Raw genomic sequence first — 69,419 nt, 5'->3', positions numbered from 1 at the left:
GAAGCTTAAAGTTAAAAATATTATATATATCGCCCCTAAAGCGTATACTATTATAATATAACTTTATAAGATCTATAAGTTAATAAGAAGATAGTTAGTTAAGTATAGCTAGGTTAACTAAGTTATAGTTAGCAATATTAATATTAAAGTTGCTCAGAGAGATAAAAGCAGTTAACTAGTAGGTTCTAAAAAGAATTAATCTATCTTAAGTAGGGCTAAAAGATAGCACTATACTAATAGGGGTATAAATAGAGTTAATTAGGGGTACTAAGAGAGGTTTAAGCTTAATACCTTAAATATCATTAAAGAAGTTAGTATTTCTAACAGCTTTCTTAAAAGCAGCAATCTTAGAAGCCTTATTATTAATCTCCTCTATAGTCTACTTATAGAAGTCTTAGTGAAAAGCAGTATAAATATTAGAGGTAATAGAGGTGCTATTCATAATAATATAAACTCTATTAGTAATAAAGAAGTCTCTAAAATCCTTTATAGCAGTAGGGTTACAGCAAGTAAAGGTAGACTCTAGCACCTCTTTAAAATTAATATATACCTAACCCTAGAGGGTAAAGCTAGTAAAGCTATTAAGTTAGTAATACTCTATATTAAATAGAAAGTATAAAGCAAGTTACTATTAAGTAGTAGTGTTTAACTCTAAGTTAATATCATTAAGTTTTCCCTAAACACTATAATTAACTATACTATAAACCTAAGCAGGGATAGGGATAAGGTAGTTACTAACTAGAGGGCTAAGAGGAGGCAAAGGGGGTAGAGAGGGCAATAATCTTAAGTTAGAGGAGTTAGCTATTATTAAAAGGAGTTATTAACAGAGCGAGGCGTTAAGTTAAATAGCAGGCGAGGTTTATTACGCTATAGTCATAAAGAGCTTAACTAGGAACTAAAGTAGCTAAGGCTTATTCGTCTAGTAAATAATTTACCACTCTATTACTTACTTAACTTAACGCAGCTTAATAGTAGTTAAAAACAGAGGTATAAGGGCTAGAGAAGGCCTTTACTAAAGCAAAAGAAGAGTATTATAGAAAGTAGTTAAAGAAGGTAAATAAAGTTTAATAAGTAACATTATTAATAAAGTAGTAAACTCTTAAGGATATAAAAGTAGCGCAGTAGTATTATAGAAGGAGTATAAGTTAATAAAGTTAAAAGATAGTAAAAAATTCTCTTCTTAGCTAGCAGTTAGCAGTTAGCATTTAGTAGTTAAGCAGTAGAAAAATTCTTATAGTAGGGTATATTACGTAAGTAGTTATTATCAAACAGGCTTAAAGCAGCTATTTATTATTAACGTTAACTTAGCGAAGAAGAAGGTAGTTAAAGGCTGTTAAAAGCAGGATAATCTCCTATCTATTCATACAATATGAAAACTCTACTTATAGGGGGGTAAGAGGCTAAAAGAAATAGTTAGTAAGGTAGAAAGTCAACCTTACTATTAATTATAAGTTAATAAGTTAATATTAATATTAAAGGTTAGGTATATAATAAACGCTCTTTAAGTAAGAAGTAGGAGTAATTACTAAGAGCGTTTTAAGTAGGATAGACTATCTCTTAGGTTATATCATAACTACTTCTATTAAGTATAAGATTAGAGGCTATAAAGGCTATTATTACAATCCTACTGTTATTAATACTATGAGGAGATATCACTTAATCCTATTAGTACTAGCGATATTAGCGTCAACATACTCTTCTCAGAGATTAGAGGAAGGTAAGTTCAAGGCAGCTTAAGCAATATAAGCTATCTTTTTCAAAGTTCGTAACTACCTTATTAGTATAGGTTAATTAATTAAGCGTTCCTAGGCAGAATAGATCTAAATAAATATTAATAAGACTACCTCTTCTAAAGCCTTACTAATCTATAGTTAATTAATATATCGCATAGTAGTAACTATAAAGTTAAACTACTAATTAGTATTAGTCTCATAGGACTAGCTAGCTAGTAAAGGTCACTATAGGCAGTAAATATCATATTATATTAACTACGTTAGTAGTGATATATATATAGTTAACTGCATTAGAGGCAGCGGCTGCAATCGCAGCGTTAATCGCAGAGGTCAGTGCCTTACGTAATCGCTAATTATATAAGGCGCACCCAGCTCGATCAACGCTGCAATAGGCTGGCGTTACTAATAATAGTTTAGTCTTTATTATTTTTTACTTTTTTCTTTATAGTATTTAAAAAGTTAATTATTAATTTTAATAATAAGGTTAATATACTAAAGAAAGGTTTTAAGATAGTTAATCTTAATAATCTTATCCTTAACTTTATCTTAAAATCCTTAGTAAAATATAAAAATCTTAGTTTTTTTAATAAAGTTAAGTTAGATATTAAGTTATTTAAATATAATAGTATATTCTTTAATTAATTTTATTTATTATAGCTATATAAGGTCTCTCTTAACTTATTATTTCTTATTAAGGTTTTAGAAGAGAGAGTAAAAAGTATTTTTAAATCCTTTAAAGCTACTATAAATATTATAGGTTTTAATAAAGTATTTATCTAAAGTTTTATACTTAAAGAACTCTTCTTAAATAGGTTTAAATTATTTAAAAGTTTATCTTTATAAATAAATAGTAATATAAATAACTTTCTTAGTTTAGTTAATAAAATCTCTATAATAGAAGTTTTAATAGTTTTTAATTTAGATTAGGAATAATTTAAATTATTTAAAAGTATTATTATAAGTAATTAAAGTATTAAACTTAAGTTTCTATTATCCTCTAGTAGGGGTTATAATAATATTAATAGCTATATATAAAGTATAGATTTCTTCTTAGAGTTCTTTAATATTAGTATTACTATTTTATCTTCTAAATTAGATAACTTTATTTTCTAGGTTTATAATATACTAAGGGCTATTTCTTAGTTATTATATTATTTCTTTAAAACCTTATAGTTCTATAGTAGTATTATTATATATAATTTAAACCTTAGTAATATTATTATCTCTTTTCTTAATTTTAGTTTAAAGGTATTTATAAGTATCTTTTTTTAGAGTTACCTTATTATTAGAGTCTACTACTATAAAAGCTCTTTTAAGTTCTTTAACTAGGTTTTAGATTAGCTATTATAAAGAAGAGGAGGTCTTTAGAGTAAATAACTTAGTAGAGATATATAAAGATATATTTATTATTTTACTATTAGTAAGTGTTAATAGTTAACTTATTAAATAGGAGTAATTAAAGTATTATAGTTAGCTATCTAATAATAAGGTTTACTAATAGAAGTTAAGGATTAATATATTCTAATAGTATACTAAGGTTATAATCTAAGTTATAAGTTATAAGCTAATAGTAGATTAGGTCTTTAGAAACTAAAGTAATTAGTTTTAGACTTAATAAGTAATTTATAGTAAAAGTAAGTTAAGAGTATTTATAAGGATAAATACTAAGTTAATTACTAAAGAACTATAGAAATCTAACCTTAAATAAGGCTTAAATTATACTATATATAAGTTTAATTCTAAGTATATTCCTTTATACCTTAAGTTAATCTAGATTATTTTAATCTAGAATAATTATTTAACCTCTAAGTTATATTAAATTATATTAATCTAATATAATTATTATCTTATTATTATATAACTTAGACTATAGTTCTTTTATTACTAAGTAAGTCCCTATTATTCCTATGATCCTATAATATAAATGTCCTGTCCTAGCTACCTGCTGCCTAAGTAGGTTAGTTAACTGTTATCTATATATAATAGGTTGTAATATTAAGCTTAAGAGACACTGGAACAAATGAGCTATGGCTAATGATTATGATGTTAAAGCGAACGCCGTCGGATTGAACATCTTCTAAAACTCGTCAATACATTGAAAACCTAAGATGTTTTATCGCGACCACAAGGTTTTGGCATGAGCGTCCCTCGTCTGGTCTTCAGCGCGAAGTCACTAGTCCAAGTACTGCGCAGCAATTGGCGACTACGACTAGTCATTATTGGTGCCTGTTTACAGACCCGATGATGATGCGTACTCATGTGAAAGAGTTGCTTCAAATTCACAGTGACTGTCACTGCAAGAAGCAGTCAAACATGTTTAACTGACCAGGCTTGTCGTCTGCGTATTCGTTGAGTTTTGGGCTTGGCTCAAAAGACATCCATGAACGAACTTCAATCCCCCTCCTCCATTTTCATCGTGAGATATCGAAGAGCGATTTCCATTGAACAATTCCTTTTCATAGTGTAACTTTGCTGCTATCAATCGCTCTTTGTGCGGAATAGTCATCATAACTGGCCTCAATCAGTATGTCAGCCCTCACCTGTGAGCCTGCCGAGGGACCTGAACACTCTGATGATTTGGTCATGGTGGAATGCACTGAAGCTTTCCGTATCTGATAGCGACAGTGAGCTATTTGATATAAACAATTTGGCACTTGGGAGCGGTCTCCAGAACTGTAAGAATTTTCTAAAGGCTCTTCGGTCTGGAGATCCTTGGAACCAGATACATCTTCAACATCCGGTTCAAGTATGCGTCTGGGAGCCTGTATGAGGATTGCGGCCATCACAAAGGGTCGTAAGAGAGCCTTAAACGCCTCTTAGATGACTTAACGGGGTTCTCAACAATTATCATAGCATCGGCAAGGAACATCGTCGGTACGTTTATTCTCCGACAGATGTTGGGTGAAACCGACGAGAACGCCGTCTCTCTAAGGCCTTCGGTCCACAAGTCTCTGTGCGAACCGGCTATTCGTACCTCTTAGACGGCAAGCGTTGGGAATGAGGCAAAGTTGGAGTTATTTCACGCTCAAAGATGGGATCAATTGTTGACCCCTCCCTTTCCTCAATTCTCCTGTTCCACCGGACCACAATCATCCGCCCCTTTCGGTCCAAGACATGCCGCTGGCTCCCTTACACCCTTTCTCACCACTGATACCGATCACAATACTAGGATTGTGTAATAAACACTGTATTCATGCTTTGAGCAGACACATCACGGCTGCCTGGGCCTCTCAGCCCTCTTGGGAGACTTCTATCGACCAATTTCATCGACAAGAATAGAAACCTAATAGAAGGAGCCATTCAAATGTTATCCAACTGCATAGTCCACCGAACACCAGGTCATCCTTCTTTCTTTCACAGTTGGCCGCCTGAGGGCGCGCTGGAGTAGCTCAGCCCGGGGAAGAAATGCCTCAATAGAATTATCGTCCCCTGCGTCGCGTGTATCGCAAAAGTCCGACTCGACCAACCTCGTGTCTAGTAGGCTCGTGAGATGGGTCATGGTGCCGTTGAAACGAAGGATGGTGAAAATGTTGCATCGGCTCCCGGGCGACTAGCATGTATGTTTGGAAGGCGCAATGGTCTGGCGAATCGAAGATGCAGCCACGAATAATGCTGACTCTGAATGGTTTTGCTGGCAGATGCAGACGACCAGGTCCCTGGCAGGAGCTTTTCCGGAAGCGAGCCCATGCCCGAAGCGTCGCGGATGGGTCATAGGCAAGTGATCTAGAATCTTGCACCTAGCCGAAAAGCTTCCTCACAGAATTGGCGTTTAGAGATTGACAAGCTTGAAGTCTGGGAATTGATGCTGCAGTTGTCGGGGCTGACAAAGAGGCCGGTCAGGGAGCCATGTTCACCCTACATTGCAACGTGAGTTGGCACTTTCTAGAATAAGATATATGCACCCTTCACACTGCCTCACAAGCTACCCATCTGTGATTTGACTCATATTCTATAGTCTTGATAAGATGCAGTTGAATCTATTCTATCCACAGAGGCTGCCTCAACCCATTAGAAACTACGGCCGGCTCCCCATTACGGGGACAAAGAAACCTTCCATCGTCCGTAATGAGGGCCATATCTAAACAATCCATGTTAACCCAATCTCTGGGCAGGAAGAAATGCTGATGGATCTGGTGGCTCTCGAGGTCATCTAGTGACCATGTGCAAAGCCAGAAGTCTTTGTCTAAGAAGGCAAGCGAACATCCATGTCAATGAAGCCCTGCCATGGAATTATTTCGCGGCCTTCTCTGTTGAGAACCCATGGCGACCTCATCCAGGACAAATCCGAGGGATACCTCTATGCGCTCCGAAACCTTTGTTGGGAGGGTTATTGCGGCAACTCTGAGTGATGGCCGAGATATCGCGTGACCCTGTAGAAAGGAAGCCTCCAGGATGAACAAGTCTGTAATGAATCTTCCCTGGGCAACTCGGTTCGAAACTTGAACAAAAATGAATGAGTTGTCTGGGGAGATGAAGACTTTTGCCACGGAAAACTCAGTTTCGGAGAGGCTCATTGGGTACGCTGCTGATGGCCGACGTGACAATGCCGAAGTCAGATCAATGTGCCTGGACTCGAGATCTTTGAACTCTATGGCCCATCCGCCCAGAGGATTGCCTTTATCCCATGGAAAAGCTTCGATCCTGCTAGAACTGATAGATTCCAGAGAGTCCCCTGAGAACGGGTGCAACATCCACTGTGACGGTTCATTTCCAGCGGGACGGCAGGCGAGATTTGTTCCGTTGGTAACAGAACAAACATTCGTGAACTGGAACCACATAACGAAAATCATCTGCCTCTTTTGGTCGAATAGAAGCTGTAGAACCGGTTTCTGCGATTTTGTTCCGAATGTTTTGCCTGGAGACGCATTCGTTGCTGATGGGGCTTGCCTGACGGCGACTCTTCCGTCATTTTCTGCTGTGGCAATTCAGCACTCATCGCTGCTTCATGCCATACATGAGATTCCCATGTAGCTGCAGGCAACTGAGAAGTCTGGTAATCCGTCTCCAGGCACTACAGTCAGTGTACGAGCCTCATTACAGAAGCAAACACGGGTGCCCCCTTTGCCGACAGCCAAGGACGTGATCGGCTCCAAGATCACCGCTGACGTTTCCGAAACAAGAGACACGTTGGCGGATCCGGCACTAGAACCGGTTGTCTCACGAACAGGGCGAGGTTTTTTGATCGAATCGGGCTAGCGTCTATGCCGCTCTAACTCAGGCTCGCCTTAGTGTGGGTTCCCAAGTACCTCAGGCATGTGCCCTGAGTAGCTCAGGCTAATACATATGAACAACGAAAGGCTTTATTCATTTCATTATGCATGTGGCATATATATGGGGATAACTTTGGGAAATTCCAACCATGTTATTCATCCCCACCGTAGGTTTATGTCCATCATTTTAACCAGTAATGCACTTAACATGTATCTTGGGCTATCTACTCCATAAAATGCCTTCCTGGAAAGTCACTACCGACTAACTTGCCTGCGTCGCCTGTCGTCGCCTACTGTTGAACTGCGCATCCTGGCATCTCGGCACACAGGACACCGCCGTAGATGCGGCAAACAGCATTTGCATACCACATGACCGCAACATAACCTGCGACGGGACATTTTCTCGTCACAAACTGCGCATGAAAGATTGTACACCCTCTGTATCTGCTGCAGGTTTTGGGGCTCATGACAAGGGCACGCGTGCTGGTCTGCACTAGGTGTTCCTGAGCAACAGGAAACACAAATCGACTATGTTGGTCAGTTGGCATCATTTTTCGCTCAAAGGTCGGAAGCTTACGCAACCACAGCGATTGTGTATGAACTTCGGGCCGTCGGCCTCGATGAGGGCGCTACAAGCGATACAGCGCTCCGGATCGCGCATACGAGACACAAATTAGCCCCTTGAGTGCTCCGGTTCTGAAGGCAGTGCAGTGCCAGAGCCCTCGTTACCGTGTTCATCAGACGCGTCAACACGGCCATCGTCATTGATCCCAATAGGAGAGGCTGCCAGCATCCTCAGCGGTGAGATCGATGAATACAGGCCCACGAGAAGAGCCCCCAGCGTCGTCCGCCACGCCCGCAAGGTCGATAATATCGCGGGTACGCGGGAGGTTGTCGGTATCCTCAGTCTCAACGGTGAGGTCAATGACCTCAGGTTCCAGCGTCGGATTGTCGCCGGTTGTATCGGGAGCAACGATTCCAGACATGGGGCCGGCGAACTCGAATCCGAAGTCGAGGATAATGTAGCCCAGGCTGAGGCTGCCACGGATCTGAGCGCAGTTTCGAGAAGGCATTGCCGAAACCAGCGATTCTGTGTTGAGGAGAGAGTCCAGAATGTGTTTGCTAATCAAGAGAGAATATAGTGCTACTGACTCTGGAAGACGGATAATGCTGGGGATCAGACTGGCCATATATACAATCGCTAACGGCATTGTCGGCTCGAAGCTCCTCATGCTACTGAGCTATCGTATGGAAGCCCCTTTTCACCGTTACCGAGCCCCTGCTCCGAAAAGAATCACTGACACGATCTTTGTTAATAGGTGTATTATGTTACTTACAATGTACCTGGTCACTCATTTGCCTGATAACCTCCTACGAAGTTATCACGCTTGTCCAGAGGCCTCCAACAGATGGATCCTGATAACTTCCCGGGAAGTTACTAAGCTTCTTCAGGCACCAGTAGCCCGTATAACAGGTCTCCGGTCATAGTCGGGGACGTTGCAACCCCGTAGCGGGGATGGTTCTAGGATCCCAGTCCATATCGCCAGCAGGCCGAACATGATGTCTTGTGATAGCTTCCTGGAAAGCCTGACTTCAGGCCCCCAGTCCTTTACGGCCAGAAGCCTCTCTAAAGGCAATCGGGGCTTGGCAAGAGGTTGGTTTGCTCCTTCCTAGCATGGCAAAAGACCCAAATGGCATGTCAGCTATCCACAAAGCCTCGTCCACGGGGCGGATTGGCTACCTTCCTGGGGAGTCATCACCACCATGCGAGGCTAAGCATACATCTTCCCCAATATGAAGAATCTTCTAGTCACTTTGAACCCTGAATAGGCTGATTGCTTCATAGCAAGGCATTTTTGCGGATATGGCCCGCGGACAAGGGCGTTGTCACGATGTATGGAATATCAATCGCCTGGAATCCGGCATAACTGCAGAGTCTGGCCATGCGGATGTAGCAGAGTTCCACCGGAAGCCATCATAATGGTCACTTGATCTTTGCTGGGGGAGCATGTAGAACTGGCCCTTCTCGAGACTCTGTGCCGTTCGTTGGCAGCTTCGGGGCACTCTTGCCTGCATTGCGGTTACGACGTCTCCTCGAGAAAGCCTTGGGTTCCCACCGGACTTTTGTCACCCATCCCGGAGTCAACACCCTTCTGGGGGACATCGTCATGCATTCGAGGTCCAACGGTAATCTTGTTCAATCTGCCTTGCCATCAGAGACGCAGAGTCACAGCGTCCGATAGTGACTCGGCTGACCCTAAGCAATATCAGGTTTCGAATAGAAGAGCATGGAACATTCGGCAAGCCACTCAACTATTCTCAACCTCTAAACGCGAGACAGAAACGGCCGAAAACTGTCTTTCCGATGTTCGCAAACTCTGCATCCTGGGCATAGAGCATGACTGCCTTGTATGACGTGCTCTCCTAGCCGCCGCACTTGCCGCTGCCCCTGAGCAACACCAGGTCATGAACGCCGATTGATCTCCATGGAACTCTATCCCTTTCGAGGTGGGCCGCATGCGGCCGTTGGCCATTCCAAGTCTTCTTACAAGCCGGCAATATAACGGCGTGCGGGGAGGGAAAGGGTCAGGGGAGAGCTCTAAATTATACAAGAACGTCGACATCTGCAAGGCAAAGCTCACCAAGCTTTTCTTGGCCAATTCTCAAGCACCTACTTCCACCATTCGGCATACACACCTCCAAACTGAAAACGAAGGACTGTTCACAGTCATTTGAGGCCATAATTGGCTTATTTGAGAGCTTTGTCGTCAACATCGACGCTCAAATGCTGGACAAACTAGCGCAAGACCCTCGCGTAAGCCAGATCTCAACTATCTGCTTTCTTAGTACGCTAACAGCCAAAATTGGAACGAAGCTTTTCGCAAGCTCTGTGAAAAGGAGCCCGAGCAGGTTTCCACGCTTGCTTGGAAGGTCATTCAGATATGCAACGAGCACACGGATCCGTGTCGGTTTCCCAGTCAAGCACTGGAACTGGACAGCAAGAATCTCCGGACGCCCCTATGAAGTCAAGAGCTGCCAAACCCGGATAGCCAGATATACATACGCCTACCATCGATACCCAGGTATTACCAGCAGGCATTTGCGGGTTCAGCAGCTTTGAATGGCAAAAAGACTGTAACCCAAGCCAACTTGCCCAAGGAATCTACCGAAGACCGAAGAGCTCTGGGCGCTCTGGCGCTCGCTGCTTCCCAATTGCCGACTACCCCGGCCTCCAGCCCCGAGATTAATCCATTCCCGTCTGCCGTTCTCGAGTGTTCCGAGGAAGGCCAGGAGACATCTACACTCGCCATTTCTATACAGGATCACAGCAGCAACTCCATATTTGCCAGAGGTTTCTCTGTAAGCCATCCTGGCCCTCGAATATTTCCCCGTGAGAGTCATACGGCAGTCAACAAGGTGCGCCTCCAGGCGGCAAACTGCGAAGAAAAAGTTAGAAGGGAAGAAAGAAAAATTGCCAGAGACCAGGAGTTGGAGTTTTCGCAAACTGTCGACGAAATTCACCTGCGGGGTAGTACATCTCTTGCTCCGGCCCCTGAACTGGTCGACTCAACCGCTCATACCACGGAAGTAGCTAGATCAGTAGCTTACCATTTGCCCCGAGCTGGAACGCCTGAGCCGGCTGAGACTAATCCTTCATTTCCAGACACCAGCCTAGAAGAGACTCAAGTCTCGCCAGCCGTTTCGCCTAAGGACCCTAACAGTAACTCCCTAACTCCGAGTCAGTCGGTCTCCCGTCCAGAAGAGACTCAGCTCCCGCAGGCCGGTTCGCCTGAGAATACTAATACCGGATCCAGCTTGCCTTCTCGAAGCAGTAGTCCTGGAGCAAGTCACACAAGCCTTGAAGCTCCTGATGCTGAGCAGTCTGACACCGACCGGCCTGACGCCGATCAATTTGATGCCGAGCAATCTGACGACGACCAGCCTGATGCCGACCAGGCGTCTCGTGAGAGCACGCCCGCAGCGTACGTGGCTGAATACCCAAGCCCTGAAGCAAGTCAAACTTCCCGGGTCAATACGCCCATCTGCCGTTTGGCTCATTGCTAAATGACACCTGAAGCGTTCACCGCCGATCACCGGTCACAACCCGACACTCCGGGATCATCGCTGCCAGGGACGTCTGACAACACCATCCACGTGTGCACTACCGAGTCGCAAGTCGACGACACTGCGTACACATCATCACAGGAGGCTCAATCTATGACAATTCCAACAAACCGAGAAACAAACATGAGGATTATCAGCCAAGACATCTCCGACTTCGTTATCGAGTTGTTGAAGGTCATTCAGGGGCTCAGCCAAGAACACATTGGGAACTCCCAGGAGACTATTCAGATGATTTTCAACGATTTGAACTCGCCAGACTGTGATCCGAAGCCAACGAATGGAGCGACATGGTTCACGATTTTGGAGACAGGAAGCGATGAGCGTCAAAGAGTCGCGAATGTCAACATGGCCGAACTGATGGGGTTTGCTCGATGGCATCAAAGTCAGACCTCAGCGCTGAGCAAGCTATACCCCGACAAGAAGGAGAAAACGATCTCATCGGAGGTCGTAGACGTATTCTTTCACAGATTCTAAATCGAAGCGACGAGCCCCATGTTATCGGCAAGCAGCGAAAGTTGGTTAATACTCGGCTCACACGGGGCCGCAAGCTGCTCAACCTCGCCGAAGAGTTCGGATACGGCATCCTGTTCGTCAGAGATATATAGTATGTCTCGTGCAACCTAGTAACTGCAATGACTGACCCGTCCACATGAGGGAACTGGCGAAGTCTACGAATGAAGCCTTGAGTGCTTCAACCGCAGCTACACGCGATGACGACAAGAAGTCGGCCGTTATCAAACACCTTGGTCGTCAATTCACCCAGCTCTTACAACACGGCAGAACGAATATCCAAGACTTCGTCGATGATCTTCAGAGTGGGCATGAAGATCTAGCTCGAATGATGCATTGGAGAGCCGTGAGCTGCAGTTAGTTAGACGACCAAGTAGTTGATCTGGTCAACGCTGCCAATCAACATGTTTTACGCCAGGATTTCATTCTCAGAAGCGGAGATAGCTATCTTGCTATTCCAATCTCTACAGACCACTTCGAGAGCCTCCATTCCAAGACTCTCTTGACCCACGCCGCTATTCTGGCAGCATTGCACTTGGCGGATAAACCAGCTTGTGTGCGGATTGGCCGCATAATTCACGTCCCCGGCGTAGACCTGGATATGATGGAGACGCCATGCTCTTTAGACGAAGCCAAAGATTAAATCACCGCCTGGCGTAGTGGTATCAAGCCTGGACAGGACGAAGACTTAGTCTCTTTCTTCCCAGTCTTTCATGGCGACAATTATTTCACCCTCTTAGAGGTCAACAAGCGTGAGAAAAAGGTCCGCCACTTCCATTTGAAACACGACAAGTAACGTATCACTAGGAGTATCCAGGTAAGCAAACAAGGAATATAAGAATTGGGAATACGCTAAATTTATAGCACAAAGTATTCCGCCCCTATCCCGTTTTTAAAGTAAGCCTCTTTTTCTCCGATTTGGCCTCTCAACTTGTATAACATCCAGCGCTTTTTCAAGCGCCTGCTTCTCCAGATTACTCTAGTCTTCCTTCAGCCTACCTATAGAGAGAACAAATCATCTAATTCTAGATATCTAGCAATCATATCCGCAACAGCAAAACCCCAGAGGCCCCAGTCCTATCTTAATCAAGAACGATAGTCTAAGAATGTTCGGCATGCTTACAGGAAGTAATAAGCTGGACTACAATATTATTAGACTTGAGTTGGTTCGCACATTCAAGCTTGGAGTGAACAGCCCTTGTTCCAAGTCAAAGATACGGGGACAAAAGGACGCTGGGATTCATCAGCACAGGCAACCGAAGAGGAGCCGAGACAGCGCAAGCGCCGTATGATTTGAGTCAACTACACTACAAAATTTATCAATTCTATCGCAACTTATCAAAAGACTACTATCAAGCGTAATGAAGGCTGCCACGATCCATATCTTGTTCGTCAATACTCTATATGAGCTGGAGACAGCTCGGTTGGCGAACTCGAATCCCAGTGGAGGGCGCGACAAGGCAGATGGTTCATTGGAAATTGAAGTGGTATTAGAGGATGTTTCATTCAGCAATGAGAAAGCGTTGAAAAAGCTGATTCTTAATGATGGTACAGGCATAGACGTTGCTGTCGCCGGCAGAAGGTTTAGGTTGATGGGCGAAAGGTGTGTGTCTGCAGCCGGCATGGTGTTGGTGGGCATTTGTACTGGAATTGTTTGAGTCGATTGACACTGAATGTATTTAGTGATGGTCATAGTGACAGTAGATATGTTCGTTATAGTAGTTGCAACTGCTGTCGTGCGCAGTGTGAGAGAGGGCTCAGGTGGCAATAGGCTGACAGATGTGCCTGTTGCTGAAGAGCCCCAGTCCGCTATACTGTCACTTTGGGAGGTTGTGAAAAGCCCTTGGAAATGGATGGTGCATGGTGGTGGCTGTGAGGCAGACGGCGGTCTCTTAGGCTTCCATGTTGGTTCCGCGACCCCCTCAAACACCCCTGACAGGTCTTGGTTGCATCTAGTTACCGAAGGTACCATCTGGTGTTAGTGGATGTTTGGACAATGTTGTTATCATAATCCAGACATTGCCAAGCGGGACTAATATCCAGGCTTGTTGGAACAAGGACTTGTGGGAAGTGTGCTTCTTCTCTTGGCCCTCGGCCCAACAATAACATGGAACCGTGCCAACACGGAAATATTGTAGGCCGAAGTTCACCTTGTCCCCAAGCAAAAGCACACGGTGCAGCTACACATAAGTACCTTACCTATGGATACCCCCGCTGCGAGCTGAAGCCCGTCTTCTCTCTCTGCTCACCGCTCTCAGCTCTTAACCTCCCTCTTTCCCTCAGCAATCGATCATCATTGTCTTCCGCAAAAGACTGTACAGCATTGCCCAACTCCAGCCAGACTCGTTTCCAAGCTTCCCACGCCTCCCCAACGAGATCCAGGATTTGATATGGGACCTCGCCCTCGACGGCCCTCCTGCCGCCACTTCGCCGCCCTCGAGAGGCTCGTGTTCTGGAAACTGGCCCAAAGTTTGCTACGACCGAGGTCATTGAGGTGGCTTATGCCCACGCTGGAAAGTCTCACAACCGTCGCTCCGCCTCGTGACGTCGCGAAATATCTGCACCCAACGGCGCACAACGCCATGCTGCAGACCTGCCGGGCTTTCTGCATGACCGTGCTTCGGAGTCGAGAAGCCTGGGGCCCGGAACGCACGCTCGAACTCTATGGAAACGACGAGGACTTCCGGACCAAACTCTTCACCGTGATGTTGGAAGGCCGCATCGAGCAAGGTGATCCCAGACCGTGGTCAAGTCATGGAGATGAAGAAAGAGACATGGCAGCAGATAGGCATTGCGGATATCAGGCGCCGATGGTTGTTGACATCCCGTCCCGCTTCATCGATGGCTCTCGAGATCTCGTCATCTTGCACAAAAGCTGGTTCCGCGTTGCGTCAGTCGAGCACAGCGACAGCGGTATCTTGTCTTGGCGGCTGCCCATCCAACAAGCACGGTACATCGCTTTAGATTGGCCTGGCGACTCCGTCCACGGGCGGAGAGGAGTTGACGTCGTCTGCTTCTTGTTCTTGCACTTTCGGTGAGAAGTTCTTTACCTTCTTGTCAGCCCGGACGACCTCGAAGGGGTTCTCAGGCAACGGGGTCCCGTCAGGTGACGCCAGAGATTGCCAGGGCCCGGCGGCAAGACTTGGAGCGGCCATTCCGAAAGCCAGGCATGAAGCCCCCGGTTGCGGAAATTCCAGACCGGTTCTGGTAAGGGAAACGAGAGTTTTTTGTGCTCGACTGGGATGAAGTGGAGCGGAGGATGGATGGTGTCCTCGGAGGTTTTGAGCGAACTTACGGAAGAGATATTGGAAACGAGACAGCAGGAGGAGGAGATCTGCGAAGGTCATTATGGAGACCAAGGCTGCGAGCAGAGACCGGACAACCTCCCCTCAGCATGGAGAATCATGCCATGACGGGACTGGGAGTGAGGGCATTTGACCGAGGAATATACAAACATACCCACACAGACTCGCACAGGGCGCGTATACGACTGAGGGCAAGTCACGGAAAGCCTTCCGACATTATTTAAGTTACATGAGAACACCTTTCCTCAGGAAATGCCTAGCCAAACCCGCAATAACCTCCAACTGTGATGTCTGATCAACATTATGCTTCAGCCTCTCCGCGGCGCGGCCGAAGATATGCCACACCTCTATGTACTTGTTTTCCGTATTCCGGTTAGTGCCGATTGACGCCAACGCGAGGTCCATCTGTCCGCGTTCACGTATCTTCTCCAGGTCCTCTTTATAAATGGCCACGGTCGGATCAGTTGGCTTCGTCTCGTCGGTGTGAAAGACTCCTAGCCGGACGCACTCGATGATGAGAGCGGCCAGGCCAACCGCGAGGGCGTTGGCCACGGAGCTTCCCGAGTGGCCCTCCAGCTCCGGGCCCTTGACGCCGTACACATCCCCAATGGCCACCTCGTGGCCGGGGAAGATGTAGTTCAGCTCGTGCGTGTCGCCGACGTTGTTCACGATGGCCCCCGTGGCCTTTGCCGCGCCGATCCTGAAGCTCTTGTTGTGGCTGCTGTGCGGGTACGTCAGGTCAGCCGATTTCCCCTGGTCGCTGGCCGCGCAGAACATGAGGATGCCCTTGTTGCTGAGGGCGTCGTGGATCACGTCGTCAAAGCCTTTTTTCACGGCGTCTTCCGTTGGTGGTTTCATCGTCCATGACGTGCAAATGATATGGACTTCTAATTCTGCTGCGTATTTGACGGCCTGGGTATTTGGGTTAGAGATGGAGAATAGAGAGCCAAAGGGTTTAGGATGGTCTCACCTGTATCGCGCTTTCAGGGCGGATTTGAAGTTTGTTGGAGCCTTGCCCATGAAAGGTCTGCAGCTTAATAACATGAATGGTGGCGCTGGGACAGACACGGAGAATAAGCCTCGCCATTAACGTTCCGTGGCCGGACTTCGAGTCCCAGTACGGAGAGACGCGCCAGGTCGAACCATCCCGATAGTGATGGAAGCTCTGTCCCGGGAACTCGAAACCTCTGAGATCTGGATGAGTAATGTCGGTACCGTCGTCTATCAGGGCCACTTGTACTGGAGCCGGGGATTCGCCGCTTCTGGGCTTCCGAAGCACTTGGATTTGCCTGAAGTAGGAAGCAAACTCCTCCATGCATTGCATCCACTTGTGCGGGTCGACAGAGCGTTCCTGGTTCGGGTTGAGCGGGATGGAAAATTGGTGAGCACCATTTGGACGGCGACCGCCGGTCGATTTGGGGCGAATGACCCGAGGTTTTGGCCTCTCGGTGGGCCACGCCTCGTAAAGCCTTTTCTCAAATTCATCGAGATTTTCCCTTGTTCTTGTGTCCGATTCGAGACCCTGGGAGTTGAAGCAGTTAACATGCGTAAACCAAAGGTGGAATGTTCAGTCACCCTACCTCGTCCTGACTGAGGTGGATCGTCTCCAACGTGGGTATCATAGCCAGTCCTTCCTTCTCGGACCATGCTCTGAGCACAGGGTTTCCTCCACCCCACTGGAGATGGATTTCTCGAAGGCATTTCCCTACTCGAACAAGTGTGACTGGATCAAGATCTAGTCTTCGCCAGTCCAAGATCTCCACATCCTGGAAAAGCTAAGTAATGGGAACACTTTTGACTCGGTATACATGTGACCACTTACAAATGATTTCAGTGCGTCCTCAATTGCCTCATCGCTGTGCGATGGAGCCTCAAGGTCGTCCACAATAACCTAACCCGCTGCTCGTTAGACATGCAAGACACCAGGCACAGCACTTGACCTCCAGTCTTTGCAGGTTAAAGCCCACCTTTATAATACGTTTGACTCCCTTGTTTCTGAGCCACTGGAAATAGAAAGTCATGTCCTAAGTTACTTAGCCTCTACGTACCTACCAGAGCTAGGTTATGTTGGTAAATGAAGCGTACCTTTCGGCCCTTATGACGTGAGTCCGAGATGTCCTCGTTCTCTTCCAACTGAACCCGCGGAAAAGCCACGTACTGCAGGGCAGAATCAAACTTAAGGTGGCGGAATTGCTTTTCAAAGTCGCGCTCGGTAAACTTCCTGGGCTCGCCAAAGTCAAACCACAACTGCCTGGCATCTTCTCAAGCGTTAGGCACAATCCCTAAGAACCAAGTCCAGTCCATGAAAGCGAAACCGGGAAAATAATCTACATACCTCTTTCTTCTGGATCATGTAAGAATTGGACCACACGGTCTGGTCTTTGGGTACGGAGGTAATGAAGCTTGAGCTGCTCGCCTATTTGCTGGGCGGCCTTCTCTCGTTCTTCGTTCTGCAGGTCCCGGTCTGTTGGAGGACGAGCAGAAGCCTCCGGAAATCCCGCAGGGCCAGGGACTTTGGACTTCAGGTCATTAGATCTGGGTGTCTCAGTACCTTTCAAGTTGGCAGATGGCATAGAGTCTCTCCGCTGTATCCCGAAGCCTGCTCCGTAAGCCTTGTCGTTTGGCAACGGTGGAGGTCCCATACTTCCCTTTTCTATCCTTGAAGCGCCCTTCTTGCCCTCTGCTTTGGCATCAGGCGGTCCGGTCTGGCGGTCTTTTGCCTGACTAAGAGCACCCTGAGCGTGCTTCTTTGGGAGCCCTGCCGGTGGTTTCGTGTTACCCTCGGCCCTCCTTCGGGATTTCTCATGGTACTGATAGACAGAAAGAGGTCGCTTAGAGAACGATGGTCTTGTGATCGCGACCATAAGTGCTTGCTGCCCTCGCCGGAGTAGCTCGTTGACTATGCCAACTTGGTCCTTACAGCATCTTTCATACTCGACAGCCAAATGGAGCGGCGTCCGGCCTTCGAAGTCCTCAACGGTGAACATTTCTTCGGGAACGAAATCGCACATCCTCTTGATGATTGCCCCCCGGGCTTTTCCCTTGCTAAAATTGGTAAAGGAGGAAGTCAAAGCGGTATGAAGGCATGTTGTAGTTTTGCGATCGTTGTTGTGGTTGGCGCACTCACTGCGGAGAGCTTCAGTGAGCTGCGACATGGTCTCGGGCTTTTGGTTAATGCAAGCTGCATGCGTGAACATTTCGTTGCCCACGCTCAGGGCGGCCGTTAGAGGCGTTCGTTTGGTGTCGTCCAGAACACCCATCAAGTCCGGAGATTTGTAGATGGCACGGGTCATCAACCATGACAAGTTGGGTTTGCGGTTGTAGTCGTAGTAGGCCAGATAATGCAGAAAATTCTGGTCTTCCCATGTGCGCCTGTGCCACTGCGGCGTCCGCGCAACCACAAACGCCATCCCTTGCTTCTTTTCTTCCTTCGTCTCGGGCTTCTTTGGAAAGAGCCTCCTTGCATCCTCGAGATCCTTCTCGAACTGTGACTTGACGTGATCTTGATGATCGAAGTCCGTCACGCTGGCTGCCAGTGGCTCAAAATCCTCCTCATCCTCGAAGTCGTCCTCAACATCCTCTGATTCAGTGGGTGCACCGCGTAGACCCTCCATACCATGGATATCATGATCACCCATCATGTTGTAGTTTGGCAGAAGAAACGAAGATGCCATATCTAGCCGAAACGGCCATGTCGTAATATGAAGAAGGGAAGACGGTCACCCAATAAAATAAGTCTAGCCGATTTGCTCAAGCCGCAAGAACAAGGCTCGGCTCGCCCCCGTCTCCGCCAAGGTGGGCTTCGGTACTCTATCGAAGCCGCCGAGGCTTGGCATCTGCATGTCAGACTCAGGTGCATCTGAATATTGCGCAATCCCGAGCTTTCGAGGGCCAACTATTGGATGCCTTGCAGGATTGTATGACCACCATCTAGCGACAGTCCCTAAAAGGGACAGATCTCCGGGTTTCGTGCAGTCGGCCCACAGCAAGTATTCAAGGTGTAACTGCTACTTACATCCCGCACAGCCTGATCTGCCGCCACGCTGAGATCGCAAAATAGTCACGAAAAGAGTCTTGATGATAAAGCGAGGGGTCGAACGCGCTGGGTGGTGTTGAGAGAGTATTGAAATACCATGAGATCGCCCTGCCCTCGACTGACTTTGTGTTGGGCTTAACCACTCCTTTTGCAACGCAGACCTGCTCAGCAGTTCAGGCCTTCTCAAAATGGCAGCACCGCCCGTTCAAGGAATAATCGAAGACGACGACGAGCCTCTCGTTGGATTGGACGTGCCACTGGGCGACGCTGTCATCGGCGAAGACAGCACTTTCCGCACGACGAACGACTCAAGCGACGACTGGGAGCGGCGCAACGTCATCGAACGCACACAAGGCAGCATCCACACCCGCGTCGACCTGATGGATGTTGTGCACGGGACCTACGACGATGATGGCGACGAAGCAACGCTGATGGTCTTCCGCTTCCGCTTCGATCCGCAGAAGAACTCCCGACGTGTCATCCGAGCCCTTGTCAACGTCGAATTCCTAGCCGTAGGTGACAAGGGCAGCGCTCCGGTAGTCGACACCATCGCCCCGGAAGAGCGATGGAGCGTAATTCGCACCACCGACCAAGAGTCCACCACGAAGAGCGGCGAGCTGAGCGCTGCGGATGCTCCCCTCATCCAGGCTGGGGCAGCAGCCAAGCTGGAGAAGACCATCAGCAGGGATGTGACCGACGCAACTACGGTGACTGGCAGCATCAACCTGGGCACTGGCCGGAACTCGGGCGAATCAACAGTGGCGGTATGGAACATGCAGGAGAACAAGCGGCGAGAGAGTGGCGTGCCGGACTCGGTCACTGTCGCGGTACTTTTGCGGCGAGAGGATAGCGCGCCATTTCATGCCAGGGTCACACTTGAGGCTGATGTGGATTTCCTATCTGGCCTGGAACGAAAGTTCAGAAAGATACCGTTGGATGATCCCGTGCTTTTCAATCCTCGAATGACGAGCGAGAGGCCCAGAAAGGGTAGAAGGTACGGGGCCGAGAATCTAGGCAGTGTCGATCTATACTCCCTATGTCGTGTGAGGATGGACTTGGAGGCTCCGTTCGTGGCTGGTAATTAATACAGATCGAACGCGTGAGTGGCACATGGTAATAAATGAAATGGATCAGCCGATAGTTCGCTCCGAGTCTTAGGTACATGAAGCTACCAAATTTCAGCAAATCCCTCATTGAGACAAACCCTGGTCAGCTGCAAGCCATAGTCTCGTCCAAGCGGGGTCATGAATGACCACGGCTCGACGACTCGCTTATCGGAGCGAACAAAGCCTGCTTCCATGGAGTCTGGCTCTTTCTAGTTATTCATTGTGTCCACGCCCTCGAGTCATCGAAGATATTTCGTCCAATGCGTCATTAAGAACCGGCCCTGAGAACCTCGTTCAACGTCGTCCATCATGTCCGACTCAGGCGGTATAGATGACAACCGAGCCGCACACAGTGAGGGGGCTTCCCGACCTACAACGCCCCAGGCAGAGAGCAGCCAGAGCTGTCAACTTGGGGAAGAGAAAAGAGGAGATGAAGAAAAGACTGCGGATTGCTCAACCGCGGCTGATTTCGATTCGATTTCGGATAAGTCCCCGCACAAGATTGGCGTGGCCGTCGACGATCCAGATCCCAATAACGACGACGTAGAAGTGGGATTCGAGTGAGTGCTCATTCAATCCTGCAAATAACTTGTTGTTATGCGTCGACATGACTAACTGGAATCTGAACTGTCCAGCGTTGTCGGTATTCATGGGCTTCACGGGCAAAGCAGGAATACTTGGATCGCACACAACCCCGATTTGCCACACCAAACCTGGCTTGCAAAGGCCTTTAGTGTGCAATCTAATGTTGGAAGAGTTATCCTGTACGGCTATGATGCTCACGGAGCGTCCGGTGGCTGCTCTACTGTAATGGGCGTTTATCGAGAGGCAGCTGCTTTGTTGGAAAGCCTCTTTGAGATTCGAAAGCCAGCGGCTAAGGTATCCCCCCCGGTCAACTGTTTCTTTTCTGCTTGGGGGTTTAACCTACGTTTGGATACAGACAGAAAGACGGCCTATTTACTTCGTTTCACACGACATCGGAGGGCTGATTGTCAAAGCGGTGAGATAGACATACTTCAAACGTAATATGGCTTCAGAAGCGACTGACTTTAGGTAGGCCTTGGTTCTTGCTAGCCGGAACGAAGGCAAATTTTCAGACATTCTGTACTCTATAAGAGCCATTGTAAGTTTAAGGCCAAGAAAATAGTAAAGGCTCTGACTGTCGATGAACATAGGTTTTCTTCGGTTACCCTCACCGACCTCTAACAAGTGATGACCTCGAAGAACAACTTTTCCGACTTATGTCACTTCAGAAACAGCAGTATCACCCTGGCCGCATCAACAGGCTCGTGCGCAGCTATGCTGAGACAATAATACATGTCAATGGTGCATTCATACACACCAACATGCTCAAGCAAGCAAAACTCGTCAACTTATTTTCTGCTCACAAAGATCCACAACAAAGGGTTGTTATATTCCTTTGTTCCTAAGACTTGGTACATCGTAACTGAGACTAACTTCGGACCATGCAAGATTTTCGATGCCTCAACGGCCCAGATTGGCATCGCGTATGAGACTCGACTGTCAGACGAGAGGCGCCACGTCGAGTTGACCATGCGGGAAGATCCAAATGTGTCATATCCTCAAATTCCTGTCGATGAGGACTGGCTTGGTATGTCATGCTGCTGGCCTTCTCACCATCTATTGACTGGACATGCAGCATTTCCAGGAAACCATCTCTCAGACGAGGAGATTAAGCTGTTCCACTCGCGGATAAGTCAAGCGTCGCCCACATATCCGCCATCTGCAGAAAAGACATCTTTGGACATTCCAGAACTCGCCATGTTGTCTGAAGTAAAGGCCCATCGACTGATACACATTCAATGTTCCTGCGATGCCGAATCGGTCTCTGAGAGATTACGAAGCTCTCTTGCTGAGGACATCAGCCCTGCGATGCTGTTCTACTTCCGCTTTGATTCCCACGACAGAAGATTTAGTAACGCTGCGGCTATGCTTGGGACATTATCGGTCCAAGCCCTTTGCAATCGCCCGAACAACACGAGCAGACTGATCAAGCGCATGGCGAACGAGGTTGGGGCGCCGAAAATATCTTGGACCAAAGAAAGCATGCACGCTGCATGGGAATGGATTGAAGATGGATTTGGCAAGTATTTCGTTGTGGTTTATCATTTGCATTCATATTTTTAACGAGTTGATAGTATCTGAAGGCACCAGAGCCGTTCGAGTTCTCGGGTGTCTCGACGAATGTGACGAATCAGCTTTGTGGTTCCTTTCTCGTCTCCGTCATAAAATGGCGACAACGGAAGGAGACATACAATTCGTCATCATTACGTCAAAAGGATCACCAAACGATGAGCTCATCGCGAACTCCCTTTCAACATTTCCTCCAGATGTTGTGAGAAGGGTAGAATACACTGCCCCTCAGCCTTCGAGGATGGACGTGGGATTGGAGGTAGCGATGCTTTTTCAAGACAATCCTCGCTACGTCCCAGAAGACATACTGAGTGGTGTGACGTCTTTGATATCCAGCTGCTCAGGCGACAAGCATCTATGTAAGTTGCTGATGCAGTGGCTCAAGGAGAACCCTGCCACACTCTGGTCGGTCCCTCAACGCCTGTCCCAATCTGAAGCACTCACTCCCGACCTGATATTCTCAGCTATTTTAGCTGAAATACCAAACGAACGTCAAGTCTGGGCTTATAGAATAATCTCTTGGATGCTTTCATCAATCAGACCACTACGATCATTCGAGCTCAGTTATGTATCGGATCTCTGTCTCATTGAGACATCCGTTGACAGCATGCACCCGAGCCAACAAAGACGAAACACTCACACCTCTCTTCATGAGATCCGACGGTACTTTGGTGGGATACTCGTTGTCGTCAACGATGAGATGAAATTCGGCCATAGTGCCATCCGTCATTGGCTTCAGTCTGGTGCCAGAGGGTGGTATCGGCCAAAAGCGGAGTCCAGCCAGCATTTGGACATCTTACAAACGTGTTTGGCGCACCTTACACATGAACTTGACCGAGAAAATGATTGGGAAGCAAGTTTGCCATACGCCATTGAGTTCTGGACCAGCCATTATAAACAGGCGGTTGGCATCGAAAATCTGTTGGAAAGCTTCGTTGACAATACACAAAAGGTACAACGCTGGATACACGCTTTCATGGCCTTACCAAGTCCCTACACAAAGCCGCACAAGATGAGCGACAGCCGACTCGTTCTTGCAGCACACTTTGGGCTTGAAGACCTTCTTCAGCCCCTGCTAGTAAGTCATCAAGGAGACGTCGAAGCTCGGGGCCAAGCTTTGATCGAGGCCGCTCGAGCAGGTCAACTTCCTGCTCTTCGCATTATAATCAAGTCCTATACACACGGCCTGGATTATAACGACATTTACCTGCACGACGCCGTGAAAGCAGCATCCTCATGCGGAAATCATGAGCTTTTGGCGGAGCTGGTGAATTCAATACCAATCACACCACACGTCCAGAGTCAAACTCTCGAAGAAAGGTTATGTGGAGGATCGCTGGAGCAAACAAGTCCAGAAATTCAAGAAAGTTTGGGGACGACTGAGACGGATAATGAAAATACAGCTGAAAACTCCGAGGGTAAGAATTCGGGTAACGCGCAACGTTGCGGCGACATATCTGCGAAGTGTGCCGAGGACTCGGAGAAGCCTGGGGAGTCAATCCATTGGCTATCAGCGGCGCTTAGGCAAGCATCTTGGCTAGGAGTGGGTGATGTTGTCGCCAAGTTGTTGTCCCTAGGAGCGGATCCTGATATCAAGGGGGAAGAGGATCTTATGTGGAACTACACACCTCTACATTGTGCTGTTCGAAACTTACATCTCGACACAGCCAAGATATTGATAGATGTTGGTGCGAACCTGGACACGAAGACAGAACTCCAAGGATTCACGCTCCTACATATGGCTACAGCTGGTGGCGCGGACCCAGTCAGGTTCTTACTTGACCGCGAGCCATCAATCACCGCTCAAGACAGCGTCGGTAGAACACCCATACAGGTTGCCTCTCGATGGGGCGCGCTGGATGCAGCTAAAGAGCTTCTCCAGCACAGGGGCCTTCGGGAACACATGCCTCCCGATCCAACTTTTCAACCTCTGGTGATAGCTGCCGGGAATGGCGGTTATAAGATGATTGAGACTTTGATTCAGTACGGGGCGGATCCAAATCAACCAGACTTGAATGGCGAGACGGCCTTATTCCCAGCTGTTCGCACTGGCAGAACTGACATCTGCCGTCTTCTGTTGCAACACAAAGCGGATCCAAACTTTACTCCCGACGGGAGTAGTACGACGGCCTTGATTTTAGCAGTGCAGAACCAAGCCGAGTCCATGGTCAGGCTGCTTGTGGAGCATGGGGCCGATATCGAAAAGAAGGAAGCGCCGGGTTCAGAATATGAACGCACACCACGTACGTGCTCGTTATAGCTTATGGAAATAGTGGCTGACAGGTCGCAGTGCTTGTTGCTTCATCGTTGAAGAACGCAGAAATTGTCGAATACCTCGTATCAAAAAACGCAGACCTCAAAGCAACTGACAAAGACGACTGGTCCGCCCTTTACTCGGCAGCTTATTTCGGACGAACGGAAAGCGTGCGATGTTTAGCGGAAACCGAGATGGACGTAAATTTACATTTCACCGACGACAAAGAAACCTCGCTACATGTTGCGGTAGAGTTTCCCGAGACCGTTCGAGTGCTGCTTCGACATGGCGCAGACGTCAACAAGGCGTCTTCTGATGACAATGGACTCCGTACGCCTTTCGACAGGGCGATGAGGGAGAACCAGGCGGAAACCGTCAAGATAATGCTCGATGAGGCTCAGGTGGCTCCTGATTTTACATTGCCATCCACTCAGCAAACGCTACAAGATGTTGTCCGCTGGGGCTATGAAGAGGTGGTTTCCAGGGTTCTGGAGGCTGGCGCAGACGTAAATCTCGTGGACGACGACGGATGGTCTCTCATCTCCCTCGCAGTGTGGGAGGATAATGCGTCACTGGTTCGCAGAATCCTTGAATACCGCCCTAATCTTGACGTCAAGGACAAAGAAGGAGACTCGCCGCTGCATACGATTAGCAGCGTGACTCCCTTGGAGTCGGTTTGTCGCTTGGTCAACTCCGGTGCCCAGCTGACTGCAACAAACAACTTTAATCAGATGCCCCTGATCCGTGCCATACAATCAGGCAACGAAGAAGTAGTCAGGTACCTGCTGACAAAAAAGGCTGTCGTCAATACCCTCAACACCACCACCTCCGAACATCTTTCCTCTGCTTTGCACGTCGCTTGTGACAAAGGCAACTTAAGCATGGTCCGAATGCTGATTGCAAAGGGCAGTGACATAAACCTCCTCTGCGGAAGCACCTATGGCACTCCCTTGGTAGCTGCCACGAGGCGACCTGGAACTGTCCAGGACACGTCGAGCACGGAGCGCGCCAGTGTGATTAATTTCCTCCTTGACTGCGGAGCTGACCCGACCATTCCCGCTGGCCCGTTCGCATACCCTATCACCTACGCCAGCAGGAACCGCTCGCCGAAAATCGTCCAGAGCCTACTAGAGCACAAGGCCTCCATCGACGTCAAGGATGACATGGGCAGGAAACCGATACACGTTGCATGTTACAACTCTCTTGAGGTCCTGAGGCTACTCCAGGTCCAGGATTCCGACTTCGCATCCAAAGATTTGACCGGTCGGGTCCCTCTACATTTCGCCGTCCTCAGCGGACAGACTGATCTTTTAGGGGAAGTCTTGCTGCGCTCTGAAAGGGTTGGCATCGGCATAGATGTCCCAGACGCTGACGGCTGGACTCCATTGATGTGGGCGGCGCGGGCTGTGAGCGACATTTACTCTGGAGATGAACATCCTGCCGGGGCACAAGAAGACATAGTCTCATTTTTGCTTGAGAAAGGGGCTGATAAGGGGCTCTCTGGCAAAGGGTTGAACAGAAACTGGAGCGCCGTTGAATTAGCCCTATATCATCGGAGCGATAGGTAAGTCACCACAAGCTGTTGCTGCCCGACTCTCTCGTCGTCCGATAGGCTTCCAAGGCCCATGATGAGTTTAGTCGAGGCCAGTACACAGTTGAACCGGGGAGTTCTAGACATATCTATGAAATGCAGTTACTGACTTCTTGGCGAAATAGTGTTGCTCGCATGCTGATGGGGGGGCCATCAATACAACAATTACCCGACCGCATTTTGAGGGGCACAATTACGGAAAACTTAATCTGTGATTGGTGCTTCATTGCCATCTCGGGCATATATTTCACTTGCGGTTCTTGCTCGGACTACTATTTGTGTTACAAATGCTACTTGTCTAAGTCAGTGATTCATCCTCAACACGAATTCAACAACATCGGCGAGGAGCGGTACTCGAACGAGGTGGCAGAGCAGGTCACATCTGAAGCACCTAGGTCTGTCGATGGAGACACCAATGAGGAAGGCGAAGAGGGTTCGAATAACCAGTTTGATGACGAAATCATAGGCGAAGAAGAGGAGATGGACTGAGCCACGAATGATGTGATGGCCGGGTTGGAGGTCATTTCCGTTCCGGTGCTCTTTGTTCCGCTTTTGCGTTCTCTCTTTTTCTCACTTTGGCAGTTTCGTAGTTTGGTCTTAAACTTGTCGCTTTAAGTCGGGCTTGGAATAGAAATGCACGCACAGTTGGCTGAATACCTAGCTTTCATCTGGTAGCTGGCGATAACGTTCTCGCAATGGTTTCGGAACAGAGGTCTGCGTCTCAAGATTAGAAGCATCATCTCTTCGCGTCTCAGCGTCGCGACTTATAGTTGGGCCTTATTGAACAGACTTTGGACGAACAGAAACACAGACTAAGACCAGGATTATGCTTACTTGCCATGCCCAATGCCGAGTAAGAGGGTTCCGGATGTCTCACTGTCAATCTCATCTGCGTCAGCCGTACGAATGAGCGAGTTCGGCTCCCAAACATTCCAATAGGACTCTGTCAGGTCGTAGATCCGGCGTCCGTCGACACTTAGGGTGATTACCATTACTGGGGATTCGCAGCTCAAACAAAAGAGGAGAGTGAAGTTGTCGAAGTTCAACACTTGGAGAGGACGGTTTCTCGTGACAGTGATGAACGTCCTCCCATCTGGTGCACAGGCTATCTCGTGTGCATTGATAGGTGGGCTGGGCTCTTGGGCGTCAGAATCAAGGGGATAACATTTGAAAACGCCGCCTTCGTTGTAAAGCCCGAGGATATGCCCCGTAATTGGTTCCACTTGACTTTTTGGGCGTAGCACCAAACGTCTTGCCGGCTCTTCATTTTCTCCCCTACTCACTCACAAGTGCTAATCAACTTCCCTAATTCGGTACTCCTAATCAGTAGTGGCGTTGCGCGAAAGAATATCGCAATCTGAGTCCCCTCGGGTTTTAAGGGTAGTGTACGAAGGAGTTCCATGGCCCCAGCTGAGGTTATCGTCTCTGGCATCCCGATCCACAAGCTGCCGTTCGCTCGAGGAAGATGTATCCTAAGAACGAATGCTAGAATCATCGCAGCAGATTAAAACTCTCGTGGAATGCTTCGAGAAGCATATCTCCATCGCCCTCAGGTTGAGTGGGTTGGGCAGCTTGTGTAATACCCCCGCAGTTGCTACACACCAGACCTTGATGGTTTGCGATCCACAGGTCGCAACCTTATCGCCGTCCTGGTTGGACTTCACCGCAATGATGAAATATTCGTGGCCAAATCTCCGTGCTTCTTGGAATGTTGACACATGATAAAGATCCATGGATTGACAACATCCTCGGAGGTCAAAATTGCGAAATGACCGTCGAGGCAGGCAATCTCTGTCGGATGTGTGCCAGAACCGACGGTGAACTTTGCTGAAGAGTCGTCCCATCCAGGGTTTGTGATTCCAGTAATGCTCATCGCGGACGGGCCTTTCGGTGCACACTGCTTGGCCATTATGGACAGGGACGGGCAAAATGCTGGGATGAGGCTGTGTACAGCACTGGAGTGCCGAACGATGTGGTGGCCCAACTTTCCGACAATTCTGATCAGTTCTATCGCCCATGAGGCAATGATTGCCATCTTCATTAAAGGTAGTGTTATCGGGTTCTGCTCTGCATCTCGCGTACGCTGTCTTTCGAGAAGCCCTGTCAGATGCTTGGAAGCTTGCGTTAAGGCACGTAGGTTTCCACAGATCCCAATTGCGTCTATCCATGCAAGAATAGCATGGCTTTGAAAGAAAGATGACAGGTCACGTAGAGGCTGTCGACCAAGGCTTTCTACCCGGGACAGATGTGTTGACCAGGAAAGACAGGCGTACCGCAGGAACCCCGCACATCCCTGACTTTTGATCCGAATTCTGACTCCTGACTCCCTCAACACCGCCAAGCACCTGGTAAAAATCTCCTCATTCGCTTTAGACGAATCGATGAAAAGTTCTGCTTCCTCTTTCTGCGTCAAGAATTCCTTGACCGTATGATGAACCAGCCCCATAGCTCCTTTTTGGTCGACATTAACCAGTTATCCACAAAGTCTTGTGCTGCAGGTTGAGGATCCTATGAGTCTGGAAATCCTCGAAAAGCTCGTTCAAAGATAGCTGGCGCTCAGCGCACGTAGCCTATGACAGAATTGTTCTCGCCAAGTATACTCGGGTTCCTTGAGGCCTTCTGTGATGCTTTTGGCAATGCGAACATATAAGTCTGTAAGGTCAGATGGGGCCTCGTTCAGGCCTCGGTCAAACTTGTCTTCAGTATTGCATAGAAGTAGCCTGTCGACTACCAGTCGCAACTGTAGAAGATTTCTGTTGCATTTGCTAAGCAAGGTGTTCTTGACGTCGGAGGTGAAGGTACTTTCCCACATGTATGAGCTCTCGAACTCTTGCTTAATGTAAAGCTGCTGGGCAGAGTTAGGTAACTTCATGGCAACCTGATGAAAGGAATCTGAGAAGGTGGTCTTGAGCTTTTCAAATAAGCGTGCAGCTGAGAATGGTCTGCTGATCAGGACGACGCGAATAGGAATTCTTAAGCCCTGCAAACTTAGGATCTGAGCTAGGAGAGTCTGTGCGACTGGAATTCATCTATAGCGTTAATAATCTAGTATAGCGGTTTTATACTGCTGAGCTTAGGCATAATCCTAATAAAAGCTTTCTGCTAGGGTGTTTGTATGTCAGAACGAGTAATAGAGTTTATGTCTTCTAAGAGTGAAGTGATTTGCTGCGCGTAAGTAGTTGTAAAGATAAACTGAAAGGTAATTGATAGAAGGTAATTATGGATCGACTTCTTGGCTTGATCGTCAAATCGCAAGAAGAAATGCTAATTAAGACTTCCAGCCTTATCGAAGTGCTGAACAAGAAATGATGCTAAGATGGACTTTCTGGACCCGGGCAGACCTATTAAGTGGAGGACAGAAGGATTGTTGGATGAATCGCTTGCCTAGGTGATGAATCTGGGTTTGGATAAGATCTAGTTGCAACTCCTGGGGCAAATTGTTGTGAAAGAGCTTTTAGGTCTTCTGATGAACCTATAGGTTTCATAAGTTGAATTAGTATACTTCTTATAGAGAGGAGGGTCTTGCTAGTTGAGGACTGACGACTGATGCCTGTGGCTATGTCAGCATCCTCTTCAGATTTTAAGGAATAAGTTTATATGATACCTTTCAACTTAAACTTGCTAACGAATGAGCTAATGACATTCTGAACATTAATGTAATTCGCATCTTGTTGGGACGGATGTTTGCATATTGTGTGGTGGACCGCGTTGAGCGGAGAAAATATTTCGCCCGGGTATCCTAACACTGCAGAATCTCTTTCGATAATCATCTAAACCGTAATTAGCTAAAAGAGTACCCTTTGTCTTGCTGTAGAATATGTTCTTGTTATTTCCTTTGGCCTGACACTTCATTGAAGCGTATCAAAAAAGGACACGATCTCAAGTTTCTGTGCATGCAGACGAAATTGTTCGTTCATGTTGATGATTGGTGGTGAATTCCTCTGCGGGTCGACAACATACTGTTTCAGGGAGTGGAACGAGACAGACAAAAGGGTGGATATAACACTCGCTAGGCTGCTTCCCCAATGAAGTGTTGCTAAAAGCACGGCGCTATATACAAGGTTCAATATGTCTTGATATTCGGGATCGTTTCGACTCAGAATGAAGGCCTGACGTTCCAGCATCCGCATTTCATTCGGCTTCAGGTTAACTATAATCAACTTTACGAACTTTTTTAAAGACAAGGCCGCCCATTGAGTATACAAAGAAGATTATAGGCACCTTTTTTACTTGTTAGATTATTCCCCAGTCACATTCTGGTCACAAACCTTGCCGATTTCCAATTGTTTATTTTCATCAGAACGAAATTTCATCTGGAGTAGTAAGTCTTTGGCGTGATCGGAAATATTGAAGATTTCTCCTGTCTGTGACATAAAAGTTCGCATTGTATCCGAAGGATAGAATTCTCGCGTCCTTGAAGCCCAGCTCCAGCGGAAGCCGCCATTCCTTCGGCCAGAAGCGGTTCAGATCTCTGTTCCACGACCACGTCAAACAGCTGGTGCCACCCAGCCCGTACACGAAAATAACACCGATAGCTTTGGGCTTATCCGGCCTGTAGAAAACATGGCGCCCGAGTGGTTTGCTGGAGCAATCGACCGACCGGCATCGTCCCTTAATTTGAAGGTGTTCTGGAGTTGACGTAGGGTTATGAATTGAGCATGTTTCGCTAGCTTGATGTTCTCAATGCGGTAGTCCCAAGTTTTTGTCCTACCTTAGGCCAATGTCACCCAGCCTGATGGTCGATACTGAGCTGGCGAGTTCGGGTCTGTCACTCGAAGATGAAACTGAAGGGGATCTCCTCAATTCCTCCGACTTCAACGAATTCTTCGATTCTTTCGACTTTTATGGGATCTCTTCTATCCTTGAAACTGATCCGCAGTCATCAGCATTCGAAGTCACAAGGATGTCAAGGCTTGTGACAACCTTTATCCATCTTATCTAGACGCTGTCCGAGGAGCCAAGGACAGTACCAGATTTAACGGTCAGTGGGCTTCCAAAAATCGCCGCGGTGTTCTTAACGGGGAAAAGAGCGGAAGTCCACATCATAAGTTACAAATGCGAAATTTGGCGTGAAACGAGCGCATTGCGAAGTTGACGTGAGAAAAAGACATCTCCTCCCGAGATTCCTGCTTGACACTACGCAGCCTCAACCGTATGGAGCAGAGTTCCCTTCGGGCCCCGCGCTGACTTTCAGATCCCGCTTCCGTGGTCTTTCTACTAGGGCAGGCATCTAATGCAGGGCCACGTAATGAACTCGGTGAAGTTCAGGCTGCCTCGTTCAAGGCTGGCTTAATACCGAAGGGTATGATGACAGGGGCGATGTGATGAGCAAGACTTCTGGGCAAGCAACTTCTCACGCGCCACAACCTCCCAATACAATGTGCTTTTACATGATGGGTTGGTGGCGATACAACAAGCACTAGTACCATTTCAACAAGTGGTGAGCAAGCTAGCGGTACCGATATCGTATGGGCTGAATGTGGAGCCTTCGTGGACAAAGTAAATTATCTTTCCAAGGAACGTCTATCTTTACAGGAACTTTGTTTGGTCTTTTCGCTATCATAGACACTTACTACTATCCTTTTGTGTCCAAGACCGGAGCGAATACAGATCATGAACCCCATGTGACTCCGTGAGCATTTGCTTGCCGGATGTTGGTGGACACTTTTCGGTGGACGAAGCTGTCTTCTAATTTGAGCTACTGTGCATTTTGATTTTGAGATCTTACTGAAGTTATCTCACTCCCGGCCAGTGGCACGAAAGTATTGGATGCAGTTACCTGGGGCACGTCTGCCTAAACCAAGACAGCCAAGATCGCCACTGAGCTGGCTGATGGCACCGTGAAGACATAGTTTTTTAAGGCCAAATCCTACCTTGGTGCAGGAATGATGGAAGGCGAGTTCAACTCGCTCTCTGAGCCCTCATCGGCAATTCTCTCAATCGCTCCCAAGCCCTGCGGCTAGGGCAAGTTCAAGACATCAGACTCATACTTCCTTATCATGGACTTCCTGGAGCTTAAAATCACCTTGCCGGACCATGAAAAGTTCACATGTCTAGTCGTGGACCTGCACCGCAAGGGTTCGTCTCCAACTGGCAATTTTCATTCCAAATCCCGACTTGTCATGGCAAGAACCTTCAACTCAACAAGTGGACCTCCAGCTGGACAGAATGCTTCTCAGCTCTAATGGAGGTCTTCTACGAAGAGGACATGAAGGCCAACGGCTCATGGCCCGAGTATGAGTGAGCCTTCGGTGCTTTGATATTCAAAGTAGTTCCTCGACTTTTGGATGCTCTGCAGTCCAACGGGCGCCAGATCAAGCCTTGTCTTGTTCATGGGGACTTATGGGAGGAGAAACTTGGGATCAATCTCGAGACGGGTAATATCAATCTGTTTGATGCTTCTTGCAGGTACGCACACAACGAGTACGAATCGGGCATGTGGCGACGAGATATCATTCGATTCGGTGAACCGTATTTCAGGCAGTAGTTGATGCGGATGCCTCCGAGTGAATCGACCGAAGAATGAGGTGACCGGAATCTGCCCTGCTGCATCAAGCTCGACATTTCGCACGCTAGCCACTGGCCAGGATCTTCGGTGCAAACCCGGGATAAGTGACTTGAAATGTATGATGTTTGTTTGAGTCTCTAACGTGATGTGGTTTCACGAAGATGCCTGTTGTTTGAATGATAAGTACTACCTGGAGAGCGTCGCTTCTCTGGAACAGAATGTCCTCGATAAGGCGATGTCTGTGGACATAGAAGGGGTACCTGAAACGGTCTGACTTGAGGAGACTTAGGCTGGGCGATTTGTGTCAGACTTTACTTTTAGCTATAAGACTCGGTCTGGCCAACACAAAAGGGAAAAGAAAATGATTCGCTCCCTCCGCGGATGTTGGTGTCTGTCCAAACAACCACAAATACGTGGGTTACCCAGCACACAGCCTGCTCCTTTAGCCGCTTTACACACCCAAGCTAGTTGTGATAGTACGATCTTTTGCTTCTCGTGTCTGTTTGAATTGTTGCACAACATATGACGAGGCGTTCTATCCCTGGGCGCTTTATATGGGCACATGACCAGGACGTTTGGCCCTACCTGCCATTTTTCGTCACAATCCCAGTCTTACTCCCGTTCGCCTAGATATTAGATTATTGACAGTGTCTCACTTCTTTCTCAACTGTGTCGGAGATTGAGGTTCATGCTCACCGAGGTCTCGAAGTTTACCTTGAATACCACCTGGAACAGGACTTCGCAAGAATCGTCAGGAAATATGATACCAAGGTCGGAAAAGCCTCAGAGCAACCCTAGCCAAAAGGTTTCGAACCCTATATCACCACTAAACGCAGTCCCGTATAGTGTATTTGAGCTAAATCAGTGACAATATATCGCCCTGTCCTGCGCTCTCGTAGGATTCTTCTCTCCGTTCGGCGCTTTCACATACTTCCCGGCCATCGAGTACATGTCAGAAGATCTCAAAGTATCCCTCCAGCTAATGAACTTGACCGTCACTGCCTTCTTTGGTGACTTGGCAGATTAAATGGATAGAAGGCCTGAGTATCTGGTTCATTTTGGTCATCTATGCAGGATCATGCATTGGCTTGGCATTGCAGGAGTCGCACCCTTTGCTATTGATTTTCCGAATGCTTCAGAGCGCTGGAAGCTCTGGTGAGCAACAATGAAAGCCTTTTTCTGTTCTTCAGCACATGGCTTCTCACCTGACTCGCGATCAGGTACCATCGCGCTAGGGTCTATCGTTGTTGCTGATCTTGCTCCTCCCCATGATCGTAGTCACTACATAGGAGCTATGCAAACAGGGTTCGTACAGTTGAACACAAAGTCTATTCAATTAATATTGAGGACAGTCCAAATACAGGTCCAAGTCTTGGACCCGTAGCCGGGGGCGTTCTCGCCGAGAAAGCCGGCTGGCACCGGATCTTCTGGGTCCTAGTTATATTGGGGTGTTTTTTTTGATCACATCTATTCTATTCTTCCGCGAAACATATCGTAATATTGTTGGCACCGGAAGGACTCCGGCGGCTGGCATGAATGAGCCTCTCATGGCTATCGGAGTGCCAAATATGGATTCACGCGTTGTGTCTGAAGGCTCCTTGCCAGAAGGTCGAAGATGGCAGCGCGTATCCAAAGTGTTTCAAATGTCGTCTAATCAAATTCTTCAGATCAGCATGACACTGATTGTCGACATCCATCCTACCCAAGCCGGCTTGGCCAGTGTCTCAGTCAATTTGACCCGTTGTACAGCGGCGGCTGTAGGCGTTGTTGCTTTACCCTCTTCTAGATCCACTTGGAATTGGGTGGACGTTCACAATACTTGAAGCTACCTGGCTCACGTCCATTCCAATGTTGATAGCAGTTCGGCGATGGGGGTTCACGTGGAGGAACTTGGTCGCACCATCTGTGGAAGGCATAGCCAATGAAGCTTCAAATTGATGTGGGGACGGAGACAACTTAAAAGTTGGAGGAGTAATGATCCCAGAAAATTGTTAGTGTGATAATTAGTCTTGTTCTTTGCCACAACTGGGGGTTGTTGAATAAGTCTTTGAAGGCTTGACAAGTTGTTTGATGCTCTGCTCGGATTAGAGAGATTCCGAATGACTTTGAACATCGGACTTCATGTCTTTCCCGCTTTCCAGCTTCATCGGTCTTCCAAACGGAATCCGGCTTGGTTCGAGGTAAGGAATCATCCGCTGTTCAAGCATCACACAGAGTTCTGATCGCAACTAGCGATTTGGTGCCCTGTGGCGTGACGGATGTGGCCGCGCTCTGGCTTGCCACTTCATATTCATTATTTGGATTGTCCCTACCCCATGCTCTCGAAAAGAGGCACGGCCACCATCCAAACATGACCTCGTATTTTTGCAGTCGTAGTTCTGTTCGGCAAAAGCGCCCTTTTTCTCAGACCTGGTATTTCTTTGGAGACACAGCAGTTGTTACCTGCGGTTCGAGGGTAGACCAGAGTTGGTTTCGGTCAAGCGCATTCAACCGGCAATCCGAATGTTCAGTTGTTGCAACTTATCGTCATTGTCGGAGCATGTCATAGCGACGCTTGAACGATGAATGATTGGTTCCAGAGTACTCTGATGTTGCTACCGGGGATGCAGTGCTCAAAACGCCAAGAAATCGTAGTTATTCGTTAGAAGGCGCGTATTTTATAGGGAAAAGTCAATTTGGACAATTCAAGCCTGGGCGATTAGCGGGTGGATGGTCACGAGGCAGCTGGTGTAATTCGCTTCGCTTCATGAGGTGACTGCTGCTCTCGACGCTGCAATATGATTTTTATGAAATGTCCCCACCGATTGTTGACTGCTCAATGCAAAATTATTACGATAAGCTTTGGACTAAACACGGCAAAAATGTCTCAATTTGCTTCTTGATATGATGTAGCATAGGAAACAGGTCAACAGGCTGCAGTTTGACGAATGCGAGATGCTCACATGTCGGTCAATGCGGCGCCCCACCAACGGCATTGCCACCGGGCTCCCTTATCAGCTTATCGGTTTATCGGCTTATCGGCGTATCTGAGGAAACAGTGGGTCGTTGTACCACCACAATACAATGGCCCATTTATTTGATGAGCTGACATAAGCAGAGACCCTGCCAGCTGAAGAGGCAATGGCCCAACTGTGCTTCCATTGTGAACGTTAGCGCACTGCAGTGGAGAACTGTGCAGGGTGCTACAACAAAGCACCAATGGGCATGCTGGTCATCCCGTCACCCCGCGCAACCGAAGGTTACTCGGTCGCCAGCACATTGCGGGTGTCGACAATTCCATCCCCACCACGCGCACAACCACCACCACCGCCATCCATCACCATGCCTTGCAGAACATGCTTCACAAGACAATGACTGACGAAATCTCTCCCGAACGCCGTCGAATCATCGAGTGGATTGACTGCATCACCGACAGTCCACCCGAGCCCATTATCTCGACCGACAACAAATCTTCATCAGCCGCGCCCGCCGACAACAAGCTCAAGCGTCGGTGGCCTTGGTCGCCCTCGTCTTCGATCGAGATGTCGTCGCCAACCAAACGACGACGAGAATCGCAGTCATCATCCCTCGCCTCTTCATCGCACAGCCATACAACCGACAATGTGGACACCCCACGCGCGGGCAAGAGCCAACGTCCTAACCTGCCCGCCCGAACACCCTCCCAGGCCAGCAGAGCCAGCAAAGCCAGCAGCGCCTCGCGCGTCTCCCCTACGAAACAAATTGCCAACCGACAGAACAAGCCCTGGCCCGTCCTCGTCCAACAATACGACCCCGATGAGCCCGACATTCCGCCCTCCCTGCGACGTGTATGGACGGCTTTGTCCTCGTTTGGTCTCGGGAAAGGTATCATCTCCAGGTCCAAAAAGGACGAAATCGCACAAGCCAAAGAGACGTCAGCGCGGTTCGACTCGATAGATGGAGACTGGTTCTTTGACGAGAACTCCACGAGGGACCAGCTAGGGCCTTCGCCGACCGTCGCACAAGTCACGAGTATGCTCGACGCCGCAAAGACATGCGCAAATGAGAAGTACGACGAGGCTTCATGGAATTCGTGCCTGCACCAGCACATTCTCCAGCTTGCCTTGCCCATGATGAGCGCAAAGCAGGATAACGTCTTTTTTTTGCCTTGGTACGTCAAGCCCACCTGTCGATGCCTCTTGCAATCCTGCCTGTATGCCCAGCTAACCATCTCTCTTAGTGCGACGGCTAAGATCCTCGACACATACATCGATTCTCGCGGCCCCGCCCGAAAGGTCGACTTCTGCTTCGTGATGGAGCCTGGCCCGCAGGCGGCTCAGGCCATCACCGCGATCCAGCACGAGGACGACCTGTTCAGCGCGTCTATCAACCACACCGATTATACCCCATTCCGCCGTCGCCCCATCGTCTTGAGCATCGAAAGCAAGGTGGAGGGCTCGGGGATCAACGATGCCCAGGCTCAGCTTCTTATCTGGCTTGAGGCCCAGTGGCGCCTACTGCGCCGGCTAGCGAGCCGCGGCGACACTCCCCGCCCTCTGCCCGATTTCCTCCCCGCCATCATCATTGAAGGTCACAAGTGGTACTTCCTGGCTTGTCCGAATAAGGAGAAAAAAACGGTAGGTTCTCCTCGCTTCTTCCCGGTTTAGATGCGATGAGCTGACGATGCCAGGTTCTGTGGTCGGAGCTTTTTCTTGGCTCCACGCAGCACGCCATCGGCGTCTACTCGATTGTTTGCTGTTTGCAGTACCTCTCTCGCTGGATCACAGACGAGTATTGGCCGTCTTTCCAACGCATCTTGTCTACTCCCACACCTCCTGCGACACCTGATTCGACTGGTTGAAGGAATGGCCAAGCCTTTGGAGTACATTCACGCTGCCGGAGGCGGCCTACTGTCTTGCATCCGTCAAGAGAGGATGGCCATGCTAGACAACGTGCCTGCTGGGTTTGCTGTCTCCCCTAGGAAGAGTGCCCGGGCGCTGCATACGCAAAGCGGTGAATACGCCGTTGGGCACCCGGTCTCAGCTCCTGGGACGTATCGCCCATGATCCAGCTACAGCCACAGGGCGTGTTCGTCGACGCATCTTTTTCCAAAGACCTGCGACCCCATTTTGACGATGATGCTACTCTTGTCACTAGGGGCATCATTCTTACCGGCTCCATCTCGACAATAGTCCTAAATAAAGATGCGTCATGAAGCTGTGGGTGGTTCTTCGTGGCATTGGTGCTAGAAAAAGGACCGAGTTCAAGCTGTGTTGTTGATAGCTCACGCAATCGTCTTTTTCCGAACGGCTGGAGACAACGGCGCTCTCCTTTCATTCTCGCCACCTCATGGATCTCCGGAAGCATGTGAGTCCACCAAGAAGCCGAAGATACTGTAGAAGCTTTCTGGTCTCACTTCAAGTGACACCCGTCTTGATATGACTTGCTGTGAGACCGAGAGAAGGATTGAGAGTCGGCTGTGTGCGTTCCAGCCCGGGCGGGCGAGCTCTACAGAGAGACAGACAGACAACAGTAAACAACAAACAACCGGAGTTCCGAGTGGCTCTGGCTACACTGATCATTCAGGACATTGCTACCAAGAGCGATGTTTGGGGCGGCGGATGCCTGGGTTGTAGCAAAGGAAATGTTTCTGATTTCAGGGGCGACTAGGCTATGTAGACAACATGAATATGAACTTTTTCAGTCTTAGGATACATGTGTACAACGTAGTGCTGGTTTATCTATGAAATGATCGGTGTGTTTTGGGTTTCTTACAGATCGAAGGTTGAACTCTTAACGAGTCGGGTTTCCCGTAGGTCGGACTCTTCGTAGGACGGATTCTTCGTAAGACGGATTCTTCGTAGGACGGATTCTTCGTAGGACGGGTTTTTCACAGGTCGGGTTTCCCCTGTAAGTCGATTTCTTCTAGGTCGAATTTCTAACAGGGCGAATTCTCTATAGGTCGGATTCTTTACATAGGTCGGATTCTTTACATAGGTCGGATTCTCTGCAGGTTAGGATTCTCAAAGGCAACTCGCATTTCTTTGCATCTACCTCTATCTGCAAATCTTGCTCTACCCTACCCTCTAAAAGTCTTAACTAAAGCTCGAAGATTAAATTGCAGTAGAGAAAATCTACTGATAGCGAGCTGGCGATGCCTGGAAAGAAAAGTCGAGCAGCCCCCGCCCCGTTGCGGTCGGCCCCACATTCGGCCCCGCACTATTCGGCCGATTCGGTGTCCATTTACTGTGAGGTTAGATGCCCCGCAACTTGCAAATCAATGAGGAAAAGGATTTCTTGACAAAACGTGGATTCACTCCGCGTAAATCGCCCGTCAAATTTGCGTCGTGGTTGATCACATCAAGGCCGGCCAGCAAAGCCGATGCAATCGCCTCAGGCGGGATAGAACTGCGACTGTGACTAACGGAGCACCTTCTCCCATGTCCACGTCAACCCATCTGCGAAAACATGAAGACTTCCCTGTCGCCTGAAGGCTGTTCTCGATCTTCACGGCTAGAGTTCGGCATATGAAACCGGCTGCGTCCCCTTTCCAAGTCCCAGCTATATACGCTCTACCTGCCGAAATGGGGTCACTCTCAATGCATGGAATGCGGTTGGTCCTTTCCTTTGTTGCCCTCTGCGTTTGCTTTTCTTCCTCTTCAGTGTTCCCGCTGAGACCTCCCCCACATATTCATGCTTGCTTCTCGTCCCCCGTTGGGTCTTTCCCCTGTGTAATGCATCGTTCCTTCCTTTCACCCTCCCGCTCCTTCCTTCCTTCCTTCCTCACCCGTGCTCCCTTCCCGCACTCACCTGCCTCTGTGCCCCCACCGACCTTCTTGACCAAGCTGCGTCCCCTTCCCGTCACTACCAGCAGCCGCATGACTTAACGGTCATGTGTGTGACAAAGCTGACCTGCACATGCGAACCTCTCTAAAGCGCTCACGTTCGAGTTGCCTGATGGATGCCTCTGTGTAGTATGGAAGGCCCAGTAACCCCTTACCAGGTGCTGGGAATAGGGTTGTCCACCTGTTTTTGACAGGTGTAATGCTCCGCCTTGCTCACACCTGCTACACATAGTCTCGGAAGAGCTGTCCATGGGAGGCGTTGCACTCTCGCCCCGGTAGGGGGGGCCTTATTCTCCATGCGACTGTAGCGGGTGAAGCAAGGCTTAATGCTTTTGCTTTTTGGTTTGATGTTACATTGTCGCTGAGGCCAGTCTGTCAAGACCTTTTTGCGGTCGGTCGAGGAGAAATGATGGCTTAGCTCGTGCTTTAGTGCTGCTGCTCAGAATGAAGATCATGGACATTAAACGTCGGACGCGCGAGGTTGAAGACTCTACTGGACCAAGGCGGGGACGTCAGTCAGGCACGCAAAAGTCGTGGGTGTCGCTGAGCGGCGACTCTTCAGCTTCTCTCCGCCGCAAGTCCTTTTGCTCCGTGATGACTTCACATTCGACCCACGTTGGGCTCTACTTTGCTCACGGGAATTGACAGGCCATTTGCTCTCTGGCCAGCAACGGCCACGGCGCAAACGACTTCCAAATCCCCGGCTGCATGCCGTCCTCATCAGCAGCCGTTGCAGCTTCGTCAAAAGTTACAAATCACGCATTGCGCCAGGACTTCCCTTTGCGGCAACGACATGGAGTACAAGCTGGTCACAGGAGAAATGAGCATGGAAGCCTCGGCAGTGGATTCGCAGTTACTGGGAGTCTGGAACACTTGGTGCTCAGCTTGAGCTGCAGACTTTGCCGGCGACGAGCGGCACGACTTGGACAATGGAATTCCCGACACAGATGACAATATTGGATTCGATTGCGGGTGGCAGAGGATCCTGGCAAGGATGGTATCGGTGGGACGACGAACAAAATCGGGAAGGCATCGGAGGAGGAGGAGGGTGATGGCAAGACTGCGGGACCCCGCGGCGGTGGCGGCGACGAAGAGAGGGATGGCAGACGGAACGGGACAGTCTTTCGAGGCGCACATGCGCATGGCGGATGATATGCATCGACAAGTCATGGTTCATGGCGACGCAGATAGCCAGGATGTTTGCGAAGGCGACGGGGAGGAGGGGTCGCGTTTGCTCTTCGATCTCGTTGCAGGTCTTGGTCGACGTTGTCGGGACGGTTCGGGAGGATGGAGGAGACGGAAAATGGGACTTCGGAAGACGGTATCGGGGTCGGTGACAGCGTCAGAAACCTGCTCCGAAAACCAGTCAGCCGGTTAGAACCTTCAGGGACACCGAGGGCAGGAGAGACATGGCTATTGGAACGTTCGCTTGAATTTGGTGTTCGCGTGAAGGCTTTCTTGCTTGCTCAGGCATGTTGTGGTTGGAAGCGAAGAGGCGATGCTGGGTTCAGCCCATCGTTTTGGCACCCAGATGTTCGAATGGAGGAGAGGAGACGCGACGCGCACCGAGAGGTTCTCATGGTAAAACGCGAACGCGACAGATTGAAATCAAAGGGTAGGCAGGCACCTGTTGAAGAAGCGGGCAGGCTCTGGCCTGGTCCTTCACAAGGGTTCTTTCTTCACCCCAGGAAAATGTCCCTACCGCAGTGGGTCCTTTCCCAATGTCAATGCACCTGCCACGAACTCGCCAGATGGGCTGCCAATCAGAAGGCTGTACCATCCTGGGAAGATGGTACGGACCTTGACGAGCCAATGACGGCCAGCCAGTGACCTGACACCCAACTTGGGGAGGTGGCGCCTGGCCGTTTCCTCCAGGTCCCAACCACGACCTTACCTTGAGCGACCAACTGCCGATTCCAGCGGCCAGATTGTCAGTTGGTACCTTAGCGCCCGCTGCGGCGCCGCTCCAAAACTTGCACAAAGTTCAAGGTTACGCCGCCCCGTCCTCAAGTAGAGCCTGCAAAAGTGTCTTGGTAGCTGTTCTTCTGGCCTGAAATACGTGGGTGACCGCCTGAGAATCTGCGTCGACTTCCTTTTCGTCCACGCCAAGGTCATCTAATCTTTGGTGCCGACGTTCTCTGCACGCATTAGCCCAATGCCTTGGCAGACGGCTCGTTGGAACGAATGCAATCTAGGCATCAGGAGGACAATGGAGCGCAACGGCTCGGACGATGGAAGAACATCAATTGAGGGTGCTCTCGAGAACGCACATGCCCGACGAATCCTGCTTGCCTTGGCCAGGATGATCGAGAGGACAACGTCCCATGCAGGAGGGAAACATGACCGGTGGAAAAGATGCATACACAAAAGCGCCCGTCCTACGTGCCCATTTCCTTGAACTGCCAACACCTCACGTATTCACTTCTGAGGGAGATGCCAACCTCGCCAGGGAACATGAGACCAAAGTAACGCCCCATATTTGTCTCTATTTCCCTCGATTCTGACCGGGCATTCGCGTCGTTATGCGAACTCTGAATGTAGACCGCCTTCTTCACTGTTTCGCTGAGGTCTCGAAAGGATCGCAGCTTCGCCGAGTCTGTTCGCCAAAAGACGCAAGTCAGGACTTGCCTTTGAGGAGACTAATGTCCCAGGGCAGCCTGTTACCTCTCCTGGGGGCCTCCTTTGTCAGCCCTCAGCAGGGGCGTGTGTGGGTGGACGGCAAAGTCCTCGGGCTATTGATCTCGCGAAAAGAGACGCCCGGTTGCGTGTCCCATTGGGAAGGCTTGTGTATAATGACGATGCCTGTCTCGATTACCGAACGGAGCTCTGCCTTGTGATCGGAATTGGCGCCGATGTCGCTGCCGCCACCCTTCTCCAGGCGCGGTGTCGTTTCGCCTTCGGCTTTCTCCCCACGCGCGGAGAGGCAATTCTGCCACGCGTAGTCGGTACCCTGCTCTCTAATGTCGACGCATGCTTGGTGTAGTCGTAGCTGACACGCGTGACGGTCTTGCTGGCGAAGAATTGTTTGAGTAAGGGGATCTTGAAAGCGGGTGCATGGACGGCAAATGGGTTGTCGGATCCTCGGGCAGCGTCAATGGGTCTTCACATGCGGAAAAGTCGTTGTTGCGGAGGGACTGGACCGATCGCGTCTGGGTCGCTGACAAGAGGGTGGGAGCCGGACGGTCTGAAGCAGAGTTTCGGTGGTGGCCGAGGTTTGGTTGAGTGGTTGCAGCGACACGCTGTCGGTGGGCTTCCCTGAAGGCAGATGTGAGGTCAGCGTTAATTAGTGGCTGACTGCTCCCGATTTTGGCGCTTGAATCGGCAGGACCCCACAAACTCACCTTACCCACGCTGCGTGGCTCCCCTGTACCTGCAGGGACAGGCGTCTGGTCCGGGAAAGTCACAGTGTCTCCACTAATTCAACGCAATGGCCGAGACCGAGAACCCCAAAGATCGATCGGTCCGATCTTGAATCTTCCCGTCCCATCTCCGCTTCTTCGTCTTCAAGTGCTCAACCGTCATGGACCCTTCCTTAGGCTGTACTTGCTTTCAACTAGACGTGCATTGATGGCTCGCCATCTCTCACCGCCCCTCAAGGTTCCAAGGCAGCCATCCACGTCTGACGCGCTAAACACCTGTTGACGTGCATCGAAACGGCCCCCAACAAGGTAGAAGCACAAAAAAACAACAAGACCCTGGAGACTCTTGGAGTTAGTAGGTCCATGTGCCTGCTCCTTGACTCTCGTTGCACCTGAATGAGGTTGTTGTGAAGCGCAACGGGGGAGATAGTTCCATGGTGTCGGAGCCAGCTTCGGCGCAAAAACCATGATCGCGACTTTTGGGCACCACCAACACCAGCTGCGCTGTCGCAATAAGTTAACCTCGCTGCGGTGTTCCACCAGCAACGCATCTCCCCCGTAACGATTTGTGTGCATCGTGGCTTTCTTCCAATTGAAGGCAAGACGTGGAGTTTTGGTTGCTCGAGAATTTCTCTCGTTGGGTTGATCGCATTGGAAGCGCGGGGTGCTGGCAGCGACATTGCGACACGGGCTGGCAGCGAATGGCTGTGTGGTTGGCAGCGACTCCACTTAGGGGCAGCTCCATGGGAAAAACCAGGCATGGTAGTGCGCGGCGCTCATTGGCTGATAGTTTATCCGGCGCCAGTTTCGCGCGCCGGAACATCTTGGTCGGAACATCTTGTCAAACCATCCAGGTCCCGTCACTGTACCCCCCTTTACTCCGTCAGTGCCCTGTGGTAGGGACTCCACCCCATGGCAGCGACTCCACTTGATACAGCGACTCAACTTGGCAGCGACTCAACTTAGCAGCGACTCAAGTTGATGTAGCGACTCAAGTTAATGCAACGGCTTGATACAGCGACTTGATGTGTAGGACTGATATGCAGGACTGATGCTTAGGTTAAAATACCAGTATCGGCAGACTTCGAGCAGAACACCACAGGCAGCGGAACAAAGCTTGCAGTTTGGCAGGCCAGCTGTGTGAGGACCGCATTCACTTGGGAAGTTGGGGCATGCCCATCGGGAGCCTGGGGAGACCTGAGTCCACACGGGTTAATCACGGTCGCCAGCGACCCGAATCGTGCATCGCTTCTTCAACATCTTCCTGTCGCCATGCTATGTCCATCCTTGAATGTCGCTCTCGGAAGGGTTTGAGGTCTTGCGATCAAGGTGCGGACAGACGGCACGTGGGTGTGCCCGGTGCCTGTTCACTTCATGTGATTAGCGCCTGAGGGCCGGTACCATCTTCTGAGGATAGTACAGCTCTCTGGTTGGGCGCAGCGCAGCGGGCCTCTTGATTGACTTGCGCGGTTAGTCAGTCGTTGCCTGTCGCTGCTATTTAGAGTCGCTGCCATTTAGAGTCGCTGCCCTGTGGAGTCGCTGCCCTGTGGAGTCGCTTCCCTGTGGAGTCGCTGTCTTGTGGAGTCGCTGCTAGGGGTTGCTGGTATGTGGAGTAGCTGCCACACTCAGCTTAGTGTAGGCAGTCACTGCCATAGATACCTACCTTAGGTACCTAGGTGGTCCCTGCCAGCCCCAAGTACACTAAGGATTCCCTGTCTGTCCCCGTTCTCCCCCGCAACTTGGCTAACCTTGCCGCAGACATCACCATCACCACCACCATCATCGTGCCCGTGGGTGAATCTTTCGGCATCTTTGTGCGGGGACGCCCAGCCGTAACTTCGGTTTCAGCCTTGCAAACCTCCCGAGAGCGCACCTTGACGGATGTCGAAGGAGCAGCACAGGCATGCGAGGCCGGAGAGCGAGATCACTGATTGAGCGCGGACGCAAGGTGGTCAATCCGTCGCTGCAACGACATCGCCAATTGACTGACACACCCGTCGCATCTCGTCCACCTTGCCATCTACCTTTCCGCCTGGTGCGACTCAATATCTTTGTCCTTGACGCCAACGCTGCTATCATGGACCGACGCGTTTCTTTTCTTGCTCCATCCCTATCTCAGGGCCTCAGTTCCTCATGACGCAGCCCCTCTCTTTCTCTAGCGTGCACCCACTCGCCAACCATGACATGCCCAATGATCCCAGGTATTTTCTTGCAAGTCCTTCGGATTGCCTTGCTGCCAACCCAACAGCTAACAAGACCCCACCAGACATGACCCGCCTTCGCCTCATACCGAAATGCGATTCCTGATCCGACCCGCGATGATTTTTCGATCGAACAAACTACCGACTTCCCTAGCTTCGAGTCCGAGCGCGTCTCTGCGTCAATAAATACTGCACACATCATCTATACCACGAAGCAGCCTGCTGCAATGCCTGTCAGCTTCCCCTCCCGCTCATCCAGATTCTCGGGTCCGGCCGCGCCAGCACCGTCGCTTGTCATGGCCTGAGCCAAGTCCCCCGTTCCCTGGGTGGAACGAACATCTCCCATTCCGCGCTGGACCACACGGCTATCCATCTCGCTCTACGAGCGCTGTATCGTGACCAATACGTGGCAGAAGATCCTCGCAGGGGAGACCTTCGCAGACGCGCGACTTTTCCGTGCTACGCTGTCGACATTCCCCTCGCCCTCGCTATTGCCCATGCCCGCTAGCCACAGGTTGGGGTGTCGACAAAATCAGAAAGTATGCGTGGTTTCTTCGAGCATTGACTTCCATACATGTTTGGCGAGATGTTCGAAGTCACCTTTGTCGTCTTGTCGCCACCTACCATCATAGCAAGGCTCTCTCGCTCGACTCCAACGCGGCTCAGCAGCTCTCTCGCTCGCCGTAGGCTAGTCTGCTTGGCCTTTCGCCCCCGACCTGCCGTCCACAATTGAGTGCTCCGCAATTTTGCCGTCGCTAGCCATGTCTGAATAGCACGGACGAACCCCTAACACCACTCCTGGTCCTCCGAGAGTTAGATCCGGAAGTATTGACGGACGGCTTCGTCGGCCGTACCAATCATCTCACAGGGCGACTGACGACAAAACGGGTGCCGCGTGCTCCGCGTCGCTTTTCAGGACACGCGACACCGCATCAGCAGTGCCTGTCATGGCGTCTGATAAGGGCGGAAGACCCGCTGCCGCCGCTGCTGCAGGCGGTAACTCGCCATCTTCCTCTCTGACCGACTCTCACGTCGCCTCCTCCCGCGCCTTCCACACTACAGAAGATGCGAAGAGAGAAAGGCATGCGGATAGCGAGGGCGCTGCCTGCCGACACTTCTGCCGCGAATGTGCCGGCCTCGGCACATGGGTAGTAACAAAGCATGACGATCTTGACGAACATGCCGACCACAACAGCGAGAAGGGCAATTGGCCGGGAACCCGAGCGATGTCGTGAGGAATTTCGCTAGGCAGACTACGTGGAGACTGGACCCCTTTGGCCTCTGTCATTCCGCGCCGGAGAAGCTCCTGGGACGCTGACATATTGGTCGATGACAGGCTGTTTGTGCGGCTGCCATCGCACAGTTTTGTGGTAACGCATCTGGCCCGATCATGTATGTGTCACACGTCTGCAGGCAGTGTCGGAAGCTCTGAAGAACAGGGACTCAGGAGACAAACCCGACCTGTTTTAAGTAGACGGCTACCAATGGCGGCCAGCGCGACGATACAGATCTGATACAATGTATCAAAGGAATCGAGAGACATCATCCGGAGGCAATTCTGGGTCTAATTGCCGCCGCGCGGGAGAGCATAAAGATGCCGGCACCACCGCAAGTCTTCATCTCACTGTCGCTTCCGTTACCTCGTCTCAACCACGGCGTTCCTGGCATTTCTTCGTGTCGTTCGATCGACCATGTCCACCAAACCTCGTTCCTGCAGCAATCAGTGTACCGTCGTCGCGTCGGTTATGTTGGCCCTCGCACTTGCTGCTGCCTTCTGCTTTGGCCGGCTCTTCGGTTTGCGTCAACCCCCACTGGTCAAGGCCGTGGTGATTCCCACTGCCAAAACCTTCGGTCAGTAATATTCGCCGTTCCTTTCATTCCTTCTGGCCCCATCCTCGCCAACGTCATGTCTTCTTTGCATCCATGTAGGATGACGCTGACCTCAACTAGATACCGACGCATACATCTGCGCGCTCCACCACCGAATTCAGGCAAGCAACTTGTCCTCTGACGTCCGCACTTTCTACGAGTTCGTCGGCGCCGAAAACCCCCGTCCATCCTTGCCTCCTGGAACCATCGAGGGAAGCTTGCTGCTTGTCTGGACCCAATATGCGAGTAAGGGCATGCAGAGTTTCAGCCATATCAGTATCAGCGGTCCCGGTCTTGGCTTCGGTGCTGGTCATGATGCCGCCCCCGTACAGCAGCGTGCCTGCCTCTGGGATGATGGAGAGGAGGAGGTCGAAAGAGAGGTCCTGTTTCTGACGGTATTGGATTTTCTGATGGCCAGACCGGATGTGCGGGCGCACTACAACTACATGTTTCTGCGACCGTTGACGCAGCCGTCTGACCGCATGGCTACGCTGAGGAACCTTTGTGGTTGTGACTGAGAGCTGGCGAGTCAAGAAACAGAGGCGGCTAGCCGCCGTGAGGTACGCATGCTGGCGGGCCATGGATGGCGTGGTTACAGACGAAGACAGGGCTTAGACAGGACACAAAGCATAGGTGACAAGACGTCAATCAGACTAGCAGAATATTACTTGCGTAATAACTAAGTGAGTTAATTGAATGTTGGGTTGCAACAGGAGACTGTTGCTCATGTTGTTCTCGAGATCTTGAATCCTCCAATAATGCGTGACTGGAAAACATCTTTGGGGTCGTATGCTTTAGAGACTTTGCGGAGAAACTCAACATTCTGAGCTCCGTAGCCACGAAGCGGATCTTGAGATGGTTCTGCGTAGTTGAGGTATCGAAAAGGAACGTTGGCGTTCTCAGCAACGGCGAAGTCTTCCAATTCGGCGCGCAGAGTATTTGTGAGAAGGCGTGCGATCGCTTCTTGCTCAGCGGTCTGGACATTGACAATGTTCACCCACAGGACTGAGCTCTCTACCAAAGAAGAATCTAGGCCGAGTACGTTTCCTCCGCGTCTTGAAGTGCCGTAGTATGTAGGGAGGTGTTGGAAGTTCATCTGTACCTGGAAGTCGTCTGTTGACATGAAGCCTTGCATGTTTTCTACAAACTCCTCCCACTTTGCGACAGTTTGGTGCAAAACCACTGGGATGGCTCGAAACGTCAACGTAAGCCATATACTTCTGTCGTTGTTATTAACGAATTTCTGATCTGTAGCCTTCGTAAATGCTCACCTACTGGTACCGCTGACGGTAGATTCTTGGGCAAGCGATACAAGACTCCTCATTCTCAGATCTTCAGAAACAGCAGGTATACGTGTGATCTCCATCAATGTGTTCGGCGACCCGTTAATGTTGAGAATCGAAGCTTCTATTGTGATGTTCGGCGAAACCTGAGTGTCGTGAACGAAAGTAGGCGTGATTGTGTCGCGGGCTTGCGACGCATTGTAGTTGGCAAAAGCGATCACGGCGTTGATAATTTGGTCGATGTAGTTTGTGCTGATGATTCGCGAGCCACCGTACAGATCAGCGGATGGGAAAGCCTCCAAATCGAAACGGGTGACGATGCCGAAGTTGCTAGCGCCGCCCTTGAGCGCCTTGTACAAGTCGGCGTGCGCTGTTTCGTTAGCATTTATCATTCTACCGTCGGACAGAACAACTTCGTAATTAACGACGTTGTCACACCCGAACCCCAGGTGCCCAGTGTAGTACGAATGACCACCTCCGAGCAGAAACCCGGAGGCACCTACGCCACCGGCGCGGCTTCTTCTGACCAGACTGATACCATGTTCTGTCAGGTCCTGAGGAACGGATACCTAGAGACTGCCTGCCCCAACTGAAGCGAAGTTATTCGATGCATTGTACGTGGTCTTGTTGAGCAGGCCCAAATCAATCGTTACGCCATTAGCAATGTTGTTCGAACCTGGCCAGTGGTTGTGGCCGCCTCCGCGAACCGCAGCATGCCAGCTGCCGGCTCCGTCGCCAACACTGGTGAGTGTTGTCAAAGTTAAGGAGACCTCGTCCGATGTCCGGGGTTGAACGATACACCAAGGCGTTAGGCGGGTGCTGGCAGACCAGTACGTCTGAAGTCGCGACTCGTAACCCGGGTCCGTAGCAAAGAGGAGGCAGTCGCCTAACCCAGCCTCAGCAAGGGCATCGCACTAATGTGAGGGAGAATCTGAGATCGGCCCGCATACAGCAAGGCAAAACCATCCGAGACCATATCGTACCGGGGGGAGTCCAGTGCGGGCCATTCCGAAGGCAAATATGCAGTAAGTGAGAAGGCTTAGCAAGTTGACGGCTTTCATTGTCATTATCGTGGTGGCTCTGTATGGGGGTGTGAGGTTGACTGGAAAGGTAGCCCTGATGGAGACTTGCAAATGAGGGAAAACCGCGATACGCTTCTTCCTTGTTACGCTTCGGGTTCTAGATGGAAAAAAGCTCTACCTAATTTGACTCCTTCACATTGCTGCTATTAATTCTCTGCGTGTCAACCTTGGATATGAACGCAGCGGAGGGGTCTCTATTGTGGAAGCAGAAGGCTTCACACCTACACCGTTTGATTACCTTTGAGGTGTTTATCGTAGATGAGTCGGATCTAGTGAGTTGCCCATTTCAGTCGGGATCCGTCTATGCCCCTGATAGATTAATTGAAAGTTTGATGAAGTCCGTGGTGGGTGTTCAGCGATTTCAAAGCATAGCGGACTACTCCGACAGCCAGGTTGAGAATCAGAATCATACAGGCGCCCAGCAATATTGACAGAGCAAACTCCGACGATTTACGGATGCTGGTGTTGAGATTATAATACATTGAGGCATACCACGTAGAATTCGGCTGTCTTGAAGCAACAAACTGAGAGCCAGTAGAGTAAGATGCGACTTCAGAGCATGACAAGTTTTCTACACGTCCTTCGCATTGCCTATTTGACACCTGTCTTAGCAAAGACACTTGAGATGTCTACGGCAACCTCTTCTATGTCTACCAACCAGAGCACAACAATACATGGTTCGAAAACCTCGCTGTTCGTTCCAACGGCGACATTCTGGCCACAAGGTTGGACGCGCCAGAGGTTTGGCTTATTGAACCTGCCACAGGCAAAGGCCGTGCTCTCGTCAATATTCCCGGCGTTCTTGGTACCATCGGCATCACCGAAACCGCCCTGGATATTTTCGTTTTCGGGGCCGGCAACCTCAGTATCAGCCCCTTGGATGTCGTACCTGGTTCATTGAAGCTCTTTTCATTGGATCTCTCGAGGAAAGACACCGAAGTCGAACTCATCACGTCGATGCCGGATGCAGTCTCAATCAACGGCATAACACCTTGGAGCACAACAGAGGTTTTGGTTGCCGACACAATTCTTGGAGCAGTCTACAAAGTCAACACAGTCACCGGGGCGTATGAGACATCGCTCTCGGGACCTGGTTTTGCCGGTGCGAACGGAGTCAGTGTGCAAGATGGATATCTTTACTACACCAGCTCAAGCAACCAGACGCTATCTCGTGTGATGGTCAACAGCGATCTCATTCCAGGCCCGATGAAGGTCATCTATAGCGGAACACCCGTGGACGATTTCGTTCTAGCACCGGATGGAACCGCCTACGTCGCTACTCTGGGTCACAATCAGGTCATACGAGTGGATCCTTTGGGGTCCTCAACAATTGTTGCGGGTGCGATCGACAAACTGACGTTACAGGCGCCACTACTTTGCGATTCGGGTCAAAGGGAAAGGACAGTAGGACGTTATATGTGACTACGAACGGAGCAACCGCACAGCCGCTTGGAGGTGACCTCACTGAACCGGCTAAAATCGTGGCTATTGAGTTCAATTGTGGTAACACGCTCATCCCCTAGATGGAGGCATTTTTCACCGATTGTTGCTGAGGAAATCATGCAGATAGATATATATCTTTTGCCTTCCCCAAGAAAGGTTATATTTAACTGTTTGCATAATCTTTGAACTACTACTTAGAAGGTTTTATCTAAATGAGCAACCAATGATAAGCTTTGAAAGAACATGTTTAATGTATTCGCTAAAACCCTTACAAAAACCAGGAGTAGTGGACTGACTTGGAAATTCCTTGGACGATCATCAAGGACAGCGCAGCCTTTCGGGCTACCGATGGACCACGTGCATGAGAAGGGTCTCCGTCCCGGTCGGCCACGACGACATCACAGCTGAAAGCCTCGCGCTAACATCCCAGTCTCAAGTCCAACAAGGCATGGTGGCAGCCCCGACTGATGGTGACACCTGGGTCCTCCCTTCGCGCCAGCAGCGCCTCCACGCTCAGCAACCCGCCCATGCCTTCAAGCATCTGATTTCGGACGAAGACCCCCGCCGCGGCTGGGTCCTCGCGCGCGCCTCGTCGAAGCAAACGGCTGATGAAGAGTGGCCCGAAATGTGGACCAGAATTGAGAAATCTCCCAGAACGCTGCGGAGGAAAAAGCATTGGAAGGACTAGCCTCAGCATCCGACGGGAAGGGTGGTGTAATGGAGCTCCCCCGACGTCGAGGGTTATGGAATCAAACGCCGTATTGACTGTTCGGGTGCACAGAATAAGACTCACGCGGACGGTGCGACGCCTGATGCAGCTTCTCCAGGGCCCCCAGGTGTTGTCCCCGGCAGCACTGCGCCGGCCACATCCGGCGACCTTGACAGCTTGGGCAGCAATTCAGTCTCTGCGAGCATTCTGAACCAGGACTACAGCACGGTAGTAATCCAAATCGGTGCCGGCTCCGGACCCGCGGCAACTGTCGGTCAGACCTCCTTTCCCGGCTTCATCGACAGCCATGCTTTGTCTTATTCGACCCGCGAGCAGTCAACGAAGTTGTGGCATGGCGAGTCACAAGGGCTCAAGGCGAGGAGTGCGTATTGCACCTGGATTTGTCGGGGGTGGCAGCCTTGCGGCACAGTCTTTCTGGCGCCTCTTGTGTCCCGTTGAGTCTCACGCACATCGGTGGCGGCGCCGTCCGTCCCCACGGTGAGATTGGCTCGTCACAGCTTGCGGCGCAGAGGTACCTGTCCCCTGAGGTAAATGGGGATGAGGAGAAGGCAGCGATGACATATAGACAAGCGCGTGGAAGGTCAGTCATCGACGGAGTATCTTGAGAAGTGTTTGGAGCATATCAAGCGCGAAAGACGGAAGATTTTGGAGGAAAAGCACGTGTAGGGATTCATGCGAGAGTACACGACCACCGTTTACGAACATTCATCGTCATTCATAACCATCATGCTTGAACTGACCACCAAAGGCTCTGAGCCTCGTCCTGAGAGTGACATAAGGAAGAGACCAAGCATACTCTCAGCATCCACCATGGTTCCCCTCTCCGCGGCATCCTCAACGAGCTCTTCGCTTCCGCCGAGCAAGCGACACCATAGCGATCCCACGAGCCCACGCAGCATGCAGTTATTGCTGCCATAGTCATCGAGCAGCGAGGCGGCACTCGCGCCGAAGAGCTGTCGGATCCACAAGCGTCGAGCTCCTTCTCAACATAATGAGCATCTGCACAAGTTCCCATCGGTCGTGAACCTGCCGCCGTGTCTCAATGCTCTCAGGCGCGTGTTCTTCTTCGTACCGACAATCCGGGTCGCAACCGTCATGTTGGCGGCGATCGATGGAGGTGGATAACTTGAACAACAGTCAGGCGCCTGCGGCAAGGTTCGATCTGGGCGACGGTGCGTGGGGGTGGCGAGTGGGGATGAGGAACACCTCGACGACGGGCGACCGGGCGGCCGGCCACAGAGGCAGAATCGTTGGGGCCGAGGATGACGGCGGAGGGTGGCGGCGGCATGACGCGAAGGCGATCTTACATTTCCAGCTCTTCATTCTGAACTTCACCATCCGCCTCAATCTTGCGCCGCTCTAGGTCATTGAAAAGAGCCCGGCTGATGGCGCCGGCTTTACCAGACCAGTTCGGATATGGCAGGCCCTCTGCTCAGGCCGTCCAGGACCCTGAGCCGAAGTCGGCACGAGCGAGGATCTGACGCCAATTCGGAAAGGCATTTGCATAGCGCGGTGAAGCGCCTACATCGAACGCGGGGCGACAGGGTGAGCCGTCAGGACGAACAAGGTACATGGCTTCTTGAAGTTGGAGAGGCTGGGTGTGATTGGCGCCTGAAGGTGAGTACCGTCTTCTCAGGATGGTACGGGTCTCTGATTGGCCACAGGACGACACACTGGTTGGCCGTTGGCCGTAATTGGCTCGTCAGAGCCCGTACCATCTTCCCTAGATGGTACGGCTCTCTGATTGGCCGCTGCAGCTTGCAAGACAAGGGAAGCTCCCCCCGCTGGTCATCGTCATCCTCAGGCAGTCGGGTGGGCGGAAGCTCTTACAAATGATGCGTTGATGCATGGCGCAGTTGCACAATGCACCAAATGTGATGCGTGGAGCCGCCGACTTGCTCCCGATGACGATGGGCTGGTCTTAGATGCGGGCTCGTTGTTGGACGGGCATATGATGGCTGCTCCCGGCAGGGAGAACGAGGCAATTCGACAAGGTGGACCAACTGCGAGTCCGTTTCAGCTCATTTCCGTGGCCGTGAGCAAAGATGAGGGGGTTGGTAAATAGATGACGCGGGCAGGGGGGCCGACAAACGGAGAGCAAGCGGAAAGCCATGCTCGACAGCTATGATCACTGCGAGCGGCACCTATGAACCGGCCTCGGTTTGCGCAGAGGCGACCGAGGTAGAGGTGCGCTTTACCCCTGAAAGCTGCTCGTGTTCGTTCCCGCCCAATGTCCAGGTTCGTTGACGCATACATGCCCACAGAACCTCCGGCGGACATCGTATCAATCAAGTCGCCCGGCCAGCTGGACGACTCCATCCGCGACGATTGAAGCCCCTCACGCGTCGCTTTGAGCACAGAAGGCGCCCAACCGAGCCAGTGGTCCCTCAAGGCCATCGAACGCAACGGCAGGCACTTCCGATTCGACCACGATTCGGACCGACATCCCTTTCAACAGAGAGCCGCTGGGCAAAGACACAGTGCAAATGGTCGCTGTAGGTAAAGACACAATGTCTGTGGCAGCCGGAAGCAATGTCGGCGGTAGTGTCGCGTTCGGCTTCAAGTCGGTGCTGGACATTTCCAAGGGGATGGACGAGCTGCTGCAGGACAAGCAGACCCACGCAATATGGAGTACAACATGAGCTGGAGGTCAAGCGCCTGCACTGGATAAAGCAGCATGCGATGAGACGGGGCGAACGGGAAGCCCGGGAGAAACGGGGACGTTGAGCCTCGAAGGGTCTGGAAAGCTGCCTGAAGGTCATGCTGGCCTTGATGCTGGAAGCGCGCATCTTGTTTGACGATGGACTGGAAAGCGACACGGGGTCAGTAAACGAGAAATCTGTCCGCTTTTGCACTTTATCTGTGACATACTTGTGGGAGAGGTTGTTGCCGTAGATCATCTCTTCGACATTCTCAGGCTTGATCTGTGGTGACCGACGGGTCTTCTGGATAGAGAGAGGGAAAGGCTGGTCCCAGCAGGAACATGGAGTGTGAGGTGGTTTTTCCGCCCAAGAAAGTTTGAATGTGAAAGACTGGAGACGATGTGTAGAGGCATCACAAACACAGACACTTGTGGAGACAATTGCAATCAAGCACAATGAAATTCCGAGACGACAGTCGCAAAGCGCTCTCTGGTCTACGGTGCGCCAGTCGACAAGCTTCTTGAATGTGAGGCCCGCCTCCAGGACGCGGCGTCTGGCCTTCAACTGCAGCTTGAGCGCTTAACGGACGTCGCGACAAGAACTCCGTCCACGGATATCCAGTCCTTTCCAGACACTCGAAACGATGCCTCCGCGATGGGCGCGATGGCGACGGACTGTGCTGCGAGAGCATCATGCGAAGAGACCGGCCCTTGAGAGGTACTCGGCGACAACGTCGAGCTCGACGGCACGAGAATGGAGGGTCGCGCCACCATGTTCTTGGCCGTGACGGAGTCGCGAGCATTGGAAGAGGGGATCCGACAAGGGAGAGACGAGATGCAGCTGGGGTCGTCACGGGGCTGGAGGGCAGTAGACGCTGAGGATTGCGGGTGGCGAGGATGTTCAGACTGCGAAGCGTGCTGCTGACGACGGCCTTGGAGATGGAAGCACTTCGCTTGGTTCTGGCGTCGTTCATGTCTTCTCGCTTGGATAGGAAGGATGGGCTGGTTGGGGATGGTCATCTTCAGGCGACAGCGAGCCCGGGTGAGGTGTGAGTACTGACTGCAACATGGCGATAGTTCCGAGTATGGGAAGCAACAAACATGGAAAGGTTGTTTGGGCAAGAGAGCAGCAGGGGAGCAAAGCCAGGGAAGACAGGGGCAGAAGGCAGGAAGAAGACGTACGTCGGGACCGGCAACTTACTGAGGCGCTGCGGCAACGCAATATCGGCAAAGAGACCACGCTCGGAAAACGGAGCCATGTGGCACAGCGGTCGCAGATATGACCCGAGTTTGGCGTTGAAGACTTGGTCGTCGGCGTCGGGCGGAAGGACGCCCAATTTGTGCGGCTCAAAGAGGAGTGTCGCTCGCGCCTCGAGACACCAGCCTGTGGCAGGTTGCTTCTTGATTGGTGCTACGTAGAAGGCGACAGGCACGCAGCAGACTTCCTGGGCTTCGCTCGTTCGTTAGCCAAGTCAGCCCAGTGTCTGTTGTGGGAAATGGTACCTGGGCTGTGTTTGAGATAGGTGTTGCGCGCAGTGATGAGACGGCTACTTTTTGGAATTGCAGAATAAGAAGATAGGTGATAGATGGACCGTGTTGATGAATGATGACCGCTGGACAACAACCAAGTTGATGTATAATGGTCGGTGGCTGAGGGACAGAGACCGTGACAACTGCGAGGGCATGGAGTTCTGTTTTTGCTGACTGCGCCGAGTAGTGAGCATCGGAGATCGGAGACTGGTTCGATAGCATCTTGTAGCGACGGACCGTGTCATGATTCGCTTGGAGGGCCGTACCTGAGCATTGTTCGTGCCTGCGTGCTGCCCTCGATGCCCATGACTTGAGGCGAGGAATTGAGGAGGATCCCGCCTTGTCCAACCGTCACTATCGTGATAGCCGTCCGGGCAGCCCAACTCAGTCATTCATGAAGCCTACTTGCTTGTCCGTTGCGGCGCTGACGACTTGGTGCAGACAACATGTTGCAGAACTGGGCGATTTCTTGCCATTTGCCATCAAGTTGCCATGAGGTAGTCAGCTTGGTGGCTACCTCTGCTGGCGACTTTTCGACGGTGTTTGACGGCGGTCAGCTCCTTGAGTGCCTTTGAATTGCCATCGATGGAAGGCATTCGGCTTGCCGATTGCTTCTGCTGGCGTGCGGACGTGTGTACGCGATATCGGCGCCCAAGTATCATCTCTGTCGAGGAGAGCTCCGGGTGTAGCTGACTTCTCGACACCACCTGATGTTTCGCAGCGGTTTGCATGCGAAACCGAGATCTCGCCGTCGCTCGGCATGGCGTGCCATCCTCACGGCAACGCAGTGTTTATTTGCGGTACGCAAGTACGCTGCCTCCCGGAGCATGTCAGTTATGATCCCTGGACAATGCGAATGTGGAAACGCAAACTTACATTCATGATGCCGCTCTTACCGTCGACAGTCGCCATGTCCTGTCGTGACGCCGACTTTGTGAGCTGCAACATGTCAGCCGCAAAAAAATGCCAGAAATGCCGGGGATGAGACCTGTGAGTCCCAGAGAGCCCGGCTCTGGCTCCGTCCCCGTCTCTGTCCTCATCCACCCCTGAGTCCATATCCCCATCTCTGGAGACCCTTTTCTTCTGGCGTGTGGCCCTCGCTTTTGCTTTTCCCGAACCAATCGGCCAGAAGTACGACATTTCTCTGTGTTTCCGTGACGACAGGCTCCTCGGTCCCAGGAAAACGCTGCCGGCCCATGCAATTCTGTGACGACGACTCCGTCCTCATCTCTCGCGGTCCGGATCTTAACGGCAATGTCGACGACAACAGCTCATGCTATGCAAGTCTGTCTTCCGGTCGTGCGATAGAGTCACCGGCTACGACGCCGGCAGAGGTAGCGGCACCATCGACACGCAGCACTTGTTCGCCTACCTCGAGACTCTGATGCTGCGGATTCTCCCTCTCGAGTTCCATCACCACAAGCACGACGACCACCGCGGTGCCTGCGATATCTGGTGGCCTACCGAGGCGCTCATGGCCTGCGCATCCGCTGGCGAAGAGCTGCACACGCTCGTTCGATGATCCCAGATCCCCAAGAGCCGAACTCCTCCTTCGCCCGTCATACCCGCATGGCCGCTCGACAGCTGCAAGGAGTCGTTAGTGTTGTTTTCGAGTCATGGCATGCTGATGTTGCCGTCTCCGGTGAGGATTCGTTCCCCGTCGATCAGCAAGGCGTGCGTACCATCCTCACGGCAACGAAGCTTTGCCTGCCCTCGAGTCCGCCCTGAACGTCGTGGCCGCGTGTGTAAAGGACCTTGAGATGCTTCGCCAGCAGCTTCAGGTCAAAGATGCTTACATCTTTGTAATCCGCGAAGTGCTCCTGTCTGGAATCTCCCGCACCGCCCACCGTCTGCGCAACGTGGAACAACGTGCTGCCGGGCGAGACGGTGCCGTCGCATCCCGACCGCTCGTCAGTCGACAATCTCATGCACCGGATGCTGCCCCAGCTGGACGAGGCGACGATGCGCTGCTGGTAGTGGGTAGGCGACCTTGCTGATGCGAAGCCAGATGAGGAGGCTTCAGGCGAGACGCCTGGGGAGACATTCAGAGCAGATCGCTGGGGCCGGCGAGTGGTTGCAATGACAATGGAGGCTGTTGGTAGCAGGACGATCCAAGGTTATTTTCTTGTTGAATGCTGGAGAAGATGTGGATTAAGCGTGATCGACCGAGGAAGCAGCTGCAGCACTGAGGGCGCTGTAAATTTAGTGCACCTTCACGACGTGTGCTGGGAGAAATCACAGCATGGGCACCTAAGGTAGAGCTGCAGGGGCCACCTACCGATTCCAGGCTTAAAATCGGCAGTGTCACTGTAGCTGCAGGGGCTAGCTGCCAATTTTAGCGCTCGAATCGGCGGTTGGTAGGCATCGGGCCCACCCGTCGCTAGCACCAACACACCCGGACCGTTGCGTCCGTGGGTTGGCTTAGGTAAGGCGGCTGCAAAATGCACCAGATTTGTGGTACATTTTGCAGCAGAGGCACGGAGAGGCAGGTAGGTGGGCAACATCTTTTGACACAAAGGGCACACTTGGACGAGACGTGACTAACGGCAACACCAAAACTCCCTGCACTCTGGACTGCATGCAATGAAACTGCCATCTGCAAATTTTGACATAGAAAAGATGCACCTATTTGCCGCATTTCACAGTACCCTTGTGCCTTTGGGGAGTTCTCCCTCCCGAGACGCGCTCGTGGGAGAAGCACGTACCATCGTTGCTGGTGAGGTACGTACCGGCTGTGACCGACGGACTCCAGCCCCAAAGGCCGGCAACAACAGCGATAGAAAACCGCCAACCTTTCTCAGCCTCAGTAGATATGATGCAAAGTATGGCCGTCTTCGCTTGTCGCCCCACGTCGTTGCGCTCAGGAGATCATAACCGTGGTCGTGTCAGCCATGTTCCTTGGGGGCGATTCTCGCTGAAAGGGGCAGCGGCCAATCAGAGACCCGTACCATCCTGGGAAGATGGTACGGACCTTGGCTCGCCAATCACGGTCAACCGGTGACTTCTGCCGGTTGGTGCACCGCGCCCCCAAGTGTGGGTCCCACAACAGCTCAAAGCTCCAAGCTCCAAGCTCCAGTGGTCCACCGTGACGTCGGCTCAATCGATCGACCTCGCTCCCAACAACTCGTCCCGCTCTCCTCCAACTCTGACGAGCGCCTTTGCATCGGCTACCACCTTGAGGCGCCCGGAGCAGACACCCAGTAACCGCAAACTTCAAACGGTTCGCCATCTTGGACCAGGCATCGCACGAGGCGCATCGTCCACCAAGACCATCTCATCCCACCCCAGTCCAATTGACTGACAATTCTTGACAGTGCGCCCGAAGTATCCTCGCTGACCCTCATTGACATCGCACGACCGAAACACAGAAGAAAGACCTCACAGGCATACCTCCGCAGCGCAGCCCAACTCAAGGAGCGACAAACACTCTCCGAAGGCATCAATTGCCGCTGTCACAAAGCCTCCCCGCGACGCGCCCTCTGTTCTGCTCGGCCCATCTCCGACCTCGCTTTCCGTCACACATTCCCATACCATCAGACGTGCACCCTTTTGGCTTGATCTGACGGTTGATGGCTGACGTGGCCAATCCGTGGCGGGCACGTCGCATCTACTCCTTTCCAGGCCACGATTGCTTCCGGCCAAGAGTAGAGGACAATGCCGTCTGGTATGCTTGGGACGGCCCCCCCGGTGCCGTCTCTTGCCGACGTCTTTGCAGCACATATCCGATTTCGATCAGCCGACACCAGCAGCTTTCGGCATCGCATTGGGCTGACCCAACGCCATGCTCGCCGCGCTGAGCTCACCGTTCCCGCGTCTCTCAATGCCCACCAGGCCTGCTGCTTGCGTTGTACGCAGCCTCCTCCGCGCCGACTCCTGTTGGTCCAGCAACCCGTCGGAACCTCCGCCGGTCACCATCGTCCTTCACGTGCTGTGTTGTCTTCTCGTCGTGCCCTGGACGCTACTTATCCCTGTCCTTGCACCCGCTGCAAGACCTCGAGTTGTTCTGTTGAGCACTGTACTACCACAGATCGGGTTCCTTCCGCATCTTCGCTCTTATCCCGGAAGCAGAAAGCCGAGACGCGCCTAGTGTACTCCAGAATCCTGTGCCCCCCTCCCCCTTCGTATCTGCCTCTGAATGGGCTCTTATGCCCACTTTGCGGCACCTACTTGGCCGAGACTTTACGTTCTTTGTCCTTCCCTTAAATGCGAGCTCGATTTCGATGTCCAGCCCCCACGCTCAAGCCGGATGACACGAGTACAGACAACACCTCCAGGGCTAAGCTCGTTCTCCTTACGTCCAGCTGAGCGCTCCAACCTCATCCCCGCACACTTCTACCAAGTTTGCGCTCGTTTTCAATCTACTTTGGGGTGGTGCCCTCGCATTGGATGCGTTGATTCGGTCCAACCATTCTAAGAAGTCGGCCCTTATAATGCTCGTCACCATCGTCGTTATGTATGTGTTGTCCCTTTGGATTCTCGGATCTGCTCCTGTGTGTTGTCGCTGCCGTGTAGACCTGTGGCTTTGGGACCAAACATGAGACAGACATCTGGATCATCGCCCAGGGCTATGCTGGAGTTGCAGCAGTGTTCTTCATGGCTTACGGACGAAAGCATGATGCGGACAGCCACCGACTTTGTATCTCATGAGCCTTCATGCTTCCCACTCCCTGGCAGTCTTGTCGCCTAGCTTTTTCCTTTTTCCTCTTTTTTTTTTTTTTTTTNTTTTTTTTTTTTTTTTTTGCCTTCCTCCCTTTGGACGGCTCTTTTGCAGACCAGGCTCATGGCTGAAGACTCGCCGATCCCGGAGACAACAAAACCCTTTTCGCTCCCCTCCTGGTTCTTGCACAACATGACATGCCCACACGAGTACACTCCTTTGACTGGTTTCTTGTCTCTTGTTCCCGCACCCGACAGCCTCTTTCAAAACCTGAGACTCCCTAGGCTTTTCGCACTCGTCCATGTCCAAAATTGAACATGCTTCCCTGTCTTTGGCACTGGCCGCGCATCACTCTCCCTCTCTGTCACCGTCCGACTGCAACCAAGACATGGAGTCAGCGGTCCCAAGACACTCCCCAGCCATAACCTGCAGACATGTCCACTGCCCTGGTGGCCGATCTCACGGCCCGCACGGCTGGTTCTTCGTAGCAGCCGTCGCCGTGTGTTCAAGCCTTCCAACGCCCAATGTCGAGCACCATCAATCTGACAACAAGCGGAGGCTTATACCGAAGCTTCAGTGGCACCCGTCCTCTTTTACTTCTTCTCACTTCCTAGCGCGTCCTGATGGTCCTTGCACCTCAATCCATCGCTGCGATGGCCCCTTGCGCTATGCCAAGTCTTATTTGGGGGTTCTGCTGTTGAGTCTCTGCATGATCCGGCAGCCTACACCCCGTATACCACGTCCTGTCCTCCGGAAATCTTGAGCCTTCTATGGCCCGTCGGTGCTGCTGCTGGTGTCTTCCCGCTCCGCCTGCCGTGCTGAAACTTGTATCTGTAGCGTCTCTTGAAATCCGCCTACAGTCTCGACTCCACGTCGGCTTGGCCCTGAACACCGGTCAAGTTCCAAATCTTGGCCCAGTCAACCACAAAATGCCTACTGCCTCTATCTACCCTTTATGCAGGAGTAGCTGAGGGAATCCTATAGTATTAGTCCGTGTTGTAAGCAGATTCACCGAGACGCATGCTGAGATAATCAAACTTTAGGCAAAATCGGCCCAACCCTTGTATCCCAACTCCACCATCTGATTCGAAGAATCTACTACACGACGGTCCCAATGCCAAGGGCCAACACAAAGGGACTCGGGGGAAAACGTGGGTTTCCGTGCTCGCCGTGATCGCAGCAAGTCCGTCCAAAAAGGTGAATAAGGGTCCAGATATCGGCAAAAGCTGATCGATCATTGACACGGCTCTGGGTCACCCATGTCTCGACCTTTAGCCACGCACAGCTACTCCAGAATCCAAGTTTCTTGCCGACCTTGCTTGACATTGATGCAGAAGCTCACTCGTCAGCATGCAGGAGTAGTTCAGCCCTCTCGTAAACATTTCCGTCGAATTAGATTAAGATATCTCTTCAGCAGTAAAGATTAATCTGCGGACCGCTGCAAGCCATCCCGCATTAGACGCGCTTTACGCACAGATGTAGCACTGTTGTAAACCCAACAAAGCTCCTCCATCCCGACCTCCTAGTACTAATTCTTCGATCACATCCCGTCGCTATTCACACTCCTCGAACGCCTTTTTTGCGGCTCTAAACTCCTTGTATCGACAACGGCAAAGGCTTGCGGCCAGATGGATTAGGTACAGCTGACCCGGATAGCAGGTCGAAGCCGAGTCGTTGTCCAGCCTCTTCAAGGTCCGAATCATGGACAAACTGTTGTTTCCGTGTAGCTCCACGGCGCCGGCAGCAATCCCGACGGTTACCCCACTCGTCGTCGAATGTTGCCCTACGTCCAGTTAGAAACAAACCTGACCAGGGGGGCGGAGGTATCCAAACTCACGAGGTATGGCAGCCTTCAGCAGGTCTATGGCCCTCAGAGCCATCCTGTTGGCCTCCGTCAAGGCCTCTTCAACCTGACCGACTGTGTCCAAGTATTGCCGACGTCGAAGCCATTGTTCCAACGCGGCTTGATGTGTGGCATGTAGCTGTATCAGGCCATCGATGGCGCCTAACAGGCCAACCCTGGCTCTCAACACGCTGGCGAGCCTCTCGTAATCCTGTTCGGTTTTGTGTCGTTCGTTCGCCTTGATTTCTAACATCATGTCCCGGAGCTTCTTGCCGACTGCCCGTCTGTAGGTCGCTCGGGTTGACGCATCTGCGCCTGCGGGCGGCACAGCACTCGAAAATGACGCACACATGTCGACTGGTACGCTGGCATCGGAAGAGATGAGGAGGGCTTGGTGGAGATGGCGCCGCCATGCCGGGGCATTGACTCGGCTTGGGACGGACCCGGTGTTTGCCAGAGACATGCCGAACGCGATTACAAAAACCCCATAGTCGTTCCCATTCTCTTGTCTGGCCGCGTTTGCCTGACGTGCGAGACTCGGTGAGCTGACATCAGAATGAATCGGGGAGCTAGAAACTGACTTTCTTTACTTGGACACCAGGACGCCAAGCTGGGCCGTAGAGCCACGACAGAGTCGGGATAACCTGCTCCTCCGCGATGTTGTTCCGCAGGTCCAACGAATCCAGCTCCGAAATCGTGTGCGTGGACCTGTTGTAAACAAACAATCTCCAGTGAGAGTTATCGCACGATGGCATCATAACGTTTTCCGCAAGGAGAAGCGGCGCGAGACGCTCTCGACACCTTTCTGATCTTTGATGACCGGCCGTGGCCAGCGTAAGGCTATCTATGAGTCCCATTTTGGGACCGACACCACGGTGCAACATCACATTGACGACGGTGTTATTGAGCCATTGGTGCTCCCGCAGTGTCGCGAGACCTTCGACCAGACTCTCTGCAGTCACTCGTATCCGGCAAGCATGCCTGATGGCGGCTGCGTCGGCGATTTCTTCGTCATGTGGTTGTTGCCGCTTGTCTGGTTGCGCGGCGGCGGCGTCATCTTGGACATCTGAGTTGGCCATGACCTCCACGTCTCTGATGCTGTTGGTCTCGAGCCTTTCGTCCGCAGTCGCAATTGACGGCACCTCGTGCGGCTCTGGCGTATCGATTTCGAGTGAGTAGCTGTGTTGAAAGAGTGATGGGGCCAACGCAGTTGCAGCAAACAACGAAGCCGATCGTCCGTCCGTATCTGCTGCGATGACCGGAGAGCTGTGCTCCTGGGCAGAGTAATCTGAAGAGTGATGGATCGAGCCCTGGTCGGGGAAGTACGAGCTGTCGGCCCCTGCAGGGCTCTCAGGGCTGCCAGCCAACCCCAAACCTGGCGGGTACCGTTCTGGAGTGGCAGCGCGCGCTTTGGGAAGCGGACTAAGGTTGTCGAGCCGAATCTCGCCTTTGCCTTTGGACCCGCACTCAGCTTCCGTCGGCTCGATCTTGTGGAGGTCGGTCTTGGTGTTGGTGAGAAGGCTGCTATCTTGCTCTTCGGGGATCTCGCATGTGCCTTGGGCGGCGTCTGCGTCCTTGGATGGTTTCTGCTTGATTCGGAGACGTGCCTTCGAGTTCGTCGGAGTGTCGGGTGGAGCGACTGTTGATCATCAGGAAAGGCGCCCGAGGAAAGTCTGCCTCAGGGATGGGGGATTGGGGTGGAGGAGGAGGAGGTGGAAGGACGCACGATCTTTTACTGCATCTCTGATCAAAGTCTTGATGATGACTCTGGGTTTCTGCCGCGCGCAACGCAAGATTGCGCGTATCAGGTCGTCAAGGTGAAGCAAGGGGTGCTGACGCTGCGCAGTCTGGTCATGCTCAAGGGACGATCGACTTCTGCAGGCATCTAGACCGAGGGCTTCAAGCAGTACATGAGGAGTCGTGTAGAAGAATTTGGCGGTGCTGTTGAGTCGCGACTGGACTTTGTCGGGAGAGGAGGCCAAGCCTGCGTAGGCATCGGAATGTTCAATGCAACAGTAGGCTTTGACAATGGAACCGGGAACGTTGTCGTGGGCGAACAAGAAAAAAGCCAGATGGTGTCCACTTGGGTTCTCTTCGAACCACGCTCGTCTGAAGTCCGTCCACAGGGTACGTATGCGCTCGTCCTCGGATTGGACCAGGCTCTGTAATGCTTCGATGTAGGCTCGTAAATCCATTAGTATGTTGTGCGTAGGGCAACGACAGAAAGAAAAACAATTCAAGGGGTGCAGAAAGAAGCTGGGAGACGCGTACCAAAAAAAAAAAAAAAAACCGAGGGCGATGGCGATGTAGACAGGCGTGAGAGGTGTTTGTGGACGGATTTCTCATGCGCGGTCGCCCCGACTCAGGTGCGGCTCTTCGACCCTGGGCCGACAGATGGGGGGATGGCCCTGCATTGCGTGGTGGAGGGCTTGCTGTGTTCTGATCTCGACGTCTGTGATAGCGCAGGCGCGGTCGGCAAGTTGGGCGTTGCTGCCTCTGCGGTTTCTGCACCCTCGACGTCGATTTCCCTGTCGCTGGTTTTCGACGAGGTAGTGTACCTTTCGGGGGAGGTGGATGCAGGAGATGGATGCGACAGAACAAGGTACAAGCCTGCAATGGAGGACAGAAGGGGTGTGGGGTGGGTAAGGTGAGTTGCTGCTACCAGTTAGTGGGGGAGGCACTAAGGTACCTTACTGAAGTACCCGTGCCACTGACAGGTCCAGGGTGCCTTTGTTTGTAGGTGTGTCGCCGATCCTGCTGCACATGGGATGGAGGTGGGGTAGTGGCTGCGCCGTTGGAAGCAACCTCCCCAGGACATGGGTACTTGGAAGGAACTCACTCAAGGGACTTCCTCCTCCAATAAATATACCGACCGCCAGTCAAGCAGATGCAGCCAATCAACAGATTCTGCAAGATATACATGGCCTGCGTCATTCTTACAGAGTGCACATTTTAGTGCGCACCTTCTGCATAACCTCAATGCACTCAGTCTGCTGGGGCCTGTGCGCCGAGCCCCGTTGAGATCTAGATTCCAGGGTCCGTCTTAGAAGGTCTGAACCTCACCAGCCGCAAGCTTATTGTAACGTCGCTGAAGCGTGTCTTTCCGACTTGATGCCGTGCATGACCGTCCGCACCCGCACTCAATGCATGCGACACCAGCAATGACGCGAACACAAACAGATTTTCAGGTTTGCTTGCTATTTGTCTTCACCCCTTGCCCCAGAGGATTGGGCCTCGGCTGACTTGATTAACAGCACGAGCAGGCCATCTTTTGTGCGAACCCCTGGCAAGCGACGAGCCATCGTCCCAAGCATCATAAACCTGGATACAAGGCGCAGTGCTGCGACTCAACGACCCGTATCCCAAGGCCTTTCGACAGAGATGTTGCCGGCAGATATCTGCGAGGCTTGCTCCAAGAGCCTGCTTCTGCCAAGAAGGATGAGAAAACCGCAACATGAGACCGCGCGGGGGCCCGGCGACACTCGAAGCAACGAAACTCCAATTGGGTCCAATCCCAAGGAAAAAGGCTGGCGCATGGGGAGCTAACCACAAGAGCTGCAAATGAGAGAGTCACCAGGGCCCAAATCTTTCACAGCGCAAGCCCTGATGAAATTCTCGACTGCGAATCCCGACAAGATCGCTCTCGGGTTGTGGGCTCCGTTGTCCGCAGTGCGCCGATCCCAGGTGGGATTCGCCGTCTCATCGTCATCCACCACATGCATTCTCGGCCGCTGGGCATCTATGCGACGGCTGCTCGCCTTTGAGACACCCTGAACGCCTCTCTGGCGGCCGTAATTTTCTAGAATTGGGCTGGGTCTTGGAGCAAGGCGCCCGGTACGAAGCAATTCGGACGGAAAGAGGCGCTATCGCCGACGAGGAGGCAGGTTCACATCTGCGTCCTATCTTCACGGCGTATGTCTTCCAGCTTTCCTTCGTGGACGAGCAGATGCAGATTTGTGGCATCAACGGCTTACGATGGAATCGCGAAACCTACTGAACACGCGTCGTCGGTGCTGCGGAGGGCATGGAAATGGTTGAAAGTCTGGAGTCCAGCGCGGATGGACATGTTGGCGTGATGACCCCGGAGCCATCGATATGCAGATATCTAGCACACGATCAGACTTCCATGTGTAAGAAGTTTGTTATTTACCCGTCTGCTACGCGTTGCATGTCGGATGTGATGGGCCGTTTGTCGAGAATGATCTGCTGCAGTGGTTCTCGCTGCTCGCGGTCCCAGGTGCATCACCGTCCGCCCTGGCAATCGACTCTTTTGCTCCTCTGTCTCATTTGCGGTATGTCGACGTCACTTGGGTCGCTCAGTACGCCCGAGGCTTGTTGCTGCTGATGAAAGTGACCCATGGGTGTTATTGATTGGAACGAGCGAGCTTTCCAAAGGATGGGGCAGACGCGACGTACCGTTCTCGATGTCGAAATGGACCATGCATTGGGAGGCGTCGTGTTCTCAGCGCTACTTGTCATTTGCTACTTGTCGACTATGGTTTATTAATTGGCAACAGCCCCCTAAGAAAGCTTCTACACCAGCCGCTTGGGATTGAGGCTTACGATGCCAGGTTGCGAGTGTCCATGTCGGCATTGCTTATACCAACAATAAGCCCCCGTCTTCCGCAAGGACTGTCTCTCGCCGTTGATTCTCAAGCCGATGTCCGTACAGCCAGAGGAGACTGTCGGCCCAGGATTTTCATCGAGGAGTACTTCAATTACTGCGCCCAACTCGACGACGTCGTCGAGACGTTCGGACGTGCGAGTGCAATGCTACCGTCCTACCGAACTGAGCACGGCGAACAGAGGCCTCCATCCTTGTATCCTGCTTCTGCGGCCTCGACTTCGCGGCCAGGTCCGTCTCGTATCCCACCGCCATTGCGGCCAGGCCATGCATCGCTGTGATGGTTTACGGGCCATCGGGGTTTCTTGGAGCGAAACCCAACCTTGAGCTCGTTCGACCGTCTGTCTTCGAGGCACACCCAGCGGAGCCACGATGGCATAGTCGATTCCGTGAAACAGCACCGCCCTTCTCGTTCACGTTTATTCGGGGCATGTCCAATAGCATGGCTCGAGACATGGCAGACTGTATTCCAGCCGCCATGGTCAACTTTCCCACGTCGCAACCAGGTGTCGTCTTGGCCATGTTTGCAGACTGTTTCTCCGCCGCAACGATGCTCGACTCGGGACACCAGTCGGAAATTTGGCTCTGAACTGGCATGTATCTTGGTCAGGTGGGGCATGGCTTCGAGCTCTGTCCGAGTGCTTGAAGCTATCCCCCACTGCATGACTTGTCACCTATATTCTCATGAAGAAGTCACTTGGGGAGTGCACATGGCAAGCTGTAGGGCGAGGAGGCTCCATGGAGTGGTGGGGGCGGTTCCTTGCAAGAGTCGTGCGACGCGCCTTCGGACTCATCCGCGCTGCATGGCGCCGAACATTCATGGTCGTCAATTGCGTGTAACATGCCCCCCCTTTCTGGATCCAAAAGCCGGTCAAGCTTCCCAAGGTCGCTGAGAAAGAGCGAATTCAAGGGCGAGGTGACGTACAGCAAGAGCTGGACCGGCCTCGAAAGTGGAAGGAAGGAGGGCTGCCTTCGATAGGAAGGAGTCACGCACATTAAGCCTTGAAAAGCTCGGTCGCTTCGCCCCCGAACCCAGCGAGGCAGCCGCCATCCCGTCCGTCGCGGTCGCCTCGGTCTCCACAGCGTTGACACCGCGGACAGCAATAACGGGATGACAACACTAAAAATGGTCATTATTTTGGGCAATGAAACTGCCGCTTCAAAGGCCCAGCCTTCGTGCACTGTCTGCCACTGCAAAGTCTGCGGGGCCGGACCGTCTTACAGGCACGTCTGCACCAATGCCCGCACTCTCTGGCCATTCCGCAGCCACCCTAATCGTCATCTTCCATTTGTCTGTCCCCTGAAGCGGCTTTGTGCTGAAATCAATCGCGCTCAGGACGAGACTACGAGGAACGCAAGCAACGAGGACCAGACCGCGAAATCGAGCAATACGAGCCGCAATCCGGCAGACACGCCCGGACTCGCAATCGATCTTCCACATCGCAACCCCCGAGGGCGACGGCAGAGTCTTCCCTGGTACCCGACTGCACTCTTCGCGGGACTTTCGAAGACTCAGACTACTCGTCGACCTCTTCGCACAAGCATGTGTCCCTGAGCATCTTCACCCCTATTGTAGGAACAACGGAATGCAAGCCCTTTGCTGCCCCAGCCTGGTAGGGTTTGCAACTGAGCAGCCCTCTTGGTGGTCGTTAAAACAATACCATCAACGACGAGAACGACAAATAATCAAGGCACTCAGCTGGAGGCTCGCGACGATGACAAAGACACCCGCTGCCGCAATGTCCCACAACGCCCAAGCTGCTACGCCTCTGTTGACTGGCACAGCCGCATCCGCAGCAGCCCAAGCCGCAACGGAAGAGATACAGCACCGGCACCGACAGAGGACAGTCCCAGCAACGCTTGCAGCCTCCTGGATGAGCAGGAGGTAGCACATGGATGCCTGCATCACCTTGCCAGCACGCGATTGACACCCGGTTGCCAGAGATGCCAGGCCAAAGTCAAAGGGCCGCGCGATACGCTCCGTGACTTATCCCGATGCCGAACTCGATCTTGGGCTCGCGAGCAAGTCGGGTGTCTCCTTCTAGATGACCTCGACAGACGCTTTGCCATGGCGGTCGGTCCTCCAGTCACCATGCATAGGAGGCAGCATGCATGGGCAAAGGCATTTTGCGGAGGGTGACTCTTCATCTTCTTCGATAGGTCTCCTGTCTCTTCTTTCATCGTCAAGAGATACAACAGGACCCGCGACAGGAAACGCGAGCGACCGTGCCGAGCAACGATGCGAGAAGTTCCGCATCCCCTTGTCCTCCCTCACGAACGCCGCGAGTACTGGCCCCGAATAGCCTGCATGTCTTGTTGGGCCCGGCCTACTGCTGTCATGGATTGTCGTCGACGCAGCCAGCCATGCCGCGCACCATGTTGCCATGGCCATGATACCGGCCTGGGCAATTACGCTCGACTTGAACCTGTGTACTCGACTTCTAACTGTGCGCTTGACTTGCACTTGGACGCATTCGCGAGTGCCTGTAGAAGGAACTCGCACGACGAACACTATGAACTGGGACAGGGTCAATCAGAAAGTGTGCCCGGCCGTCGTGCGCACAAAAAATCTGGGATGGCTGAGGTCGCTTGAGGAGTAACAGCACTGCAGTTGGGATGCTCTCGGAGAGTCGCAGCACAATCGTGATGTTCAACGAGGGACTGCGCGATGGCACGTTTGGCGCATGTCCAGCTGCGGCGGCCAATCAGAGAGCCGTACCATCCGGGAAAGATGGTACGGGCCCTGACGAGCCAACCACAGTCAACTAGTGACTTAGCTGGCGACCGTGCGGGAGGGGAAATGGAGTTGGCGCAATTGAGGA

At 51.5% G+C, this 69,419-nt stretch overlaps 10 protein-coding genes and 2 pseudogenes across 12 annotated transcripts; 6 read left to right on the top strand and 6 right to left on the bottom strand.

Moving 5' to 3' along the window:
- Nucleotides 1–15,108: 15,108 nt before the first annotated feature.
- Nucleotides 15,109–18,557, bottom strand: GCG54_00015272 (uncharacterized protein; the record flags this gene model as incomplete). Its single annotated transcript, XM_045415082.1, has 6 exons — nucleotides 15,109–15,795; nucleotides 15,854–16,405; nucleotides 16,464–16,649; nucleotides 16,706–16,774; nucleotides 16,969–17,141; nucleotides 17,219–18,557. The coding sequence occupies 6 exons, from the start codon at nucleotides 18,555–18,557 to the stop codon at nucleotides 15,109–15,111; spliced, it is 3,006 nt and encodes a 1,001-aa protein (XP_045257451.1).
- Nucleotides 18,558–19,107: 550 nt separating this feature from the next.
- Nucleotides 19,108–20,004, top strand: GCG54_00015271 (uncharacterized protein; the record flags this gene model as incomplete). The annotated part of the gene is made up of 1 exon (XM_045415081.1): nucleotides 19,108–20,004. One exon carries the CDS (start codon nucleotides 19,108–19,110, stop codon nucleotides 20,002–20,004), a length of 897 nt encoding a protein of 298 aa, XP_045257450.1.
- An 831-nt stretch (nucleotides 20,005–20,835) lies between these two features.
- On the top strand, nucleotides 20,836–26,513 carry GCG54_00015270 (annotated as a pseudogene). Its single transcript has 10 exons — nucleotides 20,836–20,904; nucleotides 20,966–21,025; nucleotides 21,083–21,148; nucleotides 21,201–21,431; nucleotides 21,457–21,637; nucleotides 21,695–21,870; nucleotides 21,963–21,993; nucleotides 22,135–24,422; nucleotides 24,470–25,997; nucleotides 26,150–26,513. Coding segments are annotated over exons 1-10 (4,994 nt in total).
- A 341-nt stretch (nucleotides 26,514–26,854) lies between these two features.
- On the bottom strand, nucleotides 26,855–27,426 carry GCG54_00015269 (uncharacterized protein; the record flags this gene model as incomplete). The annotated part of the gene is made up of 2 exons (XM_045415080.1): nucleotides 26,855–27,246; nucleotides 27,312–27,426. The coding sequence occupies 2 exons, from the start codon at nucleotides 27,424–27,426 to the stop codon at nucleotides 26,855–26,857; spliced, it is 507 nt and encodes a 168-aa protein (XP_045257449.1).
- A 70-nt stretch (nucleotides 27,427–27,496) lies between these two features.
- Nucleotides 27,497–28,470, bottom strand: GCG54_00015268 (uncharacterized protein; the record flags this gene model as incomplete). The annotated part of the gene is given in 2 exon segments (XM_045415079.1): nucleotides 27,497–27,723; nucleotides 27,741–28,470. The coding sequence occupies 2 exon segments, from the start codon at nucleotides 28,468–28,470 to the stop codon at nucleotides 27,497–27,499; spliced, it is 957 nt and encodes a 318-aa protein (XP_045257448.1).
- A 93-nt stretch (nucleotides 28,471–28,563) lies between these two features.
- On the bottom strand, nucleotides 28,564–29,794 carry GCG54_00015267 (uncharacterized protein; the record flags this gene model as incomplete). Its single annotated transcript, XM_045415078.1, has 3 exons — nucleotides 28,564–29,011; nucleotides 29,366–29,475; nucleotides 29,651–29,794. 3 exons carry the CDS (start codon nucleotides 29,792–29,794, stop codon nucleotides 28,564–28,566), a joined length of 702 nt encoding a protein of 233 aa, XP_045257447.1.
- An 81-nt stretch (nucleotides 29,795–29,875) lies between these two features.
- GCG54_00015266 lies at nucleotides 29,876–30,650 on the bottom strand (annotated as a pseudogene). Its single transcript is given in 3 exon segments — nucleotides 29,876–30,184; nucleotides 30,195–30,245; nucleotides 30,278–30,650. Coding segments are annotated over 3 exon segments (733 nt in total).
- Nucleotides 30,651–32,073: 1,423 nt separating this feature from the next.
- GCG54_00015265 (uncharacterized protein) lies at nucleotides 32,074–32,268 on the top strand (the record flags this gene model as incomplete). Its single annotated transcript, XM_045415077.1, has 1 exon — nucleotides 32,074–32,268. One exon carries the CDS (start codon nucleotides 32,074–32,076, stop codon nucleotides 32,266–32,268), a length of 195 nt encoding a protein of 64 aa, XP_045257446.1.
- A 952-nt stretch (nucleotides 32,269–33,220) lies between these two features.
- Nucleotides 33,221–34,355, top strand: GCG54_00015264 (uncharacterized protein; the record flags this gene model as incomplete). Its single annotated transcript, XM_045415076.1, has 5 exons — nucleotides 33,221–33,377; nucleotides 33,432–33,542; nucleotides 33,571–33,687; nucleotides 33,723–33,837; nucleotides 33,896–34,355. The coding sequence occupies 5 exons, from the start codon at nucleotides 33,221–33,223 to the stop codon at nucleotides 34,353–34,355; spliced, it is 960 nt and encodes a 319-aa protein (XP_045257445.1).
- A 1,527-nt stretch (nucleotides 34,356–35,882) lies between these two features.
- GCG54_00015263 (uncharacterized protein) lies at nucleotides 35,883–37,351 on the top strand (the record flags this gene model as incomplete). Its single annotated transcript, XM_045415075.1, has 2 exons — nucleotides 35,883–37,127; nucleotides 37,181–37,351. The coding sequence occupies 2 exons, from the start codon at nucleotides 35,883–35,885 to the stop codon at nucleotides 37,349–37,351; spliced, it is 1,416 nt and encodes a 471-aa protein (XP_045257444.1).
- Nucleotides 37,352–47,488: 10,137 nt separating this feature from the next.
- Nucleotides 47,489–49,054, bottom strand: GCG54_00015262 (FAD-dependent monooxygenase yanF; the record flags this gene model as incomplete). The annotated part of the gene is made up of 4 exons (XM_045415074.1): nucleotides 47,489–47,984; nucleotides 48,036–48,601; nucleotides 48,638–48,961; nucleotides 49,031–49,054. 4 exons carry the CDS (start codon nucleotides 49,052–49,054, stop codon nucleotides 47,489–47,491), a joined length of 1,410 nt encoding a protein of 469 aa, XP_045257443.1.
- Nucleotides 49,055–49,754: 700 nt separating this feature from the next.
- On the top strand, nucleotides 49,755–50,652 carry GCG54_00015261 (uncharacterized protein; the record flags this gene model as incomplete). Its single annotated transcript, XM_045415073.1, has 3 exons — nucleotides 49,755–49,806; nucleotides 49,896–50,468; nucleotides 50,495–50,652. 3 exons carry the CDS (start codon nucleotides 49,755–49,757, stop codon nucleotides 50,650–50,652), a joined length of 783 nt encoding a protein of 260 aa, XP_045257442.1.
- Nucleotides 50,653–69,419: the final 18,767 nt, after the last annotated feature.

This window comes from Colletotrichum gloeosporioides, assembly GCF_011800055.1.
Source record: "Colletotrichum gloeosporioides strain Lc1 chromosome Unknown consensus_99, whole genome shotgun sequence".
Lineage (NCBI taxonomy): Eukaryota > Fungi > Ascomycota > Sordariomycetes > Glomerellales > Glomerellaceae > Colletotrichum > Colletotrichum gloeosporioides.
This window is presented reverse-complemented; position numbering and strand designations above follow the sequence as displayed.